Source organism: Gigantopelta aegis, chromosome 7, assembly GCF_016097555.1.
Source record: "Gigantopelta aegis isolate Gae_Host chromosome 7, Gae_host_genome, whole genome shotgun sequence".
Classification (NCBI taxonomy): domain Eukaryota; kingdom Metazoa; phylum Mollusca; class Gastropoda; order Neomphalida; family Peltospiridae; genus Gigantopelta; species Gigantopelta aegis.
Window position 1 is genome coordinate 22,839,172 of NC_054705.1, and position 72,089 is coordinate 22,911,260.

The following is a 72,089-nucleotide window of genomic DNA, read 5'->3' on the forward strand; positions in this document are numbered from 1 at the left end:
TCGTGGGGCACTGGCTGGAACGAGATATAGGCCAAATGGGTTCACCGACGGAGATCGATCCCAGACCGACCGCGCATCGAGCAAGCGCTTTACCACCGGGCTACGTCCCGCCCTCCAGTGGGTGGGAGCCGATATCGGGATTAGAACACAGTAACTACCAGTCTTAAGTCAGGTAGCTTAATCACTGCACCACAGACGTAGAGCTTTAAAGGGACCATTTGAAAGGTTTCCGTGAATCATTGGGGTGGGGTGTTTTTTTTTAGAAGGGGGGTTGGGGTAGGGGGGTGCGGAAAGTAGCTCAGTAGTAAAGCGTCCGCCTGATACCTGGTCGGTCTAGGATCAATCCCCATCGGTGGGCCCATTGGCCTGTTCTTTGTTTCAGCCAGTTTTTATTTAACGACGCACTCAACACATTTTCGTGGAAATTATATGGTGTTGGACGTGGGCTACTATTTGCTATTAGCTGCAAAGGATCTATTTTATGCATTGTAGTCATGATAGTACATACCGCGCCCTTTGTTACACCAGATAATGACCAAATGTGTCACACCCAATAGCCGATGATTAATAAATGAATGTACTCTAGTGGTGTCGTTAAACAAAACAAACTTTGTTACACCAGTTGGGGAGCTCTGGTTGGAACTAGAAATAGCTCAATGGGAATCGATCCTAGACCTACACTCATCAGGGGAGCGCTTTACCACTGGGCCTCAGCTGATATATGAATAGCTCAATGGGGATCGATCCTAGACCTACCACTCACCAGGGGAGCGCTTTACCACTGGGCCTCAGCCGGTATATGAATAGCTCAATGGGAATCGATCCTAGACCCACCACTCACCAGGGGAGCGCTTTACCACTGGGCCTCAGCCGATATATGAATAGCTCAATGGGAATCGATCCTAGACCTACCACTCACCAGGGGAGCGCTTTACCACTGGGCCTCAGCCGATATATGAATAGCTCAATGGGAATCGATCCTAGACCTACACTCACCAGGGGAGCGCTTTACGACTGGGCCTCAGCCGATATATGAATAGCTCAATGGGAATCGATCCTAGACCCACCACTCACCAGGGGAGCGCTTTACCACTGGGCCTCAGCCGATATATGAATAGCTCAATGGGAATCGATCCTAGACCCACCACTCACCAGGGGAGCGCTTTACCACTGGGCCTCAGCCGATATATGAATAGCTCAATGGGAATCGATCCTAGACCTACCACTCACCAGGGGAGCGCTTTACCACTGGGCCTCAGCCGATATATGAATAGCTCAATGGGAATCGATCCTAGACCTACACTCACCAGGGGAGCGCTTTACGACTGGGCCTCAGCCGATATATGAATAGCTCAATGGGAATCGATCCTAGACCCACCACTCACCAGGGGAGCGCTTTACCACTGGGCCTCAGCCGATATATGAATAGCTCAATGGGAATCGATCCTAGACCCACCACTCACCAGGGGAGCGCTTTACCACTGGGCCTCAGCCGATATATGAATAGCTCAATGGGAATCGATCCTAGACCCACCACTCATCAGGGGAGCGCTTTACCACTGGGCCTCAGCCGATATATGAATAGCTCAATGGGAATCGATCCCAGACCTACCACTCATCAGGGGAGCGCTTTACGACTGGGCCTCAGCCGATATATGAATAGCTCAATGGGAATCGATCCTAGACCCACCACTCACCAGGGGAGCGCTTTACCACTGGGCCTCAGCCGATATATGAATAGCTCAATGGGAATCGATCCTAGACCCACCACTCATTAGGGGAGCGCTTTACCACTGGGCCTCAGCCGATATATGAATAGCTCAATGGGAATCGATCCCAGACCTACACTCATCAGGGGAGCGCTTTACCACTGGGCCTCAGCCGGTATATGGAACGCAACCACCCCCCCCCCCCCCACCCCCCCCCCCCCACCCCCGATGTGCTTGTATCGAAGGACCGAACCTTGTCATTTGACTCGTTCTCTGATTGGGTTTTTCCTGTTCGGTGTACGGTATATCAAAATCCATGGTATATGCTGTCCTGCCCTGTGCATATAAAAACCCAACACTTTCTGCTGATGGAAAACAAACGTAGCGGATTACCTCGAAAGCTTTGATGAATCAATATGTTCTAGTGTAGTAGTTAAACAAAACAAACACCTCAGTTATCTGGGCTGTGTTGGACAGTGGGTTAGTGGTCAGTTTTTAGAGTAAAGTCGGTGCATAGGTCTTACTAAAACTCACTTCGCGTGGATCCGGTACTGGGAGGTGAAACAAGTACCTTCTACACATAGATCCGATAACATTTAAAACTACTGTCCCATGGCAATCGGGTTACTGTATACCACACATAGATCCGATAACATTTAAAACTACTGTGTCATGACAATCGGGTTACTGCATACCACACATAGATCCGATAACACTTAAAACAACTGTGTCATGACAATCGGGTTACTGCATACCACACATAGATCCGATAACATTTAAAACTACCGTGTCATGACAATCGGGTTACTGCATACCACACATAGATCCGATAACATTTAAAACAACTGTGTCATGACAATCGGGTTACTGCATACCACACATAGATCTGATAACATTTAAAACTACTGTGTCATGACAATCGGGTTACTGCATACCACACATAGATCCGATAACATTTAAAACTACTGTGCCATGGCAATCGGGTTACTGTGTCATGACAATCGGGTTACTGCATACCACACATAGATCCGATAACATTTAAAACTACTGTGCCATGGCAATCGGGTTACTGCATACCACACATAGATCCAATAACACTTAAAACTACTGTGTCATGGCAATCGGGTTACGGCATACAACACATAGATCGATAACATTTAAAACTACTGTGCCATGGAAGTCGGGGTTACTGCATACCAAACATTGAATATGTTTGTTTATACTAAATTTCTTGCGTATATCCAATTACGGTTCAAGCACGCTATTCTGGCCACAAACCACAGCTACTAGGGCAGTCTGCCCAGGACAGTGAGTTACTGCATTAGTGCTTAGAGAGTGATGCATTGGTGTATTGTGCTTACAACTACCCAGTGAGTCGTTAAACTCGGCCAAACTGTACCCCCCACCAAACTATACCCCCCGCCAAACTATACCCGGGGTTAAAGTGGGCTAGCCTGTTTTATACCCCTAACCCTAACCCTCATTTTTTATTACTAACCTGTATGCAAAATAAATAAATAAATACATCAATAAATAATAAACGCTTTAAAAGAAAAGCAACTATTTTAATATTCTCTAGCCCTAAATATATACATTATGATGGAAAATAAAACCTCTGGACATTGAAATACAGACTTGAGAGGTATATTCTGGGCTAGCATGTTTTATACCCCGGGGTATACTCTGGGCTAGTCCAGTTTATACCCCGGGTATAGTTTGGCGAGGGGTATATTTTGGGCTATTACAACGGTACTGGGTTGCGAACCCAGTACCCACCAGTCCTAAGTCTCTGTTGGCCAGACAACCAAATTTGCGGTTATTTGGCGTCAAAGGGCGTTTGTTGGGGCCCATTTTGAAATAAAGTACCCATTTTGTAATAAGTACCCATTTTGTAATAATAAAAGGCCCATTTTGTAATAAAACTAGGTGCCCATTTTGTAATAAAATTGGACCCATTTTGTAATACAAAATAGATACCCATTATGCGTGGACGTATAGACAGACATGGAATATCCCTTTTGATATATTGGGGTGATATTTAGCTCGCCTGATGACCTTAGTTCGCAGGATCGAACTGGCAACTTATCCAAATGCACAGGAAATTCCACCTTATACCAGAAAAAGAGACAATACATAATTAAGAATTCGGTTTTTGAACACAAAATGAAAGGAAAGGAAAGAAACCAATTCAAAAGCATTTCGGAAGAGCCATAGAAAAACATTGCCATTGTAAAAATGATCAATAAATGCAAAAATAACGTCGCATGGGCTTTCAAAACGTATTAAAGAATTTGAAATGAGATACCAAACTTTTCATTTCCAAAAAATGTCATTTATAACAAAGTTTCCAAAGCTTAACGCGGAAATAATGAGCCAAGCACTGTACCAACGTCGGTTAAGCGAGAATAACTGTCGAATTCTTAAGGCCAGTCCACTGCCTTTTCCAGCAATTCGAATACGTTTCTGGACACTTACAACATTTTCAAGTACGCTATGTAAGCCCAATCGTTGCACTAAGCAATCGTTAAGATGTAATTGTGGAAGGAAAGCTTTTGTTACAGTTTAGAACTCATTGGAGACCCTATTAAAAGAGCCAAGCATATGGCAGTCATCATGCATACACCATCGAATAATTTTGGATAAAATCTCGTTTGGTAATGTTTGCCTAGTATCGATATCACCTCGATTGATACTGCCGCTGATTATGCATTCTGTATCATCAGCAATGCCAAGTTCGTTAGTAGGTGGTGTGGAAGATGGTGTGGAAAATGGATACATGCTATCATCATTATTTAATACAGAACCATTGTTGCCTTAGTCAAATCCTAAACGGTCTAAAGTATTACGAACCATTTCGTTTGAAATACTTAAACTGACGTAATGCTCCCCGTGGCCTTCAGCAATATGGCTCAGAACCAGTGTTGGCAACTCTGGGTTAAAATCTGGAGATGGAGACAGTAGTGTAGTTGCGTGAGAGCCGAGACTAGAACATACCAAGATGTTTACACGAAACATTTGCGCCGCTCGCTGCAGCATTATGTGGTCACCATAGGTACCGGTGTTCATCATGCTGGTCAGATAAGACTCAAGATCATTCTCTGCAACGAATGCATGAATTGGGGATAAATTGAGGACGAAGGACATCAGGCGAGCTAAATATCACCCCAATATATCAAAAGGGGTATATCATGTCTGTCTATACGTCCACGCATAATGGGTATCTATTTTTATTACAAAATGGGTCCAATTGTATTACAAAATGGGAACCTAGTTTTATTACAAAATGGGCCCTTTTTTATTACAAAATGGGTACTTATTACAAAATGGGTCTTTTTTAATTACAAAATGGGTACTTATTACAAAATGGGTAGTTATTACAAAATGGACCCCAACACACGCGTCCGGTTAGACTACAGCTTATGGATACAGTTTAAACATTAACATCAGTAAAACCAGTCAAGCAGTACTGAATAAGAAAATACTTTATATGAAAATTCCAGTTTTTAAAATTCACTTTCATACTGCATAATTATTCACCCCATAAAATTATTTTCTTAAGGATTGTAAAATCTTCACAATCAACAACTCGACACCACTGTGTAATAATGATTTTCCACTGTCTGTTCAAAGATGGGATCCAACCCATATCATCCTGTACTGCTGCAGTGGGTGTGTATTTACCAACACCTTGGTAGAAACGACACGCCCTATTCTGAATAGTATTTATACACGAGTACTCCGTATCTATCTGTGATATTTGTATTTTTGCACAGATCTTTATACTGTTTTTATTTAGATCTTGAATGTTTATATTGATGTTGATCATCAGCCGATGTATTTTTCGTGCTGGGGTGTCGTTAAACATTCATTCATTCCATTCCTTTGTACACGAAATGACTGCTCCATAGTCTATGATAGAACGTACATGTACTTCACACAGTTTTGTGAATACTGCAAAAGAAACACCGCCCATATATACTACTCAAAAGAATTTAAGGGTCAGACGATATTTTCGACATTATTTTCTGAATGTCAATTATATTAGCTAGACCATAATGTCACGCATGGTATTGTTCCATTTTGACGAAAGTGGGTCTAAGCCACCCATAAATGAATTAAAATCCACTGTCATTGACACTGTCGACTAGTTCTAATGGCGAAAACATGCTTACATTTGCACGTAAATTAGGGCGAAAGCGAAAGGTCTGCTAAGTGCCCATAACTTGCTTTTTCACAAAGCGTTTCATTTGCACGCTTTGCATGTGTATTCCATGTTCCCAATGCTGAATTTCCGTATAATTGGAGCTTGCGTTCGTGTATGGTGCACACTCCAAATTCGACAATGGTACGACGTCAACTGACTATCGAAGATCGAGGAAGGGCTATTGCTTGGCTTCAGGATGGCAATACGCAAAGAAATGTTACTCTGAGACTTGGTGTCAGTCAGAGTGTCGTTGGCCGACTGTGGCAACGGTACCAAGCAACGAATTCTGTTCGAAATCGTTCACGTTCGGGAAGACCCCGAAGCACTACAAATAGAGAGGACCTCTACATCACCAATATGGCTCTACGTGAACGCACAACCACTGCACGCCGATTACGTGACAATCTGCGGACTGCGACTGGAACTCGAGTGTCTGATCAAACCATACGCAATCGTCTGAGAGCCAATAATCTACGCTGCCGTCGCCAGGCTGTTCGACCACCACTCCTACCACGTCACAGAACGGCCAGACGTCACTGGTGCACGCTTCATCTGCGGTGGCAACGTGTTCAGTGGGGTCGAGTGATGTTCACTGATGAGTCCAGGTTTAGTCTCCATTACAACGACGGTCGGGTTCGTGTCTACAGACGTCCTGGGGAGCGCTTCGCTGACGTTAACGTTAGACAACGTCACCGGTTCGGTGGTGGCAGCGTCATGGTGTGGGGCGGCATCTCTATCCACCACAGGACCCCCCTCTATGTGGTGGATGGCAATCTGAATGGAATCCGCTATCTGAATGAGATTATCCGGCCGTTGGTTCTCCCAGGCCTTCAGCAGATTGGCGGCGGGGCAGTTCTGCAGGATGACAATGCCAGACCCCACCGCGCCAGGGTGGTAACGGACTTTCTCAGACAACAAGGTATCGCCAGGATGGATTGGCCAGCATATTCGCCTGACTTGGCCCCAATAGAGCACGCCTGGGACGAATTAGGGAGGAGAGTTCGGGATAACCATGCCCCTCCGGCCAACCTTCATGATCTGGGTCAACTTCTTATGGCAGAGTGGCAGGCCATTCCCCAAGAGTTCTTCAGTATAGTTATTATTATATGGCAGTATTAAGCATAGGACTCTACCAGCTGTCTGGGATACAACTTTCGTCATAGTACTAAACTCTAGATGTTCTGTTAAAGAGACAGACCCTAGTTTCAACCTGTGAAAATTAACACTAAGTTTAGTTAATCTACAAACTTGTAACACATTTGGATAAAGTTACAATTGAGTAAAACATGAGTCTATGAGTTTGAAATGGTGAAATACCCTCTAAAATTAGATTAAAACTCGACTCCATAACTGTTACTTCTCAGACGCACGTGCGTTTTTTTAAAATATGAGAAATGCATTTTGTGATATTAAAAACACGAGGATGACCAAAAACACTTCGAATGTACGGAAACTAATAATCTAAACCATAAAATCTAAGTAAAGTATGATTTCAGTTTTCAAAAATGGCTATAATAGTAAAACATATGCCTTGATGTTTAAAAAAAAAAAAAAAAAAGGTATGTCCCTTTAATACTAGTATAGAATACACTTTCCAAAACACAGACTACGAGTATAAACATTTCAGTTGATATAAAGTAATCAAGCCAGATTACATTAAATAAACATTCTAAATAACATAGCTTAAACATTCTACATTACATAAAGTAAATATTTCAGATTTTATAGCAAACATCACAGATTACGTAGGATAAACATTTTAGATTTCTCTAAATCCATTATACAATGAACAGGATGAAATTATGTGCTCTTCCTTTTTAATACAACCATTTCAATAAAAACAAAATCTTTAATTTTCTAAAACATTTTCGTACCTCCCTGTTTAATTTTTTTTTTCTTTTCTATATATACATATATGTATATATATATATATATATAGAGAGAGAGAGAGAGAGAGAGAGAGAGAGAGAGAGAGAGAGAGAGAGGGGGGGGGGGGTATTACCAGAGTGTTTTTCGGTATCGTCAATATCATATATTAGGAATAAAAATTGTATTATGCGAGCCTTTGGCGAGCATAATACATTATTTTTATTCCTAATATATGATATTGACGATACCGAAATACACGAGGGTAATAATCTCTTTATCATATAATCTCAAGCTTAATACAACGTGTTTTTTGTGAACTGTACACGCAACTTTAATTCCAGTCCGCCACTATTAGCTATTCAAATGATGTAAGAATATGTGGTGCGGTGTATTTTTGAATGGAAATGACGTCAAACTCGAATGACGTCATTTTGGATGTCCTTACATCAAAACAAACTAGGACTTAACGTTTTTTTGTTTTCTGAACGCTGGACAGCTTTCAGTGTCAAATTTTCCATTGAAATGTTTTTATTCGCTGACTATGAATGCATACGTCAATTATGGAGTATCACACAAGTACGTTTGCTTAAATCTAATTTGCAAAGTTATCAAATTCTTAAAGTATGTGATCTTAAAAATATCACATACTGTGATTGCACTGAAAATGTCAGATATTATATGATATAGCAAAATTTAATATAAAAAAACTTTCTAGAGTATGCTTCTTTAATTAATGCAGTGAAATGTTTCATAGGGATATATGGAAAACATAATGATGAAATAAACGAGTCAATTACAAACGAAAAACCATTTTACCCCCACAAGCTAAAACAACTTCTTAAAGACAAAACGGGATGTAGAGAAATATATAATTTGTTATGCTACACAAACAAAATGTATCTTATTTAAAAATGGTAATTATGAAGATTTCAAGACAAAATGGGAGCAGAGGTATAATTTATTTCAAACATCATAAAAGCTTATTAAATCTATAAAATTTACATTTATTTCTAAAATACCTTCTTCACACTTTCTACTCCGCCACACACCTTTTCATAATACTTTTTTTATCAATATTAATTCCGTATATAACATCTTTTCCTTTATCTTTTTTTGTTGGCCCCAGATAATAATAATTAAAAAAAAAGTCCAAAAAAAGTCCAAAAAAAAAAAAAAAATCAACAACAACAACAATATACATAAAGTGTGTGGATTATATCTATTTGTATGTATATATTTTGCCATGTATATAAAACTATGTATACCATATGTAATATAAAAAAATATTGTGAGACAGTGAGCTCGGGGTACCCCAACCCTGACACTGCCATTTTATATTCTGAGGACAATAATATATAAATATATATATATATATCATAAATTTAGAAATCCTCCATCAGTATTAACTAAATCACTAATGAAAAAAGTCCCTTTTCTGCATATTTAAAAAAAAAAATAGGCTTCTTATTTTTTAAATATTTTACCGTTAAATCAAATGTTTATACCAGCTATATCGTTTTAATTTTCTATTGGATGTTTCACCATCTATCAAGAACATCTTTCCAAAAAGAGTTAGTCATATTTTTAATTTTAAATTAATAAAATGATCACCATATATAGTTAGTTCTTTGATAGATATACCTGTAACTGAAGAGAAGAGACATGTCAGTTTTGTGCTGTTTAAAAGTAACCTTCTTATCCACGTTGACTTTAATGATGTTATATACGTAGATAATTTAATAATTTTTAACCCCTCGTTTTTATGGTCCTGAATTATAACATCTCTTTTAACTTTGTCAAGTTTATTTTGCCAAATGAATTTGTAAAATCGCTTATTTAACTTTTCAACTAACTGTTCTGACGGGGATGGTAGCGAAATTAACAAATTTGTTATTTTTGGTAATATTAGTGATTTTAACACTGAGAGTCGCCTAATGGTGTAAGTTTACGGGCACTCCATGCTTTTAATACAATTTCCGTTTCTCCTATTTTTGGCTCGAAATTATCTTTAATAATATCTTGTAAATTTAAAGAGAAATTAATACCTATTAAAGTAAATTGAATTGAATCATATTCTAACTTCCATCTAGAATGATAAAACACTTCTTTTGAATATTTTTTCCTGCCTATCCATATTGCTTTTATTTTTAATAATTTAGCTTCACACCAGATATTTTTGCAAAGAAATCCAGTGTAGTAAGTGTATTGTACAGATAATTTGGGGATCCATCCAAGATAAAGGTAGTGTCGTCGGCAATACTTAATGAACCTGAACTTAGCAATCGCGCTTCTATGAGAAACAGGTAAAATAGATGTACAATAAAATTCTGTTACATACTTGTTTTTAAATAAATTGTGACCTCCCTTTCCATTAATGCTAGTATTACTTCGAACATGTGCCTGAATCTCTTTTGAATACAGACACGTAAATAATGTAACAGCAACAGTAAAGCTGTATCGTAATCGGACGCGAGCGATGCTAGCGACGCGAGCGACGCGACAATATTTCTATCCTAACCAGACGCGATCATAACGACAGTCTTCTTTTTAAAATTGTTATCATCAGTTGAAACCGCCAAGTAAAAGTTGTTTGATTAGTTAATATATGTTTGTCGTGAGCGATGAGAGCGATTATTTTAGAAATCATTGCTTTCAATATCCGCATCCCAACCGCAAACGTGCGACGCGACATAATTATCTGTCCCGTCGTATGCGTGCGGTTAGGATACGCCGATTGAAATCAATGGGTTCGTCGCACGCGTCCGGTTAGGATACAGCTTAAGGATACAGCTTAAACATTAACATTAGTAAAACCAGGCAAGCAGCACTGAATAAAAAAATACTTTATATAAAAATTCCAGTTTTTGAAATTCACTTTCATACTGCATAATTATTCACCGCATACATTATTTTCTTAAGGACTGTAAAATCTTCACAATCAACAATTCGACACCACTGTGTAATAATGATTTTCCACTGTCTGTTCAAAGATGGGATCCAAACCATATCACCCTAGCTGTACTGCTGCAGTGGGTGTGTATTAACCAACACCTTGGTAGAAACGACACGCCCTATTCTGAATAGCATTTAACCACGAGTACTCCTTTGTACCCGAAATGACTGCTCCATAGTCTATAATAGAACATACATGTACTTCATACAGTTTTGTGAATACTGCAAAAGAAACACCACCCATATATTTATTATTATATGCTAGTATTAAACCTAGGACTCTACCAGCTGTCTGGGATACAACTTTCGTCATAGTACTAAACTCTAGATGTTCTGTTAAAGAGACAGACCCTAGTTTCAACCTGTCAAAATTAGCACTAAGTTTAGTTAATCTACAAACTTGTAACACATTTGGAAAAAGTTACAATTGGAAAAAACCATTTACAAAAGAATGAGTGCCAGGAACATTTTCTAGTTGAATCAGATTAATAAGTTTGGTATAATAATTACAAAATTCACTGTGCATTTATTTGTGTACCTTGACGTCAATTCATGTTTCGGCTGATACATATTACATCACTAGAAGGAATGATACGGTGTTGCATATTACGTGACGTCACATAATACCTTTGCTTACATCATGACGTAATCAACAGGTAGCATCGGCCATCTACCTCCTTTCCTGCAATTTTTAAGATGTTATCGACTAATGGAGACTTTTTAACGACTGTAATTACATATCAAATATATTTGCCGGCTACATTTTTCTATTAGTAGCAAGGGATCTTATATATAAACCATCCCACGGACAGGATAGCACATACCACGGCCTTTGATATACCAGTGGCGGTGCACTGGGCGTAACGAGAAATAGCCCAATGGGCTCACTGATTAAGATCGATCCTAGACCGACCGAGCAACAGGCGAACGCTTTACCACTGGGCTACTTACATTGAGTGGGGTACAGAACAATGTTCTTGTATGGGCTATGACGTCCCTAAATTTAACATGGGGAGTATTCCTGAGTTTCCTGCAATTTTTAAGATGTTATCAACTAACAGAGACTTTCTAACGACTGTAATTACATATCAAATATATTTTTCTGCCTAAAATATTAGTGGCTGTATATTAAACGTGTTAAATTTCATTTTATTTCCTAATTATTATTTTTTTTTTTTTTTTTTTTTTTATTATTTTTATTTTTTTGTACGTACGAAATTATTTGAAGACAAACTCCAGTTTGAGCTTCTTACAAATATTAAGACGACCAGACACTGATATTCTAAATAAGAAATTATATTTAATGCGTATTCTTAGACGTTAAACTGGTTGAACTAGAATGAACATACCAGATTACGTAACATAAATATTTTAGTGTGTGTGTGTGTGTGTGTGTGTGTGTGTGTGTGTGTGTGTGTGTGTGTGTGTGTGTGTGTATGTGTGTATGTGTGTGTGTGTGTGTGTGTATGTGTGTGTGTGTGTGTGTGTGTGTGTGTGTGTGTGTGTGTGTGTGTGTGTGTGTGTGTATGTGTGTGTGTGTGTGTGTGTGTGTGTGTATGTGTGTGTGTGTGTATGTGTGTATGTGTGTGTGTGTGTGTGTGTGTGTGTGTGTGTGTGTGTGTGTGTGTGTGTGTGTGTGTGTGTGTGTGTGTGTGTGTGTGTGTGTGTGTGTGTGTGATAAAGGAATGTCAATGAAAATCATAAAGCTACACATTAATGGTTAAACGTTTATTTTTATTTTTGTTGTTGTTGTTGTTGCTGTTGTTGTTGTTGGTGGTGGTGGTGGTGTTGTTGTTGTTGCTTTTGCTAAACGAAAAAGTGGGGGGAACATTTATATAGATTGTCCCCCGGCGTTGAAAAGTGAGTGGGGGGGGGGGGGGGGGCGACGCCCATGTGTTATAAAATAGACACTCCAGATTATAAAAGAAAAATTCCAGATTACATAAAATACACATTTCAGATTACATAGAATAAACATTTCATGTTATAAAATAGACATTCCAGATTATAAAAGAAAAATTCCAGATTACATAAAATAGGCATTCAAGATTGCATAGAATAAACATTTCATGTTATAAAATAGACATTCCAGATTATAAAAGAAAAATTCCAGATTACATAAAATAGGCATTCAAGATTGATAGAATAAACATTTCATGTTATAAAATAGACATTCCAGATTATAAAAGAAACATTCCAGATTACATAAAATAAGCATTCCTGATTACGTAGAATAAACATTTCATGTTATAAAATAAACATTCCAGATTATAAAAGAAAAATTCCAGATTACATAAAATAAGCATTCAAGATTACATAGAATAAACATTTCATGTTATAAAATAGACATTCCAGATTATAAAAGAAACATTCCAGATTACATAAAATACACATTTCAGATTACATAGAATAAACATTTCATGTTATAAAATAGACATTCCAGATTATAAAAGAAAAATTCCAGATTACATAAAATAGGCATTCAAGATTGCATAGAATAAACATTTCATGTTATAAAATAGACATTCCAGATTATAAAAGAAAAATTCCAGATTACATAAAATACACATTTCAGATTACATAGAATAAACATTTCATGTTATAAAATAGACATTCCAGATTATAAAAGAAAAATTCCAGATTAAATAAAATAAGCATTCCTGATTACGTAGAATAAACATTTCATGTTATAAAATAAACATTCCAGATTATAAAAGAAAAATTCCAGATTACATAAAATAAGCATTCAAGATTACATAGAATAAACATTTCATGTTTTAAAATAGACATTCCAGATTATAAAAGAAAAATTCGAGATTACATAAAATAAGCATTCAAAATTACGTAGAATAATCTGTATAGGATAAACATCCTAGAGAATATTAGATATACGTCTGCAGGTACCTACAATAAACATATCGGAGTACATAGGGAGAAAACAGTCTAATGCTAGGCTCAGACTATCAACTGTCGTGATGATATTGGACAACTGGACAGTTCCATTGTACCAGTGCTCAGACTATCAACTGGATAGTCGTAGAAGTCGTGAGATTGACAATTGTGTTGTAATTACCCACCGGCCTCGGTGGCGTCGAGGTTAGGCCATCGGACTACAAGCTGGTAGGTACAGGGTTCGCAGCCCGGTAATGTCTCCAACCCAGACAGAGTTCTTAAGGGTTCAATGGGTATGTGTAAAGCCACTACACCCTCTTGTTTCTCACTAACCAGTAACCAACTAACAACTAATCCACTGTCCTGGACAGACAGCCCAGATAGCTGAGGTGTGTGCCCAGGACAGCGTGCTTTTATCTTAATTGGATATAAGCACGAAAATAAGTTGAAATGAATGAAATGTAATACCCCATCTCCCAACTTACGACGGGAGCGCACAGATTAATAACTAATTGGTCCATTATTTGTATTTTTGAGAGACTCAGTCTGTTGAGTTGTTTTATTAATTAGTGAAGGTATTGGTAGATGATTGAGCTCAGTGTTTTAAGGTGATCACCTGACTTGCTAAATACATTGTCTATGATTGCCCATAATATATTGTTAGTCATTTAACCTTGGAATACGTTAAGTGTTAGTATATAGATGTTAATGATTATTTAATTACTAAGGAAAATATATATACATAATTTGAAGTTTGTATTCAGCGAGTTGTTAACCTGTTAAAATCCATTGGTTATAAATAAACATTGATGAAGTTGAACATTTCTTGGTGATCTTTTGCCTTCATGTTGGTAAACTGACCATTTACCAGACAGTTTTATTTTTTCTGTGTTGCCGCAATGTCACCTTTTCCACTCACCTTACATATCAAGGGCTAAACATAAGCGGAAAACGTCAAGTAATAAGTTGTTAGTGTTAATTCAATCCAATACTTCACATACTAAGGGTTAATCATAAGTCGAAATATGTCCAACAGCCACGTGTGGTCTTTATCATCAGTCGGTGTTCGTTCTGTTCTAAAACCCTGCAGTGCAGTGACAGGATGGTTACTTCCAGTTGTTAAGCAGACGATCGCCATATTCTTTCTGTCATTGGCAATCGTTAGTGCTAAATCAATCCAGTACTTCCACTGCTTGTCTGGTGGGTCGGGGTTCAAGACGACAATAAGAACTCTGGTACCTCCCATGGGAAGTTCATAAGAACTTATTTCGGTTTTGGCCCCAAAGGCTGCCTCCAGGTTCCTAGTGATGCTCAGCCCTGTGCATGTTTCCAGAATCGTGTGTATACTCTGTGAGGCTTCAGACGTCTCTGTGTTACCTTCATCGTGGAGAATCATCACATCGAAGCCATCAGCATCTTGGTCTTTCGTTGCCCCGTACTTCAGCTCAAAGGCTCTCTTAAACGAGTCGTGCGCCCTCTGCAGTTCATGTCCTTGTAGAATGTGCCGTGCTGTTTCCAAGTAGACCCGGTTCACGAGATCACGAGGAACATCTGCAGCTTGATTCGTACACAGCAGGAGACTCACGCACAGCTTGGCATTGTCGTAGTCTTTAAGTTCAAGGTAGTTTTCAATAAGGCGTATCGATATCTCTGCATTCTTCGTTTCAGCTGGATCTTCTTGGCATAGTTTCTGATAGATATCCAGTGACTTCTTGTGCTTGCCAACGAGCTCGTAGAGGCGAGCCATTTCCTTGAGCTCCGTTGTTTTCTTTGAGGAATCGTACTCACTTTGTAACATATCTGCAATGGTTTTGAACGCATCACTGTATTCGTATCCTGTCATTCCAATACTTGGAATATAAGACACAAGTCTTGCAGCAGTATCTATTGCCGAGGTGAGGAAGAATTTTCCTTCCTTGATTAACGCAGCTTTTTCCTTCTGTGATATTCCCGCCGCTTCACTCTTTCGTAAACAGCAGAGTCCAGTCTGTTCGTAGGCATTGATAGTGAATACTGGTGAATCAGGCGTTTCGTAACTGTCAATTATTTTCCTGAAAATTTTGTCGGCTTCTATATAGTTTTCCAACTGAAGATAAATAAAGCCAAGGTAATTTATTGCTGACATGTTACACCATTGCGATAGTTCAGCCGATGCACGTAAGTGTTCAATAGCGGGTTGTATCAGTGGATCATTATTGGAAAATCTGAAACGCTGGCTTTGGTTTTGTAACCAGAATGGTGAACGTGACGATTGTGATCCAAATGACGTAGTGTTCCTGGAACTCGATACACAACTTCTGCCAGACTGACTAAAGTTGTTTTCGGACATCTTTATTAGGGTCATGGCAAGATGTTGGTGGGCAAAACTGGTTGGCCGACGTTCAATTGCCTTTTCTAGTAATTTTCTAGATTCTTCCAACATTCCAAAATATCGAAAACATTTTCCACTTCTCTCAAGCACAAAAGTGTCGTCTCCACCTAACTTAAGTGCTGACGTACAACAGTACTTTGGCGATAAAATACTGGTTTGGTATTGCACTTTTCTCGCGACATCGACGTTAAATGGTGGATGACGTTTAGTAACCATATGACTTAGTTCTGCAAGTTGAACCCACGCCTTTGCCTTTAATGGTTTGACCGCATTTTCGGCTATTTCTTGCAAAAGCTGGTTACAGCGAACTGTGTATGCTACAATGTCACATACAAATTCCTTTGAACAGCTATTGAGAGTGATTCCGCGTCTTATGGTTAGCGCCTCGCCAAACTTCCACAGATATTCAGACGGATACCTGTCATTGACTGATCTGTATATCTTCACAGCTCTGAAGTAACAGGGAGGAGAAGTACTAGCCAAACAGAACGCTAGTTCCGCCTCCGCCACTGCGTGCATCCATGCATAAGTAGATTCTTTCTTCATTTCCTCAAGCTTCTTGATGCCGTCTTCTGCTGCAGGTAGATCACTCTTGTACAGGAAACGAACACGATTTGCACGTGCTACAATATTTGTCGGGTCTCTCTTGATGACTTCATTATTTTTTTCAAACGCCTGTGCATAATCTTTCAAGAGGAACAGGAGAAATGAAGCAAAGTTATCGTTCCTGTTTTTCTCTATCAAACACATTGTTTCGGTCTTTCTCTGCAGCAGTAGTTTATCAAGAATACCCCTTCGTTTTTTGTTATTTACCAGTTGAATCGGATCAAGTTGAAAGGAATCCGGAAAGGCTTTTAGTCTTTCTTCTATATCCGTAAAACCTGAGCAATCCATGATCTGAAAAATTAAACCAGGAACATAAACAGCGGATAATACTTCTGGTATCAACTTACCATTATTATTCACATGGTAATTTTGAGAAGCGACGTCATAGTATGACGTTGCTTCCCCAGGCCTAGTTCAGACTGTGTAATTTGAAATATGACGTCATTTCATCGTCTCCTTCTAGTTGTAGCTGAAACATTTTGAGTTGGGTCTTGTTATTCGTAAAGAAAACAACAATAATATGGAAAAATAGAAATTATTACACTTGCGTGTGTGTCGTACTGATTTTACGAAACTCGTGTCAGGATTTATGTATTACCATCGCTCTCGCTCGCGCAATACAAAACTCCCGACACTCGTTTCGTAAAATCAGTAGGACACACAAGCTCCTTTAATAATATCTTTATTCTTTTAGAATTCAAAAATTGGTTGATGTTTGTACAAGTAAGAAGCACAGAATCACTGTATAAACGTTGTACGGCTTTAGCAGGAAGTCGTTCAAACATACGTTATTTTCTATGGATAGATGCTGCATAAGTTTAAAAACACTACGATGTCTATATTAGTGCACTTTTATAAACTTCTAGGATCGATCCCCGTCGGTGGACCCACTGAGCTATTTCTCGTTACAGCCAGTGCTCCACAACTGGTGTAACAAAGCCCGTGGTATGTATTATCCTGTATGTGGGATGATACATATAAAAGATCCCTTGCTGCTAGTCGAAAATAGTAGCCCATGAAGTGGCGACAGCGGGTTTCCTCTCTCAATATCTGTGTGGTCCTTAACCATATGTCTGACGCCATATAACCGTAAATAAAATGTGTTGAGTGCGTTGTTAAATAAACCATTTCTTTTTTCTTAGAAGATGTCGCACAATCACTAAAATAATGTACCTGTCCCCAGGCAAGACTAGCAAACACAATTACTCCAAAATGCAGTTGGCTTTAATCAGAATAGTGGGTAAGGAAGGGTTGACAAGCCTACTTAATGTAAAACGTGGTGCTGATTCCAAACATAGTAGTCTTATTGATCCCACTTAAGACAAAATTGCCATTTTTGACCACTTATTGACCAAATATGGCCAAAATCATCTAACTAAAAATACAGTCTAGTAGTGTATATAATAATCTCCTGAAAATTTTACAGTACTATTTTGTGGTCATAGCTCTGGCCAAAGAATAGCCATTATTTGGCCAAAACCATTTATTTTCCATAGATATAGTAATGCAATTGTATTCAGTATGAATAGCAGTATATTCATGAAGCCAAATACAAACAGAAAATACAAAATGGCATTTAATGGTTTTCAAAATTCATTTTTGACCCACAATAATATGCAAAGAGTAGAGAGAAAAACGATATCAAACGCATCGTTATCATGATGCACTACCATCACGGTTACCACCACTGTTCTGTTACATGATATAAGACAACACAATTGGCATCTGACTGCTGGTAAACCAGTGGTATAAGACAACACAATTGGCATCTGACTGCTGGTAAACCAGTGGTATAAGACAACACAATTGGCATCTGACTGCTGGTAAACCAGTGGTATACGACAACACAATTGGCATCTGACTGCTGGTAAACCAGTGGTATAAGACAACACAATTGGCATCTGACTGCTGGAAAACCAGTCGTATAAGACAACACAATTGGCATCTGACTGCTGGTAAACCAGTGGTATAAGACAACACAATTGGCATCTGACTGCTGGAAAACTAGTGGTATAAGACAACACAATTGGCATCTGACTGCTGGTAAACCAGTGGTAGAAAAAGTGCATTAGCTAAAACAAATCTAGCCATGATCTGTGTTCGTGGGTCGAATGGTCTCAGTTAGATGAAAAGAAACATTATTTCTGCAAAGTTTGATGAACATTGTATAACGATTGCCTATACACTGGTTATAGTTATGCCGGCCTCTCAGCTGCAGGACACTATACGAGTATATAGGGGATACTCCCCGAGTGTCTTGTGATATCATAATTTATCAGCACGAGTTGATAAAAGTATGAAATTCCGAGGCTTGCTGACACGAGGGGATATTCTTTTCATCATCCATTATCATTCTTTTCATTTGCGACAATTGTAAACAATGTCAGTATTGTGGGATGAATGTCATTATATTTGGCAGCGGCAGACTCGTTGACTAGCAGAACGACAGTGGCGTGACGTTGCTAATGATAGGTTTAGCGCTGAAACATACACAGCGGCGTAACAAAATAATGTATTGTAATTAAAATTTGATCGATCTAGATTATAAGAAGCGATATCTCCTAGATGAATATCGCAGGGGATATCGCACATTATATTGCCAGCGATATCTCCCACAAAAGCCTTTGATGGATGATAAACTATAATAATGCCTTGGCATTGAGGCTTTCCAGTTTATGTTCTATCATCAGTTAGCTGTTCGGTACCCCTTACACAGGTCAGGGAAAGCTCTTAAAGGGAAATTTCTGAATTTGCTGCAATTTTAAAGATATTATTGACTAACAGAGACTTTTTAACGATTGTAATTATATATCAAATATATTTTTCAGCATAAAATATTAGTGTCTGTATATTAAACGTGTTTCTGATCGTTCTAATATTTGTACTAGGTTAAATTTCATTTTATTTCATAAAATGTTATTTTTTCGTACGTACGAAATTATTTAGAGACAAAATCCACATCGGGCTTCTTACAAATATTAAGACGACCAGAAACATATTGAATATACAGACACTGATATTCTAAACAAGAAAATATATTTAATATGTAAGCTTAATCGTAGAACTATTTTATTAATGGGAAACATCTTACAATGCAGCGAACTCAGGAATGTCACTTTAATGCATTTCTGTCAGCTAAATGTTAAAACCAGGCAAACTTCTGCTGCATGGCTTTATAGTCCAGGCAGAATAATATTTAACCTCACACTAATTGCAACAGAAGGTTTCTCTGAGTTAAGTCTATCTATGATACCACTAGAACATCATATTAAAAGTCTTAATAAATCGGTGCGTGCATTATAATTATGTTTAATTTAATCTCACAGTTTGCAACATTTGCGAAATGGCACGATCAATCTAATGGCGCTCCATAGAAACAAAGGGAGATAAACCACGCTGTCGACAACAGTAGAACTTTCTAAATTAAGTGATTTATTCATCGATACAACGTCGTTATAATTTGAATTTGGAACACATGTTGGTAAGTATATACACATACAACAGTTACACAAAACAATTATAATATAAAAGTACAGAGAAAATTATATATTCTGACATAAACAACCGAATCAACGTTTTAACGTTGACCTTGACCTTGTTTACATATCTGGCGGTGATCTGATCAGCTGCTATACACGTTTGTAAACTAATCAAACGCTGATAATTGCGTTCGTTGTTTTTGTAACACACATACGCATTGATTATAACTATGAAAGGCGGTGAGATGTCATATTTTGTATTAGTAAGTTCACAAATGCATCACGAGAATTATGTCCAAAAAAATGTATGAAAGCCCAAAGGGGACACATTATTGAATTTATCACTTAACTAAATAACCTATCTTACATGCGGTAGTGTTTTCCTAAACCACATTCTATACTCAATAAAATTCATGAAAGGGCCAGTAGACATTTTGGACATATAAATTTAGCTGTATATTAGTTTAACAATGAAGAATTTCCAAACATATACAGGCATCAGGTTCTCTTCAATAACTTGCATAAGCATTGAAAAATAATGGTTCCAGATTCCTAAAGCCGAGTTCTGAAATTTGATAGAAAGCTTCCCCACACAATATCTGCTGGCCCTTAATTTGTTGTATTGAGTATATTTAACAACATTTTTAGATATAGGACATTAATTTAACTTTCTATGACAGCAACAAGCACGTCCGAATGGTAATTGTAAAAGAAGTCTGAGTCTTAACTAATGGATGTGTCTGAAGTTTGTGTAATTTGTAAAGAGACATTAGATGGAAATGCTTCAACAGCAGCAATTCTTGGGGAGAAGCGGAGTGAGAGCATAAATCAAGCAAGTGTTGCATGGAATGACAGTAATACCTCCTCTATACCTGGGCAAAAGGTACACCAAGAATGTAGGCGAAAATACTGCAATCCACAACAAATATCTAAAGATATTAGGCAGCAGTAGCAACAGCATGGTTATGATACAGATAGGAAAAGGCGTGTTCTTCGGTTGAGTGAAGATCAGTTTCACTACGATGCTGACTGTCTCTTTTGTGGCCAACCTGGGGGAAGCAATAGAAAGCATAATGTAATATCAGTGAGGACAATTGAATTCAAGAACAGTGTCCTTGAAGCATGTCGCAGAAGAGGCGATGCTTGGGCAGAGACTGTAGAAGCAAGAATTTGCATGTTCACGACCTCCCTGCTGCAGATGCTATCTACCATCAGGAGTGTAGTGTGAATTTCTGTACGAATAAACAGATACCAACAGTTCATCAAACAAGTGAAGCATGCCTCAAAAAGGCAAAGGTGGGACGCCCACAAGCCGATGAAAGGACAGATGCCTTCCTTGAAGTTGCTAGTTTCCTGGAAGAAAACGATGATGAACAGATCACTATTAATGATCTAATTAACCGTATGGAACATAATATAGCCAATTCAGAACATGAAGCATACGCCTACATGCACATGAAAAGCAAACTCCATGAACACTTTGGAAGCAGGATTATGCAAACTGAGATTAATGGCAAATCCAATGTGGTTACATTCAGGACTAAAGCTGCCACTGTGATCCAAGAGTTTTACAATCAAAGTAAATCAGTCGATTTGAACACAGAGAAGCTAAAAATGGTACAAACGACTGTCAAGCTCATCAAAGATGACATCAAAGCGGTTGAAACATCAGCAGAGTTCTACCCGGCATTTGAAACGTTTCAATCTGAAGATGACTGTATCGAGTCCTTCCCGAAACGCTCAGTTTTCCTGGAAGGACTTTTTGTTGGGAAATCTGTCAAGATGAAAGTTGCTGTCATTGGACAAGCAATAATGCAAGCTTCCCGACCACGTGTTCTGTTGGCACCATTGCAGATTGGATTAGGCGTGCAGCTACACCATCATTTCGCATCTCGTTTCTTAATTGACTCTCTTCACAAGCATGGATTCTGTTGTTCTTATCAAGAGATTTGCGAGTTTGAACGAAATGCAGCCTTATCCTATGGCACGGACATCCCTGACTTCACAGGTCAATTTGTTCAGTATGTTGCTGACAATGTGGACCACAATATCCGAACACTTGATGGCCATGGTACCTTCCACGGTATGGGGATAATAGCTGCCATAACACCTGGAACCAAAGCTAGCAAACCAGTTCGCAGAGTAAAAGTCACACCCAGTGACATATCAAAGGTTGGACAAATTCAGATAAGATATCACAGAGAAGAACGTCAAGGGCTCACTGCAGTTGCTTACCAAAAGCTTTACGAGATAAAGGCACATGATCCAACAGCTAATCTTGATATTCTGTGGAAGGCTTCCATAATGTTTGGATCACCAAGGCCATCTTGGTCTGGCATGATGCAGAAGTCGCATCAAGGAGTTCACCCTGGCAAGTCATCTGTGATGTTTCTCCCAATGATCGACATGAGTGCTAGTGATGTTACATGCATTTACTCAACACTGGAGTTTATCACTTCGCATGCACACCAATATAATGTGACACCAATTGTAACATTTGACCAACCACTGTGGTGGAAAGCTCTCAACATTATCGATGAGGAACCTGTAACAAGCAAGTTGCATGATATTGTCCTGCGCTTAGGTGGCTTTCATACACAAATGAGCTTTCTTGGATGTGTTGGGCACCTCATGGCTGCATCTGGACTACAGCAAGTACTAGAATTAATCTATGCACCTAATGTAGTTGTACACATCCTTTCCGGTAAAGCAATTGCTCGAGCAGTTCGAGCACACCTCATTGTTGATGCTGCCCTCAATGCACTGGTGATATCCAACACATTCAATGTATCTCTACCAAGTTGGCTTGACGATCTGGATGACAGAGGTTTTCGAGGTACTGAAACATTGGAGACTGAGGAAGGCAGACGTGAAGCGACTGGTGCACACATGTCTAGCAACCCTGACATGCAGAAAGTTTGTGACCTCTATGACAATCTTATGGAAGGTACAATGTCAGCAGCTGAAGTTTGCCACGCAGACGTGGTGTCCAGAATCAACAATCTTCTTGAAAAAAATACTGAAACCTTAAAGAACTCTTCTAGGACTGCTACACTCTGGTTGCAGTATATGGATATGGTGGATATCCTATGCATGTTTGTATGAGCTGAGTGTACTGGCAATTGGGCACTGCATCTTCATGCTGTTTCCGAAATGCTACCATATATGGCCGCATCTGGACATAACCAATATACAAAATCTGCACGTGTATATCTGCAACGGATGTCCAACCTTCGAGGTGAATTTCCAGATGTCCACCAACACTTCGAGAACGGCATGCATGTGGTTAGACAGAGTGATCGTCTATGGGCTGGCTTGTCATCAGATCTGATAATAGAGCAAGTGCTAATGAGAAGCATGAAGACCAGTGGGGGCCTTACGAGGGGACGAGGCATGACTGAGCAACAGCGACTGACGTGGCTGATGTCGATGCCGGCTTGTGGTGAAGTGAACAGTGTGATGCAAGAATTGACAAGGATAAGCTACGACACAGGAGAGCAGAACAAGGACATGACAAAAGCGAGACAATCCCGTGATTGGAAGGACACCCTGTCTGTTCTCGAGAATCTCAAGGAAAGGAGCCCTTTCAGTGATGATCAGACCCTCCGCAACATCTTCACAGGAGTACATGCCCACAGCACTGTCAACGTCGACAAGGCAAAGACTGTTGGAAAGTCAATTCTGGATGGTATGGATGGGGAAATTGTTGCAGAGTATACCTTCAAGCGGAAACACCAGGTTGTCACACTAGATACCAAGTCAACGGTTAAGATAGACGGCGAATCAGTGCAGATTGACCCACAGCTCCTTTTCCAGCGACTGACAATAGCTGCAAAGACCTCAAAGGATCTTGAGGATGTCTTCAAATATGAATTGTGTACTCACCCACCAGCCCTCTTTGATCCCAATCTACTTCTTCGACAACCACAGAAGCCAGTTCTTGCCGATGCCATTTGGGCTGTTCTTACCCCAGATGACACAAGTATTACTGGTGAAATTCCATATGTGTTGGATGGTGGAGCACTCATCCAGCGCATCCCATGGACACTAGGGGCCACATACCTGGACATATGCCATGTCTAAACTGAGTATGTTACAAGAAAATATGGAGAAGCGGTTATTGTGTTCGATGGCTATGATGGAACATCAACAAAAGACATGACTCACCAAAGGCGAACTAAAGGCAAAGTTGGAGAAACCGTCACATTTGCAAGGATATGCATATCACGATGACCAAGGAACAATTTCTTGCCAACAGCATGAATAAGCAACGATTTATCAACATGCTAAGCGAGGAACTAGTGAAAGCAAACTGCCATACACATCATGCTCCTGGAGATGCCGACCTCCTCATCACTAAAAAAACTGTGGAATCTGCTACACTTTCAGACACGGTATTGGTCGGTGATGACACAGACCTGCTGATCCTGCTTTGCTACCATGCCTGTCTCGACTCTCACAACATATTCTTCCGACCTGAACCAAAGACCACCAAACATCATCGTGTTTGGAACATAAAAGCTGTCAAAGTACAGCTAGGTGCAGATGTATGTAATCATATCCTCTTCCTTCACGCCATTCTGGGATGTGACACAACCTCGCGCCTATATGGAATTGGAAAGGGATTGTCCCTAAGAAAATTTAAGACAAGCCACCACTTTCGTGAGCAAGCAAAAGTGTTCGATGAAGAGTCAGCTTCCCAAGAAGCCATATGTGCTGCTGGAGAACAAATCCTGGTGAGTTTGTATGGTGGGAAAACTGAAGACACGCTGAACTCTCTGCGATACAAACGATTTTGCGAGAAGGTTGCATGCAGTAGTACTTCCCATGTCCAACCACAGAGTTTGCCACCTACATCAGATGCTGCGAAGTACCACAGTCTTCGTGTGTATTGCCAGATACAGCAGTGGAAGGGCTTTGATGATGGAATTTCATCAACAGAATGGGGATGGAGTGAGAGTAATGGTGGACTTATTCCTGTACAGAAAGACCTGCCCCCAGCCCCACAAGAACTCCTTCGTGTAATCAGATGTAACTGTAAGAGTGACTGTGGTAGTCCGAGATGTACCTGCAAAAAACATGACGTGGCGTGCTCTCCAGCATGTGGCAACTGTCGTGGATCTGGTTGCAGTAACTCAAGTGGGCTTCTATTAGACGAAGATGACGAAAACAACGCAATGTACATGTGACTTAATTGTGAGCAGCTGAAAAGGTCTCAGGATAGTGATGAGCTACTGGTGCTGTATGGAAATCTATTGGTTCATGGTTTTGATGGCTATGAAGTAAAACCACTTCAATCAATACAAAAGTATGTATCATTATTGTGTATGAACTATATACATAAAGCTATAACAGAAAGTTTGAATTCAAATAGCTAATAGTTGAAACACCAGAAATTCAAGTAAAGTAGCAAGAGCACTGAAAATGTACAAAACATTGGGTTAGGGCCGATTATATGTACTTTCCGCTTCCAAGATGCCTCAATACTCTGACTTGTTTGTACGTGTTAAAGAGGACATCTTATATACAAACAGTGGAGCTACTTTCTGTAGCAATTTATGTGAGTTGCACGTATGATTGGATTGTTTAAATCTGATTTTTTTTAAAATAAGAAATCTAGTAACCATTTCCAAAATGGCCGCCATGGAAGGAATTTACGTTGGCTCCATATCTTGAAATTCTTAATATTCAGTCATTATCTGTTTGGGGGCCAAGCTTCATGCTTCTAACACATTTAGTAAGTATTTTAGTGCATCATTTCCGCGATACTAGTATTTCTCGAAAATGAATTTTAAAAATAGCCGCCATCTTGGATTTTATCGCTTTCTGATTGGTCGATTTTCTAAAAAAAATTAGTGTAGTAATGTGCACACCTCAACAAGCATAAAACCACCCAAAAGAATGCTTGTAGCAATGTACAGACAAATCTACTAAAATGCACAGAAAGTTGTATGAGGGTGGGGTAACGCAGGACCGATTTAAAATACTTTCCCCTTGCAGGATTCATTAAGACTTTTTATATGTTAAAGAGGACATATTAATGTATATAAAACAGTTGAAATACTTTTTGTTGCAATTTGTGTGAGGTTTGACCTATATATCGCTCAAAATGCCTGGACTATTATATCTCAATAATGTTTGCTTTTTATCTGTTCTGAGCACGATGATGTCTTTTCAGCACAGTAATGTTAATAACAGCTGGTAAAAATTGTACATACATTCAGAAATGCATTTCAAGTTGTCTTAATCTAATTACAGCTTGTGACGGTACATGCTCTTATTTGTTTGTGCGATTTTAATTGTGTTAGAGGGCCATGTGCAGTTTATTGCCCGTAGCCCAGGTGGGCAACTTGTTACGTAATACTTCGCGCGATCGGACATTCCAATATGCACTTAGTCCAGCTGTGGAGGCCATGTGGCGAGTAGTTACGTAATACCTCTGCGAGTGCGGGTTTTACAACCGTGATTTGGCGACGATGGCGTCAGTAAGTCTGACGATCAGAGAGAAATATACCGACTCTAGTAGAGTTGGAATATGAGATGATACGTGAGGTACCGCCTTGTACCCCGAGGCAAAATCCTGATTTATAATAAATAGCTAGTGTTTTAGAGATACCGAGAGAACCAGAATAGGAAGGCTCCGAGGGAACGTAGTCCGTTGGACTTTGGTAAATATTTTTATTTCTGCTCTGTGTATAACCTTGATGTGATTGATGTGACTTTAAATATTTTAATACTGTATTATACCAATATTCTTTAGACAGTGTCTTCGGTCATCTGACGAAGTAAATCGTAGACTTCTTGTTCTAACATTATATGAGTATTTGGTAATATAAAGCTTAGCCAGTCATCCTAGTGGACCTAGGTAAACTGTAGGTTATTGTCTTTATTGTAATCGGTACCAGTATTAATTTTGTGTTACAAGGTTACTGAATGAGTAGTTAAGGGTTAATTAAAAATTAACCAGTTAGGAATAGAGCTGTAATTCCTTTATTAATTAAGTTCCCCTGGAAGCGTTTCTAAATTATCACACGTTACTGAACGAGTAGTAAGGGTTAATTAAAAATTAACCAGTTAGAAATGGTGTTGTAATTCCTTTATTAATTAACTTCTCCTGGAAGCGTTTCTCAATTATCACACGTGTGGGTGTGGTGTAACGGTGAAGTGATTCGCATATTGTGTAACTAGACACCTAGAGATTAACTAATTAAGTGATCAGTTCTGGGTTGTTATTATTGCTGTTATTAATTAACTACTACGGCTGTACATTTGTCAGCGTAGATTAATACAGATTCCAAAGTGTATTGTGTTTTGTTGTGTTTCTAGTGAGCTAAACGTGCTATAAATATATATACTTTATATAAGATCGTATCTCTGATCAAACCTAGAGACGAGCCATACTAGGGTTTAACAGCCTGTTACAGAGAGATCTAATAGATATACAGTTAGGAGAGATATTTTGATAATCGTGTTTTATTCAGTTACGGGAATTATAGAATCCCCGTGACAGAGCTTAACATTCCATTGATTTTGAAGTGAAATGTTTAGAGGTTGGCATGTTTATATTTAATTTGTGCCTGCGTATTTTGGGAATACGTATTTTGAACACACACTTTTCATCATCTCAACTTAGGTGCAGTCTAAAGCCCTGTATGTGTGTCGAACATATGAAATTGCTCTTGCTACTGGAAGAGACAAGTGATAGCTATGCATATGTGGTTTAACCCCAGGATTCTGCCCAATCATGACTGTCACCAGAGTGGTTGAAATAGAATATTAAGCATCCATGACGACCTATGAAAGTTTCTGTAATAACAGCCGTGTACAGCTGTGGGGAAACTATATTGATATGGCTAGTGTCTACGTCCTTTCGTTAATAGGGTTGTATGAACACAACGTGTGGATATCTTTCAGCTTCTATACTTGGTGAAATTAATTCCATTTTGTTTTACTTCAAATGAGTACAGTCATGTACGCACTGTATGCTTGTACTATCTGAGATATTTTAATCTGGATATCACCCATGTTGCTATTGGTTAGCTCTTATGGCTAAAACCAGTTTACAGGAATGTTAAATATACCTTTATCTGTTACAATTATGAGATGGACAAACAATTTAAGTTTGGATTATATGTGAAAGGCATAAAAGCAAATCTTACATCCACAGTGGTAAACGCGTTATGTCCTACACGATTCAGATATTCCCTAAAACTGTTTATTTTATTTATTAATACATGTAATTCGATACCTATTGTAACACAACAATAAGTTATTGTTTCTTCAATATCAGTGACGTCTCTATAAAACAGCTTTGTTGGGATATGCAGAACGCAATAAGGCAATGGGGTACCCGGATTTAAAAATTAAGATCCCTCGCTAATGCTGCTGCTACTACTACTATTACTGTTACATAGGTGTAGAATTCGGGTGAGGGGCAGCTTACGACCCCCACCCCCAGTTCAAAGGGGATCTCGATATGGATTTAAAAGAATATATATATATATATATATATATATATATATATATATATTGCTTTAAAATTGGATAAACTCTGCATGCATGCATACAAACACACACACACACACACACACACACACACACACACACACACACACACACACACACACACACACACACACACACACAAAATTAAATGTGTAACTTTCACGTCGATAAATGGTAATTGGGGGTCCATGCACGAAAATGTGAAAATTGCCAGCATTGATAGTGGTACAACGTCGCCTCATGCACTGAACGTGACCGATGTGGTGGTAGTGTCATGGTGTGGGCTGGAATTCATGACATCGGACAAAACAACCTCGTTTTCATCATTCATCGGAATCTGAATGCTCAGCATTACAGTTACGAAATCATCACACCAGTTCTCATTCCGTTCATGCATAAGTATCCAGTCTTTTTGTTTCAACAGGACAATACACGCCAGCATTCAGCCAGACTAACGACTGCACGTCTTCAAAAATACAATATTGAGATACTAAACTAGCTTGCAGGACTACCCGACTCGTTCTCTGGTGTGCAGGTATGGGATTTGTTAGGTCGTACGGTGTGAGAGAACCACGCGCATATTCACAACGTCCACAACATGCTTTAACTCGTGAACGGATCTCTATCACTATTCCAAAAATCCACCGTCTCGTCGGAAGCATGAGCCGACGTGGTACCGCTGTCGACACGCTCAAACATGCCACGGTGCTCAGACATGTTACTTACAATGTTCACATTTTCGTGTATGGATCCCCAAGCACCATTTAATGAAGTGACAGTTACACATTTCATGTTGTGTTGCAAATCTCCTGTTGCGTATACCTACAAAAGATTGCTCAATTAAATTCAGTGTCTGCTTTCATTTTGTAAGTTACGAGTTTTATTGTCTTATATTAAGCACATTTACCAAATTGCTAAACTTTTTGGGGTAAGTATATTATTATATATCTACTACACCACTGCTAGTAGATACTGCTGCTGTTACTTCTGCTACTATTACTGCTGCCGCTACTGCTGTCACTACTACTACTACCACTACTACCACTACTAGAGATAACTGGTAGTTATAGTACTGATAGTAGTAGTAACAGCAGTAGTAGAAGCAGTAGTAACAGCAGTAGTAGCAGCAGTAGTAACAGCAGTAGTAACAGCAGTAGTAGAAGCAGTAGTAGAAGCAGTAGTAGAAGCAGTAGTAACAGCAGTAGTAACAGCAGTAGTAGAAGCAGTAGTAACAGCAGTAGTAACAGCAGTAGTAACAGCAGTAGTAGAAGCAGTAGTAACAGCAGTAGTAGAAGCAGTAGTAAAAGCAGTAGTAGAAGCAGTAGTAGAAGCAGTAGTAACAGCAGTAGTAACAGCAGTAGTAACAGCAGTAGTAGAAGCAGTAGTAGAAGCAGCAGTAGTAGAAGCAGTAGTAACGGCAGTAGTAGAAGCAGTAGTAACGGCAGTAGTAGAAGCAGTAGAAGAAGCAGTAGAAGTAGTAGAAGCAGTAGTAGAAGCAGTAGTAGAAGCAGTAGTAGAAGTAGTAGTAGAAGCAGTAGTAACAGCGGTAATAGAAGCAGTAGTAGAACAGCAGTAGTAGAAGCAGTAGTAACAGTAGAAGAAGCAGTAGTAACAGCAGTAGTAGAAGCAGTAGTAACAGTAGAAGAAGCAGTAGTAACAGCAGTAGTGAAAGCAGTAGTAGAAGCAGTAGTTATAGTTGTAATTAGTAATAGTAGCAGCTGTAGTAGTAGTAGTAGTAGTAGTAGTAGTAGTAGTAGTAATAGCAGTAGCAGTAGTAGCAGCAGTAATAATAGTAGTTGTAGTAGTAGTAGTAGTAGTAGTAGTAGTAGCAGCAGCAGCAGCAGTAGTAATAGTACTAGTTGTTGTTGTCGTTGTTGTAGAAGCAGTAGAATTTGTTTTAATAATAGTACTCTTTCCGATTAGCAACAAGGGATCTTTTGTATGCACCATCCCACAAACAGGATAGTACATACCACGGTCTTTGATATACCAGTCATTTCAGAACAAAAATGTGTATGTATATGCATATGTATATGTATATGTATGTGTGTGTATATGTATATATATATATATATATATATACAGATATATATAGTGACGTAGGGCCACCCCCGCCCCCACATACACCCCATCCCACCCACCCCACACACGCTGTAGATATCATTCCTACGAATGTGTATTCAAAGTACAACAAAACGTATATTATAGGAAAACAGCTTTCGGTTGCTAAGATACATAGCTTTACGCCAAACGGCTATATAGTGTTTCAAACGATTTACTACGCATCTGTGCATGGGTTACAACTAATATTGTGGTTAGAATTATAAACAAAATACATGGTGAAAAGGTTTCAGGCTAGCTCATTTTACACCCCCACCCCGCCCCCATCTCGTACGCTTGTACTAAGATAGTAGAATTGTACAACACATTCTACAACACATTTACTAGTATTCATTCGATCGACACAGTCAAATAGGCGCTCAGGATATCAGTCTTTGATATACAGACTTACTTACATTTATGTTGTATTGATCAGTGACGAATATAGCCTAGAAAAAATCCGCAAATAGCCCAATAAATAAACGAAACCAACTTGATATAACGCATTCATTAATACCAAAACGAAAAGTTGGGAATTTTCAGAAACGCTCACGTGATTACATAAATAGGTTAAGTTCAGTGAACTTCGACCTATATTTCACATTCTCCGATCGAAATGCAGCCGACGGTGACGGGAATGTTTACATCGGCGTACGGGCTCTCATTTTTGTAGGGAGGCAGGCTGATTTTTACCCGAATTAAACGAAAATGCCCGAATCATGATAACAACATTTATTCATATGAGTATTACTGCCAAACAGCTATATAGGGTTGCAAACGAACCACTAAGCATTTTTAAGTGGATTATAACTAACATTGTCGGTAGAATGATGGAAATACATGGTAAAAAGTTTTCAAGGAAGCTCATTTTGCCTGAATATCTCAAATTGTTTTTGCCCGAATTTGAGGGTGCCGCACCCCCCACTCCACTTCCCAACCACCCACCCCACCCCCACCCACTCCACCCCACCCCACCCACTCCACCCCACCCCACCCCACCCCCACCCCTATCGCCCCCCTGTCTCGTACGTTTGTGAGCAATCTAATTAAAATTAGCTCCACTATTACATGTGGATCTAACACCAGCCAGATGGAGCTCATGTCCACCAATCAAAACCTTACTTGCAGAATCTTGCCAGTGATTTAAAACTAACAACACTGCGTAGTCCCCAATGCCCAGGTAACATTTCGTCTGTAAATAATAATTTAAATATTGACCAATCACACTTCGCCTTTTATAACGTTATTTGGGAGCATACAAATTCTAAAAATATCGGGCGAGTCTATTTTAGTGGCCGCAGTACAGCGAACTATACTAATACGTACGGGGTGGGTTATCAGTCTTCAATTTTACATTAAAAATTATTTATTTATTTATAAAAAAAACCCAAACTAAATCAGTCTTCAGTTTTACATTACAAATTATTTATTTTATAAAATAAAACATGTTTTAAGGCATTCATAATTCACATGAAACATGTCGTATACCCTCAGGATAATTCGGAATGTTTTCAAATTATTTTTAAATCACTGGCATGATTCTGCAAGTAAGGTTTTGACTGGTGAACATAGAGCTCCAACTGGCTGGTGTTAGATCCACATGTAATAGTGGAGCTAATTTTAATTAGATTGGTTTGTGAGTGTTTACGATTTCTCTACGTCAAAATGTCTAGATCGTGTCGTGTACACGTAGTTAACAAAAACAAAAACGGGGCGGGGAGTAACAAAAACAAAAACGGGGCGGGGAGTAACAAAAACAAAAACGGGGAGGGGAGTAACAAAAACAAAAACGGATCGGGGAGTAACAAAAACGGGGCGGGGAGTAACAAAAACAAAAACGGGGCGGGGAGTAACAAAAACAAAAACGGGGCGGGGTTTACCTCAGTTGGTCGAGTGCTCCCCTGAGGTGTTTGCGTCGCAAGATCAAACCACCTCGGTGGATCCATTTAACTGATTGGTTTTCTTCTCGATTCAACCAGTGCACCACAAATGTTCAAAGGCCATGGTATGTGCTTTCCTGTCTGTTGGAAAGTATATATAAGTATATAAAAGATCCCTTGCTGCTAATGGAAAAATGTAGCGGGTTTCCTCTGATGACTATGAGTAGGAATTACCAAATGTTTGACATGTAATGGCCGATGATTAATTAATCAATGTGCTCTAGTGGTGTCGTTAAACAAAATAAACTCTTAACTAAACAATAAAAGTTTACGATTGTCTTTTTTCTCACGGTGACGTGTGGTATTAGAAATTCACACAAAACATTTGTAAGTAATGTATTTGTGACGGAACATTCTCTTAAATTTGTTTCGCCTGTGGCGATTTTAATTGTGTTAGAGGGCCGTGTGCAGTTTATTGCCCGTAGCACGATCGGACATTCCAATTTGCACTTAGTCCAGCTGTGGAGGCCATGTGGCGAGTAGTTGCGTAATACCTCTGCGAGTGCGGTTTTACAACCGTGATTTTGGCGACGATGGCGTCAGTAAGTCTGACGATCAGAGAGAAATAATACCGACTCTAGTAGAGTCAGACTATGAGATGATACGTGAGGTACCGCCTTGTACTCCCAGGCAAAATCCTGATTTATAATAAATAGCTAGTGTTTTAGAGATATCGAGGAGAACGAATTAGGACGGCTCGAGGGGATCACGAACGTAGTCCGTTAGGACTGGTAAATATCATTTCTGCTCTGTGTATAACCTTGATGTGATTGATGTGACTTTAAATATTTTAGTACTGTATTATACCAATATTCTTTAGACAGTGTCTTCGGTCATCTGACGAAGTAAATCGTACTTCTTGTTCTAACATTATATGAGTATTTGGTAATATAAAGCTTAGCCAGTCATCCTAGGAGACCCTAGGTAAACTGTAGGTTATTGTCTTTATTGTGATAGGTACCAGTATTAATATTGTGTTACAGATTACTGAAAGAGTAGTTAAGGGTTAATTAAAAATTAACCCGTTAGGAATAGAGCTGTAATTCCTTTATTAATTAAGTTCCCCAAGAAGCATTCCTAAATTATCACACGTTACTGAACGAGTAGTGAGGGTTAATTAAAAATTAACCAGTTAGGAATGGTGTTGTAATTCCTTTATTAATAAACTTTTCCTGGAAGCGTTTCTCAATTATCACACGTGTGGGTGTGGTGTAACGGTGAAGTGATTCGCATATTGTGTAACTAGACACCTAGAGATAAACTAATTAAGTGATCAGTTCTGGGTTGTTATTATTGTTGTTATTAATTAACTACTACGGCTGTACATTTGTCAGCGTAGATTAATACAGATTCCAAAGTGTATTGTGTTTTTGTTGTGTTTTCTAGAGAACTAACGTGCTATAATAATATATACTTTATATAAGATCGTATCTCTGATCATACCTAGACGAGCCATACTAGGGTTTAACAGCCTGTTACAGAGAGATCTAATAGATATACAGTTAGGAGAGAGATTTTGATAATCGTGTTTTATTCAGTTACGGGAATTATAGAATCCCCGTGACAGTATTCTTAAATATAAGTGTATTTATTTGTATGTGTTAGTGTTAACATGAAGGAAGGAAATGTTTTATTTAATGACGCACTCAACACATTTTATTTACATATGGTGAATGTTCACACAGATATTGAGAGAGGAAACCTACTCTTTTCGATTAGCAGCAAGGGATTTTTGTATGCACCATCCCATAGACAGGATAGCACATTGATGTACCAGTCGTGGTGTACTTGCTGGAGCGAGAAATTAGCCCACTGACGGGGATCGATCCCAAACCGGCCGCGCATCAAGCAAGCGCTTTACCACTGGGTTACGTCTTGTCCCTGTGTTAACTTGAAAACACTGACTATTTTAAATGACTCAAGGAAAATTGTATAAGTGTTGTATGAAAACATGGTTAAAACATGACATTGTGTGCTATGAATTAATGATTTCATAGAAATCTATCAAGAACGAAATTATGTTTCGGTTTCATTGTCCTTTAACACGTTAATGCATTGGTTATTTAAGGAAGCCCATTGGTGTTAGGCGTGAGTATATATTTTTGCACAGCCGGCACTTAATTATCTGGCGGCTGTACCACCCCTGGCACCAACGGGCTTTCGTGGTTATTGCTTCGCTGTTAATTAAATGTACATCTACTACCTGTAATGTGACGAGGGAACAAATATATTAACTTATTCTACGCGAAAAAAACGCGAACCATAAGCGTGTCAGAGACGTGGGGGGGGGGGGGGGGGGGGGGGGGGAGAGGATAGGGTTGGGGATTGCCCCCTAGTGTTCAAGCAAAATATCTAATTCTGTATCAAATGATACAGATATTTGGGCAAATTGTAATAACCTGATATATTCTTACAATGTTTTGTCATCATTCTACCCTCAAAATTAATTAGTTGTAGTCCATGTAAAAACGCGTAGTGATTCGTTTGCAACCCCATATAGCTGTTTGTCAGTAATGCTAACATTAACAAACGTTGTTATCCAGATTTCGGGCTTTCTAGTTTAACTGGCAAAAGCCAACCTGCCCACTAACCCCCCACCCTACCCCCGCCACACACACACACACACACCTACCAACAAAAATGGGAGCCCGTACGCCGATGACGCTATTAAACCACATTCCAGTTCAAAGGGATTTCCCTGACTTACATGTAGATACACGTCACACGTATGAGACGCGTTACGCTAAAACTCACGTAGAGAAAAACATTTGTTTTGTTTAGAGCGCTTTGATTTATTAACCATCGGTTGTTTGGCATATAGTCTTAGAGGAAGGAAATGCACTCAAGATATTTTATTTACGGTTATATGGCGTCAGACTTAAGGTTAAGGACCACACATATATTGAGAGAGGAAACCCGCTGTCGCCACTTTTCGATTAGCAGCAAGGGATATTTTATATGCACCATCCCACAGACAGGGTAGTACATATCACGGCCTTTGATAGACAAGTCGTGGTGCCCTGGCTGAAACGAGAAATAGCACAATGTTCCCAGTGACGGAGATCGATCCCAGACAGACTGTGCATCGAGAGGGCGCTTTACCACTGGGCTATGCCCCGCCCCTTATAGTCTTAGAGAGGAAACCCGCTACATTTTTTCCATTAGTAGCAATGTATCTTTTATATGCTCCATCCCACGGGCAGAATAACACATACCACGGCCTTTTATGTACCACTTGTGGTGCATTAGCTGAAGCGAGAAATAGCCCAATGGACGCACCGATGGGGATCGATCCCGGATCGACCGGGCATCAAGCGTCCACTTTTACTACTCGGCTACGTCTCGCCCTCACGTAGAAAAATCTTAAATTTTCTATTAGTGCTGTAAGAACGGAGGGAGGGGGAGGGGCAGGGGGAGTCGCTAAACACTTCGCTCAGCATTGCCTATACTTCCTCCAGCACCCCCTACTGCGCATGCACCTACAAGCCGTAGGAATTGACGTGCGGGTGATCTTTTCTCTTTTTTGTGATAGTCCGTATAACGATAAACAACTGGTTTGTGCCGCCTCCCCCATATTGCAGACTGTGTCCTTCTCCAAGTCTCCCCCCCCCCCCCCCCCCCCACCCTCCCAGCCCAAACGTTATGAAGGGTCTGATTAGTATGCAGAAACAAGCAGTATAAACAATTACTGTCTGGTTGAAGTTATTTTAATAAGACTGCCTTGGCTCACACATTTATCACCAATGGCAGGACTTGTATTAACTGTCCAAACAAACGTTAGGTGCACCTCGAACTTTGACCCAGCCGGATGTCATTCCCTTTAGTATTACCTTTAACACCCACGTATCATACAACTTTCTTCATTTCAAGTAATGAAGTGGTGTTTTGGGGTGTATTCACACACACACACACACACACACATATATACATACATACATACATACACACATACATAACACACGCATACACACACACACACATACATACACACACACATACATACATATACATACATATACACACACACATACATACATACATACACACACACACACATACACCACACATACACACATATACACACACACACACACACACACACACACACACATACATTAGCACCATTTAAAAAAAAAAAAGCTAATAAAATCAGATAACAATAATATCTCTATTCTAAAAACATTCATAACGATCTATTAAAGGGACAGACCCTAGTTTCAACCCGTGAAAATTAACACTAAGTTTAGTTAATCTACAAACCTGTAACACATTTGGATAAAGTTACAACATTAGTGAAACATGAGTGTGTGACTTTGAAATGGTGAAATAACATCTAAAAGTAGACTAAAACTCGACTCCATAACTGTTACATCTCAGACGCGCATAGGATCTTTTATGTGCACATTCCCACACACAGAAAAGAACATACCACGGCCTTGACCAGTTGTGGTGCAGTGGTTGAAACGAGAGGGAAAAAAACAGCTGAATGGATCCACTGAGGTGGTTAGAGCCTGCGACGCAAGCACATCAACCGACTGAACTAAATCCCGCCCCACGTAAACTTAGTATGAAAACAATAATATGAACTAATATCCCAGTCTAAAACAGTAAAGGTTGTTTTATTTAACGACGCCTCTAGAGCACATTGATTTTCATCTTATCATCGGCTGTTGGACGTCAAACATATGGTCATTCTGACATATTTCTTTAGATGAAACCCGCTGCCGTCACATAGGCTACTCTTTTCGATAAGCAGCAAGGGGTCTTTTATATGCACTTTCCCACAGACAGGACAGCACATACCACGGCCTTTGATGAACCAGTTGTGGATCGCTGGTTGGAACGGAAAATTGCCCAAACTGCAAATGAGTCTACTGAGAAGGATCGATCCGATGACCGACTGCTTCACGGGCGGACACGTTACCGCTTGAGCTACCTCCAGCTCCATCCCAGTCTAAGTCAAAAGAAGTTAAGGGTCACATTAACACTGCGTCTTGGAGCGGGATAGCTCATTCTCGCTGCCGGTTGTACAGAAACGCTCTACCAGCGGTTAGCTGATGGAATTGTTCACTTCCAGATGTCTGGCTACTTGTCTAATGGTTAAAAAAAGAGAAGTTTATTTTGTTTAACGACACCACTAGAGCACATTGATTTATAAATCATCGGCTATTGGATGTCTAACATATGGTCATTTTGACACAGTCATAGAGAGGAAACCCGCTATATTTTTCCATTAGTAGTAAGGGATATTTTATATGCACCATCCCACAGACAGGATAACACATACCACGGCCTTTGATATACCAGTCGTGGTGCACTGGCTGTGACGAGACATAGCCCAGGGCTACGTCCCGCCCCAAAAATAACTTATTTAATGGATGCGTCATGGTGGCATGGATCAGCAACCACCTCACTGCGATTATACGCTAGTCACACGATGTTAAGGGCCATATAACCACTGGTCATTCACCCTGTCAGAGGGACAGAAACGCTCTTGCAGCCGTTGGCTGACGGAATGGCTCACTCTCTACGTGTCTCATGGGCATAGTACTACTTCAGAATACTCGGTTTACGTCGTGGTGGCTGATCAGAACGCTATAGCAACCACCTCACCGCGATTAAATACTAGTCACAAGATGCTAAGGGCCATAATATTATGAACACTGCATCTTGGAGCGAGATAGATCATACGCTCTGCCGGTAGGACAGAAACGCTCTTACAGCCGTTGGTTGACAGAAAAAGTAAAGTGTGTTTGTTTTATTTAACGACACCTCTAGAGTACATTGATGTTCATCTTATCATCGGCTATTGGACGTCAAACATATGGTCATTCTGACATATTATGTCTTTAGAGGAAATCCGCTGCCGCCACATAGGCTACTCTTTCCGATAAGCAGTAAGGGGTCTTTTATATGCACTTTTCCATAGACAGGACAGTACATACCACGGCCTTTGATGAACCAGTTGTGGATTATTAAAAGGAGTTTTACGTGCTTGGCAAAACGGAACATTTTTTCAAAAAGCCAAACAATTTAGGATATGTTAATGCATTTGACACACGCTTTCTTACGGCAACCAAACAAGTTATGAGTAAAATGCCAATGTGCATGCAGTCTGCAATGCATTAAGATTTTCACTGTCCCTGAATTTTATTTACTTTATTTTATTTTTCGAAAAAAAGTAAGATAAAATCTGATATTGTGACTAGACATTTATGTTATTAATATTGACAAAAACTCCAATAAGACTGAGTAGCTATAATCTCATGCCGCCGCACTGTGTGTGTGTGTGTGTGTGTGTGTGTGTACATACATACTTGTAAACCCTTCGATGTGACACCGTTTGGTGTTCTGGGTGAATAAAGTTCTGTTCTGTTCTGTTCTGTTCTGTCATACGCACTGATCATCCTAATTGTCCTCGTGTATGGTCCAGTGGTTACCTTGCCGTCTGACACGTTGGTCTTCACGAGGATGGAAAGTTTGGGAAGTTTGTTTTGTTTAACGACATGACTAGAGCACATTGATTTATTAAACATCGGCTATTGGATGTCAAACATTTGGTAAATCTGACATAGTCTTAGAGAGGAAACCCGCAACATTTTTCCATTAGTAGCAAGGGATCGTTTATACGTACTATTCCACAGGCATGATAGCACATACCACGGCCTTTTATGTACCAGTTGTGGTGCACTGGCTGGAACGAGAAATAGCACACTGGTCCCACTGGCGCGGATTGATCCCATACCGGCGGCGCATCAAGCGAGCGCTTTAACACTGATCATCCTAATTGTCGTCGTGTATGGTCCAGTGGTTAGCTTGTCGTCGAACACGTTGGTTTTCACGAGGACGGTGTCGTAGACGGAGTATCTCAAGTCTCGAATGGACGTAACCGTGGCCACTGTTGAAGCTGTAAACAAAAGAGAAAAGGGATGTCTGTTTTAACAACATCTCTGTAGGCGCGAATCCAGGAAATATTTATATTTTACGGGGAAGGGGGATTAACGGAGAAAGGGCACACAAACCAAGCGCGGATCCAGAATGTTTTAATAGAAAGGGTCCCAACACCCGTTGCTTTATTCAAAAATAGAATTTAAAGGTCTTTGACAGGTGGACGGGATAAGTGGCATTTTTGTGTATTCTGCAATATATATTGTTTGACCAAAAATAAGAGGGGGGAGCCAGTAGGGATTTCAGTTTAAAACAAGAAGAAAAGAGGCACTTGAATATTTTAGGGGCGGCGGGTCCCCTGCACCCCTCCCCGGGTCCGTTTTTGTTCAGCACATTTTAAACTATGACTAACTGCTGTCTAACAAATGGTTAGCTAATTCGAAACTTGGTCGAGAAATATAGTTGAAAGAATTATGTTCTTAACGACATGTCAGCACATTTCTGTTCTGCTTAACAACACCACTAGAGCATACTGATTTATTAATCATCGGAAATTTAGTGTTAAATATTTGGTAATTCTGACATGTAGTCTTCAGAGGAAGCCCGCTATATTTAACGATGTTTCCATTTGCAGCAAGCGATCTTTAAGAGCTCATGTATATTTGTATTTGTGCGCGAGTTCTTGGCTTGTATGTATGTATGTTTTATAACTACTCAGTATGTGTAGTTTATATGTAATGGCTGAAATGATATTTATGTAATGTTATGTTTTATGTTGATCATTTATTTGAATGTTTACAGTATGTGACATCATTTCATGGAGAGGCATTTATATAGGCCTGTTTGCCGATCCACTAAAACACATGTTTTATGTTCACGACAGAAGGCACGTGACAAGCTACTAGATCGCTGGGCCGATCTTAGAATTCAAAGAAGCTTCATTATTCGTCTTATTTTCCAGTACAATCTAAAATCAAAACAGATATTCGAATGCTTACAACTACTATTCGAATATTTTGAATAGCAAATTAGAATGCGAATATTCGAATATTCGAACAAACCCAAATCTTTTAAATATGTATCTAGCTAGCATATATTTTAACTGGCACTGCTAACACGTCATTTGTTCAGGTCTAGATCGGGGGGGGGGGGGGGGGGGGGCCGTGTCGTTAATCCTGCTTTATATTTCACTAAACAATCCTTCAAACTGTCCCATAATGCAGTAAAAAGCATATTTCTTTCTTCTTCTTTTTTAAATGGCAACATAGTCCCTACCAAGAAGTTTGGTCTTCCTATAGGCCAACTGATTATTAAGTAAAATCTAATTGTTATCAATATCGAAGCAAGTATACTGTCACAGTGCTACAGTTTCATATATTTATATATTTGTTTTAACATGTACAGTGTGTTTACCAATTAGGCATTAACTTGGTCTCCAATTGGTCTCGGTGGCGCATTGGTTAAGCCATCGGACTACGGGCTGGTAGATACAGGGTTCGCAGCCCGGTACCGGCTCCAACCCAGAGGGAGTTCTTAAGGGCTCAATGGGTAGGTGTAAGGCCACTGCACCCTCTTCTCTTTCACTAACCACTAAACAATTTACATCTAACCTACTGTCCTGGACAGACAACCCAGATACCTGAGGTGTGTTCCCAGGACAGCGTGCTTGAACCTTAATTGGATATAAGCACGAAAATAAGTTGAAATGACCAGTTAGTGTCGTTCAATACTAATAACTTACCAGCAATAAAAAAACATAATGCATTTTAGTTGTTGCCTCGGGTATTGCAGGAAGTCTTAACGGGTATACACACCATCACTTCATGGGTATGTGTTTAGTATGCGTCTTATAAATAAGGATCCTTTACCCACTGATGTGAGACTTGAGGAGAACAGGTTCTTTTCGCACGCCTTGACGTTCTCTGGCAAAACACAAACTCTACTGAATCTTATCTTAACATTGATGATTCATTCTTTCCTTCCTTCCTTCCTTCCTTCCTTTCTTCTTTCCTACCTTGTTTCTTTTTCCACTCTAAACCTTTTTCTTTCTTTACTTCTAACTTCACTGTTAACCCCATATATTACATAATTATTTTACGTATTCATGTTTGAATACTGTTGTAATGTAACATATGTATTCATATTTTGTTTATATTAGCACGACTGTAAGGTAGTGATATCAGGGTCACCAACCCTGACACTACCTTATATGTTAATGGGTTAATAAACCATTTAAAAATAATAACAATAAATAAATAAACAAATAAATAAAACTCTACTAGAAAGGTCCGAGTGACATTACTATAACCAAGAGTTTTGTTTTATAATCATAACTTATTTTTACATAATGGAGTTACAAATATCAACCTTTGTCACAAGAAACGTTAAATGATATTAATACTATGCATGTCTAAATGCGTCTTTGATCCATTTGGGGAAGGGTGAGGGGGGAGGGGGCGGGACGTAGCCCAGCGGTAAAGCGATCGCTCGATGCGCAGTCGGTCTGGGATCGATACCCGTCGTTGGGCCCATTGGGCTATTTATCGTTCCAGCCAGTGCACCACGACTGGCATATCAAAGGCCGTGGAATGTACTACCCTGTCTGTGGGATGGTGCATATAAAAGATCCCTTGCTGCTGATCGAAAAAAAAGTAGCCCATGAAGTGGGGACAGCGGGTTTCCGCTCTCAATATCTGTGTGGTCCTTAACCATATGTCTGACGCTATATAACCGTAAATACAGTGTGTTGAGTGCGTCATTAAACAAAACATTTCCTTCCTTCCATTTGCTTTAACGCGAAAGTAATAGCAGTCCGTATCGTAAGCAAGAGTAATCTCCCATTAAATAGGTTTGAACTAATTGCGAAATAGGTACTATTACCGGCCTCGGTGGTGTCGTGGTCAAGCCATCGAACATAAGGCTGGTAGGTACTGGGTTCGCACCCGGTACTGGGTTCGCAGCTCGGTACTGGGTTCGCAGCCCGGTACTGGGTTCGCAGCTCGGTACTGGGTTCGCAGCCCGGTACTGGGTTCGCAGCTCGGTACCGGATCCTATCCAGAGCAAGTGTTAACGACTCAATGGGTAGGTGTAAGATCACTACACCCTCTTTTCTTTCACTTACCACTAACAACTAATATCAAACCCACTGTCCTGGACAGACAGCCCAGCTAGCTGAGGTGTGTGCCCAGAACAGCGTGCTTGAACCTTAATTGGATATAAGCACAACAATAAGTTGAAATGAAATTAATTGAAAAGGTACTGTTATGTTAGCTATTCATTGAAATACAAATGTCTAGGCAGTATGCTTACATCTAACTGTAGGCAATTAAAACTCGCTTTGCATGAGAAAATACCATCCTACTAAGCAACAGCAATCGAACACTCGAACACGTATAATCGTTGTACGATAGATCATTTTGTACATCGTGATTCATAGCATTACATAAACGTACGACAGACAAACAAATTGATTTTACAGTCTCACTTCGGTTAATTCATTTAAAACATCACTAAACACCATACAATCTAAAACAGTACTGAGGCACTCTATAATTATGGAGTTATGAGAGACTATAAAATATTAATAATCGACACATAAAATATAAGCATTATTTAATGTTTTATTCTCAAACAGCACACGCAATTAGGGGTACGTTCAGTCAGCAGTTTGTCGCTAACGCTTCCTAAGCTGGTTTTTACACTAAACCGTATTACCACTACCACATAAAATGGTTTGCAAACGTTAAGACATATGTGTGTGGTTGTGAAGTCGAATCCCACCCCCACCTCACCTCCAACCCCCACCCACCGTTAAACAAAACAAACACCTCAGCTGCCTGGGCTGTGTTGGATAGTGAGTTAAAGGCATACTGTCACGGATTTAAGGACCTTATTTCTGTAAAAATAGATAATATATAAAAATTACATTAATTGTTGGAAACCAAATCTAGCTATCGCATCACCTTAACTGATCCATGATGGAGTGAAATCCATATCATCCCTCTCGGCAACTTTAGTTTTTGAATTATGGACCATTGCCATAATTCAATTATTTTAACAAAATGTCATTAATAAATGGAGCATGGTGGTTATGAAGATGGTTGAATAATGTACATTTAGGGACAAATCAAATTATTGTTGTTCAGGTAATACTTTGCTGGACCATTAAATAGGTCAGTGGTCTGTGATAATATGGCTTTAAAGGGACATTCCTGAGTTTGCTGCATTGTAAGATGTTTCCGACCAATAAACTATTTCTACGATTAAACTTACATATTAAATATATTTTCTTGTTTAGAATATTAATGTCTGTATATTCAATGTGTTTCTGGTCGTCTTAATATTTATAAGAAGCCAAAACTGGATTTTGTCTTCAAATAATTTCGTACGTACGAAAAAACAATATTTTAGGAAATAAAATAAAATTTAACCTAGTACAAATATTAGAACGATCAGAAACACGTTTAATGTACAGCCACTAATATTTTATGCAGAAAAATATATTTGATAAATAATTACAGTCGTCAAAAAGTCTCTATTAGTCGATAACATCTTAAAAATTGCAGCAAACTCAGGAATGTCCCTTTAACCAAATAATAATTTATTTTCGCTGGATGGAACTAGGGCGTGCGGCTTTAATGGTAAGTTCTTAGAGCAACGTTGGTGTATAGGTACCGGTTTTACTAAAGAAACTGAAGGTGAACCCAATACTTACCACACTTAGATCCGATAACTTTTAAAACTACTGTGGCATGGAAGTTGGGTTATGCAAACCAAGCATGGAGTATGTCTCTTTATACTTAATTTCGTGCTTATATCCAATTAAGGTCTAAGCACGCTGTTCAGGGCACACACCACAGCTATCTGGGCAGTCTGTCCAGGACAGTGAGTTAGTGTATTAGTGCTTAGTGAGTGATGTGAGTTGGTGTAGTGGCATTACACCTACCCACTGAGTCGTTAAACTCACTCTGGATGGGAACCGGTACCGGGTTGCGAACCCAGTACCCACCAGTCCTAAGTCCGGTGGCTTGAAAATTATCTAATGATCTATGACGCAGCAGAAATATAATGACTTGTCCACCCGTCAATCTCTGATGGCCAGACAGCCAAATTGCGGTTATTTGGTGTCAAAGGGTATGATTATCTGAACACACAAACCAGTCACGCGTGACACCATGATATCTGTCTACTGTGAATACGCTATTGTCAAGTTGTCAGTGCCGGCCGAATACATTGACTCGTTTTGTGAAAGCGATTTGAATACAGATCGTTCTTATAACTGAATTCTTGTTTACCGCGCCAGCGATTAAATGTGTATTATATATGTCAGTCGCAGACACTGACAGGCCTACAGCAGGACGTAGCCCAGTCGTAGAGCGCTCGGTTGACGCTCTGCAGGTCTAGGATCGATCCCCATCGGTGGGCCCATTGGGCTATTTCTTGTTCCAGCCAGTGCACCTCGACTGTATATCAAAGGCCGTGGTATGTGATATCTTGTTTATGGGATGGTGCATATAAAAGATCCCTTGTTACTAATAGGACAAATGTAGCGGGTTTCCTCTCTAAGACTATATGTCACAATTACCAAATGTTTGACATCCAATAGCTGATGATCAATAAATCAACGTGTTCAAATGGTGTGGTGAAACAAAGCAAACTTCTGACAGGCCTTTGTAAACCAGTCTCGTTGGTGTCGTGGTTAAGCCATCGGACATAAGTTTGGTAGGTACTGGGTTCGCATCCCAGTAGCGGCTCTCGCCCAGAGCGAGTTTTAACGACTCTCTCTCTCTCTCTCTCTCTCTCTCTCTCTCTCTCTCTCTCTCTCTCCACTAACAACTAATCCACTGTCCTGGACAGACAGCCCAGATAGTTTAGGTGTGTGTCCAGGACAGCGTGCTTGAACCTTAATTGGAGAGAAACACCAAAATGAGTTGAAATGAAAATAGAAAAATGTTGGTGTAGTGATTAAATTAAACCATCTGATTTTTTGGGTAGGTACTACGCCGACATATGTCTCACTAACCACTAACCTTTAACCAGAACAAATAAACCCGATAGTTGAAGTATTAAAGTTTGTTTTGTTTAACGACACCACTAGAGAACACTGGTTTATTAATCATCAGCTATTGGATGTCAAACATTTGGTAATTTTGACATATAGTTGCAGAGAGAAAACCCGCTACATTTTTCAGTAATTAGTTGCAATATGCATCATCCCACAGACAAGATAGCAAATGCCACGAACGAGAAATAGTAGTTGAAGTGTTTGTTCAGGGCAGTGTGCTTGAACCTTAACTGAACATTAGCATATAAATAGCCTTATATTTGAACGAGGTGCGAGCGAAATTTCAAAATTGCATCTCTGCACAAGAAAGAGTAAAAATGATGTTTTGACAGAGTCGCGACTTATTTCAACTTATTTTCGTGCTTTTATCCAATTACGGTTCAATCACGCTGTCCTGGGCACACACTTCGGCTGTCTGGGCTGTTTGTCCAGGGCATAGGGTTAGTTGTTAGTTGGTTAGTGGTTAGTGGAGAGAAGAGGGTGTAGTGGCCATACACCTACCCACTGAGCCCTTAAGAACTCGCTATGGGTTGGAGCCGGTACCGGGCTGCGAACCCTGTACCTACTAGCCTGTAGTCAGATGGCTTAACCACTGAGCCACCGAGGCCGGTGGTTGGTGAATACTGGGTTTGTGGTCAGACCAGGTCAAAGAGAGTAACGTGCACATTCAGAACAAGCTGTTGTTGCGCATGCCTGTCACGCAAATAAGTTGAAGTCAAATGGAAAGGTACCACTGGCCTCAGATGACAGTTATCTACCCATTTGGTTGTCCGGCAATTTGTCCGCGCAAGTAGTCTGCTGTTTAACTGTGATTATTCCATGGCAGACAGCTTTGAAGTGGCAACTATTTGACTTAAGTTGACAGGGGAGAGCATGTAGTTTGTAAACATGTGTAACTTGTTGATATTGAAGACATGTTTGTGGTAATTCTGGCCCATGCAAAAGTAGTGCTTTTTGTGTAAAATGGGTGTACTCCGGCCAGGTTTAGTGGGTGTGTTTGTTTAAATCAATATGCTGGGAGAAAGAGCTGGAAAACAGGGTTTGTCCTTTTCAGGGTATGTTTCCCCCAGGCAGGGAAAGGTGTATACAAAAATCCATGGGCCTACTGATATTAATACAAATGTTATAGCCACAAAAGCTATATAGAAACATATAACGAAATTAATTGTGGTCTGTGGCCTACTATGGTAGCTTTTCATTGAAATATAAATGTCTAGGCAGTATGCATACATCTAACTGTCGCCAATTAAAACTCGCTTTGAATGATGGAAATGTTTATGTTTTATTTAACGACGCACTCAACACATTTTATTTACGGTTATATGGCGTCGGACTCTTTTTCGATTAGCAGCAAGGGATCTTGTATATGCACCATCCCACAGGCAGGATGGTACACAGGCAGGATGGTACATACCACGGCCTTTGTTACACCAGTTGTGGAGCACTGGCTGGAACGAGAGAGAGAGAGAGAGAGAGAGAGAGAGAGAGAGAGAGAGAGAGAGAGAGAGAGAGAGAGAGAGAGAGAGAGAGAGAGAGAGAGAGAGAGAGAGAGAGAGAGAGATGCACCGAGAACGGCCCCTCAAACAAAACACCCACAAAAATAAACAAACAAATACACACGCACGAACGCACAAAATGAAGTCCACAAAAAGTTATTAGAAATAAAAATAATGTATTATGCTCGAAAGAGGCTCGCATAATACAATTTTTATTCGTAATATATGATATTGACGATACCGAAAAACACTCTGGTAATAACCTATATATATCCATATATATATACAGTAGAATCTCAAACAAACCAAAGGCACAACATTCTGACCCGACACCCGCACCAAAATATATATTTAAATAAATAAATACAAACATAAAAACACAAGTTTTATTTATTCATAGAACTCACACGCACCCATGAACAAGTGCCTGACATAAGATCCATAATCTTCCTTTTTATCGCACTACATTCAGAAGGAAAATTATAGCTACAAACATATGTGCCATTTACAGTGGCTTCAACCTTAACTTCAATGCATTTGTATATTAATAAAGCACGGAGAGAGTATGCGCCCTTGTGATACCTCCAGAATAAATCACCCATTGATCTCCTTTCAACGTTTAGCTAATTCAGAATTGTGAAGAGTCCTTTTCTGATTAGCCTGAGTTTAACAAAACGTCGATTCTCTATCTGTTATGCATCTATCATTTCGCTGTTGACGCCAGGAAAATGACAAGACGTTAAGACCAATTCAAGCACAATGAAAGGATTATTCCAACATTTTTATTCCCCTAGCACGCATATATGTGTACGTAGGTTCAGTACGTAGTTGTTGGTGAATTACAAAACATTGTGTAAAGAAGGTTCAGGAGTTAACACGCTTTTTGATCATGTGTTGAACGAAAACAGAGTCTGTTGTATTAATTCGTTAAACATGGCGTCCATTGTGTGGATTTCTGGTAGTTTGTTTTACGTGATCTTCTTCATTAATATCACTCAAGTAGAAGCAGTAAGTATATTTGATTTGCTAGTAAGATGTTTTAATACTGAAGAATGCATTAGTTTGTTGTTTTTGGGAGGTTTTTTGTTGTTGTTTTTGTTGGGTTTTTTGTTTTGTTTTTTGTATATGATGGCTATTTAGTTACAAATCGATATTGATTGCATATATATATACTCTTCAAAAAAAGAAACGCAAAAGGGTACAAATGGGTTATAACTCCGATTTTATGTTTCCTACCGGTTCATGCTTTGTGAATATAAGGTCATTGCATGTCCCAAACACATTCCCACGGTTACATTCGATAAAACGCAGCTACTGTACAATAAAGTTCCAAAATGTGAATATTCGCAAAAACGCAGCCACGTGCAAACCATGTCACCACTGCACGTGCGTTGTCTGCACGTGCAACATGAACACCGACAGTATAAAAGCTGCAGGGTGTTCGCTTGCCTGGCCTCTGTATCTGGCCGACAGTTGACAATCCAGGACATGCCACGTCTCAGTGAACCGCAGAGAAACAATGCCATCGGAGGCCGACTAGACGCAGGCGAATCCGTTTCTTTTTTTGCCAGAGGGCATTCCATGTGTCCCCAACAAACCAAAGGCACAACTCTGAGACTGTGGGACCGTTACCAGCAACATGGATAAACACGTGACCTCCCAAGATCCGGTCGACTCACGGGTCACTACCCCCGGGCAGGACCGCTACATCCGGGTACGCTACACCTTCGGGAACGATATGACTACTGCCGCCTCCACAGCCGCAGCAATACCAGGTTTGCGCAGGATATCCGACCAGACCGTACGGAACCGCCTACGTGAGGTAGGAATTCGTGCCAGACGTCCAGTTCGAGGTGTCATCTTAACACCACAACACCGTCGATTCTCCGACTGCAGTGGTGCCAGATTCATCGACAATGGCCTCAACTTCGATGGAGCACAGGTGTGGTTCAGTGACGAGTCCCGATTTCTGCTCCGACGTCAGTTGTTGGTGCTTACACAAAAACAGGGCCAGCGGTCACTATTTTTCACCCAAAATTACAGGTTGAACCTGCTATAACGGTCACAAGATGATCGTCGTGAAGACGTTTTTTGGTTTATGTTTTGTCTTTACTTTTTCAATCATCTTAAAAATTATGTATGTATGTATGCCCACAAATGACTGTCAGGTCAGATGTCGGGAATTAACGTGCTTATATCAATTTAATGTTCAAGCACGCTCGTTGCGAGCACGATTTCTGACTAGAAACTGTGCTCACAACGAGAGGGGTGGGGAGAGTGTTAGTCAAAAAAAAAAAAAAAAAAGATTTTGTTTTAAATTAAATACATTTTATACATTTGATTAGATAAAAATACTAATTAATGGTTCAATAAACTTTATTTACAAGGAAGTTAAAAAGTGTTTATACAAAGGGTTAAAAAGGGTTTCTACAAATGATTACGTAAAAAGTAGAATATTGACAATAAAATATGTCTGGTTAATCTGGTATTTATATCGGAGGAGAGTAGACGGGAAGGTCTGCCCCATTTTAATTCATTTCCCTAGGCCGTCCCGTCCACCACCTCCACCATAATGGAAATGTTAAGAATTGGAAAGTGTAAAAATTATAAATTAAATGTGTTTATATGGCCATGTCTGTAGCATTGGGTTTATTTTCCGTCAAAATAAAGTTCCACTGTAATTCTCTGATCGTAATTGAAAAACAAACGGGCACTCAATAACTTCCGTGACACACAGTTACTGGCTGTGTAATTCGATTGGTTCTCAGCATCCTCACTGAACAGTAAACGACTTCCCATTGGCTGTACATAATGTCATCTGTATGGATGGTCACTCTATTGAGTCTCGATAAACAAAACAAATGAGGTGTTATGTTAAGTGTCTGATTGTTTCTATCCAGACATGATTGGTAAATAAACATGAACTGCTGAAGGTGGCGGTAATTAAAGATGCCCCGTGTTAGGATTATTTAATGACTCATGATCTGATTCAGCTGTAATCAACGGTCATAATCCACTGAAGGATTAACGGTGACATGAAACAAACAAACAAATGAGTTAAACATGCCACATGGGTAATAACCTTCAATTAAACAAAATATCTTCTGCAAGTCAATGTCCATGTTTGCAAAATGTATTAATGAATACATTTGCATGCAAAATGCCACCGAAAATACGTACTGCTTTAACGTTAGAACAGAGAATCGACGTTATTAACAAATCTGAGAAAGCCAATTTAAGTGCGCGAAAGATCGCTGATAATTTTGGTGTAGGACGTTCTCAGATTAATTCTATTTTAAAAAGGAAAGCTGGTGTTCTGGCCGATTTTAATGTTTCAATAATGTTTCAGCCGAAAGAAAAAGGCAGAAGAAAGCAACAGGCAATGATGACATAAACAAGCTAGTTTGGGAATAGTTTAAAAATGCGACAGTTGTGATATGTTTTAATATATGGGTTCTAATTTTGAACCTGTATATAAGGGTCACCTGTCTATAACGGCCACTTTTGTCATGTCCCTTGGGTGGCCGTTATATACAGGTTTGACTGTATTCTATTTTTATTGAATAAACTAAAATATGAAGGTTTTTAGTTTTTCATATTTTTGAGACGCATTTTCTTTGTTATTAATATTGTTAATTTTTTTAATATTCACAACTTATTATTATTTTATGAGCTTTTGTCCATGACAGACGATGTTTACGACACGAGTGTCTAAATTATCATATTTCCCGAGCGAGAGCGAGGGAAATGCGATAATTTAGGCACGAGTGTCGTAAACATCGTCTGTCATGGACACGAGTGTAATATTCTGTTTATTACTGTAGAACTGTCTTGCTAAATGAACATTCCAGTCATTGTTTACAAACTAAGGTTTCCTTAACGGCGGAGTAATGTTTGTTCATTGATGTCTTGAAAACCAAATCGCAACCCGTTCTAAAGTGACGTCATATTTATACGCCCGTAACTAAAGAGTACACATGTATCAACAGCTGTAAATTGTAAAACATGTATACTAAAAAGCAAACAAATACACAGTAGTTGAATTAATTAGTAACGAGTTAAATGTATTAAGTAATAACCAGGAAACAGTAAATGTTGTGGTTCACCTCATTTGCAACGAACCAGTCAAGCTTACTGAGGGTCAAGTGACGGAGTCACAACACTGCTAGCTGCCGCGGATTTTGATTGCGGATAAACGTTAATATTGAAAGTACCTTGCACATTTAAGACATTAAATGTTCCCAGGGATTGGATAATGCTAAGCACCCTACCAACAAGTCTTCCGTCAATTTTGACGAGATCATTTACTCGATAATTTTTGCGTTCTACACAATTTTGTGTGCTAAGGTCGACGACAGTCACTTTTTGGACCCTTGTTTTGGCTTCGTACACAATAAATAAAATATATCCAACGGTAATTTTTTGATATGATCAAATTGACAAAAGGTACTTTTTATTTCTTTCATCTTTTAAAACTTAAACTTAATATTTTCTCCAGATATATCATTATGAAGAAAAAAAAAAAACCGACCTGTAAACAGTGTTGTCTGCTTGTTATAGAAATTTGACAGGGGTCAAGGTTAGTAGACCAGTTTTTATTTTAATGTGGCGAAGCCTTGTAATAATATAGCTAATTTTGAATTTGAATGACGTCAGTATTTCAATGACGTCACTTTGCATCTCCTTACAATAACTATAAATTGGGTACATGACGTTTCCGTTTTAAGAATGCTGGAAAAATTCCAATGCAAAATTGCTATTGAATGTTTTTTTTTTTTGAATATTACTAATGCACCTGAATGTGTTTGAAGAAAATCTTGTGATTAAAACATTGTACCTTTTACTAAATATGGCTTTCAAGTGAAATTACGGTAAGATATGCTACATTTATTATGTACGAAGCCAAAACAAGGGGGCGAAAGGTGACTGTCGTCGACCTTAGTATAATATTGATTTCAAACAGTCATGAACGTTATATTCATAATTAGGTGTTTGATGTGTCACAACTACAAATGTACATCGTAATATAATTCAAGTTATCATAAATAATCAATTAATGTTTTATTAAATTAATTAAAAACACGTATTTGTCATTACGGCATGTGATCAGCTTACACTCGTAGTAAAAATGTATGAATGAAGAAAGTAGTATCCATGGAATGTCGTGTCAGCCAATCAGAAAGAAATGTACTCTTACAACAGCCAGTCGTTAAACGACAATGCCAGGAGGACATACGATTTAGTTATGACATACGAGGGAAATCGTACGATAAATATAACCCTCGTTATGCTGTACCTTGTAGGTAATAAGTTACGTTACGTTACGTTACGTTACGTTACGTTACGTTTATACATTACATTATATTATATTTCATTACATTACCTACATTATATTCAATAATTATAGACATTTATTTTCAGAACATGTTTTGATGTGTGAGACGCGTGTTCATGTTATACTTTGTTTTATTCCATCCATCTGTTTGTCTTTCAATTACTATATATATTAATCTATCTGTGTATATCTATGTCTGTATATCTTTGTCTCTCGGTCCGTCTTTCTGTCCGTCCGTCTGTTTGCCTTTCTGTCCGTCCGGATGTCTGTCTGCCTGTCTGTTTGTATGACTAACGACCGTCCTCAGTGACCCCATCAATAATACACTCCTCCTGTTCAGTACCCCACGGAGGGTACTTCAGAGGTTGTGGTATATGCTCTGCTGTTTAAATGGGGGAAAGGGCATATTAATAACCTATGTGCTCTTAACTGGTTTTCTAGACGAAGTGGTCGAAATAACATTATGTTATACATCAAATAACCATAGCTTGTAACGTTCTTGGGATCTATGGGTCCAATTCATAAAACATCACATCACGTTTTGTTAACAGCAATAAACTATTTAGTTCAGTCCCAACCAGTGCACTATGATTGGTATATCAACGGCCGTGGTATGTGCTGTCCTGCCTGTGGGAAAGTGCATATAAAACATCCCTTGCTGCTAATGGAAACATGCTGCGGCTTTCCTCTAAGACTACGAGTAAACATTTTTACCCAATATTGACATCCAATAGCCAATGATGAATACATCAATGTGCTCTAGTTGTGTCATTAAACAAAGCAATCTTTCTTGATTGCGTTTGCGACATTTTACATGCTCCTATACCACTAAGGTTTCGAGCATGTCCCCCCCCCCCCCCCCCCCCCCCCCCCCCCCCCGGGTTCGACCTCCGGATGCCGGTGGCCCAACCCGGGGCAGAAATTACTTGGGACAATTTTGATTTTATAAAAAAAGGGGAAGAGGACTACTATAATTATATTTTATTAGCGTCTTTCCAAAAAAGAAGAAATAAACTTAAATATAATTTAATAGAAGGTTTGGACGCTATTTTTGATCGGGCAGTCTAAATAATAAAAAAATACAGAAACTCTAGTTAGCCCTAAATTTTGTAAGGAGGTTGATCACTGGGAGGTTGGGCACCCGCCACAGGAAGTTTGTTTAGTTAGGGGAAGGAGTGTTAATAAGGGGCACCCATCGTATTGGGAACTTCGGTGTGGTCAGAACCGGGGGAGTCCCCGGAGGGGAGGGGGGGGCAGTCCCCCGGACAAACCTAAACTCCCCCTACGGTCGAAACCGCCTACGCCCTAAGCGCCTATCCTATTTCCGGTGGCATACACCCCACCCACCCAAGCCCCCCCCCCCCCCCCCAAGCCCCCCCCCCCCCCCCGGCCAACCCAACCGTCGTGCCCTCCAGTCTTGGTGCCCCTCGAAGGGTTATCCAACGTTGGCAAGGTTAGAGGAAAGAGGAGTGCGTCTGGTGAGTCTGGCAGAGTGAAACGTATGTAAATGATTCCAGAGGCGCCTCTCTGTTAACCAAAAGAAACAAAACGTTACATCATCCAACAGACGCTGGCACCACTTTAATTTAGAAAACTAAAGGATGAAATCAAGGTATATCTTTCTTGAGATGTATTTTTATGCTTTGCTATTAGTGTTTTGTAATACTTGATACAATAAATTGTTTAGCTCAGTCACTAGAGCGATCGTTTTTCCGTTCCAGCAAAAGCAAAACTAGTATATCAAAGGCCGTGGGATGTATTGTTCTGTTGGTGAGAAAGTGCGTGTAAAAGATCCTTAACAGCTAATGGTTTCCTCTAAGATAAGAGAAAAAAAAATAGAACAAATGTTTGACATTCAATAGCCGACGATGAATAAATCAATGAGCATTAGTGGTGTCGTGTTAAACACTTTTAAAGTTTGTTTTGTTTAACGACACCACTAGAGCACATTGGTTAATTAATCATCGGCTATTGGATGTCAAGCATTTTGGTAATTTTGTAGTCAGATGAAACTCGTTAAATTTTTCCATTAGTAGCAATGGATCTTTTATATGCACTTTTCCACAGACAGGAAAGCACATACTACGGTATTTTACCAGTTGTGTGCACTGGTTGGAACGAAAAAAAACCCGACTGAGCTAAATCTCGCCCCTCGTAAAACAAAACAAAACATTTCATTTCAACTTATTTTCGTGCTTATATCCAATTAAAGTTCAAGCACGCTGTCCTGTCACCTATCTGGGCTATCTGTTCAGGACAGTAGGTTAGTTGTTAGTGGTTAGTGAGAGAGAAGAGGGTGCAGTGGTCTTAAACGTACCCAATGAGTCGTTAAAATTTGCTCTGGGTGGGAACCGGTACCCTGTATCTACCAGCCTGTAGACCGATGGCCTACCACGACGCCACCGAGGCCGGTAGGGTGGGAACCTGTACCGGGCTGCGAACCCTGTATCTACCAGCCTGTAGACCGATGGCCTACCACGACGCCACCGAGGCCGGTAGGGTGGGAACCTGTACCGGGCTACGAACCCTGTATCTACCAGCCTGTAGACCGATGGCCTACCACGACGCCACCGAGGCCGGTAGGGTGGGAACCTGTACCGGGCTGCGAACCCTGTATCTACCAGCCTGTAGACTGATGGCCTACCACGACGCCACCGAGGCCGGTAGGGTGGGAACCTGTACCGGGCTGCGAACCCTGTATCTACCAGCCTGTAGACCGATGGCCTACCACGACGCCACCGAGGCCGGTAGGGTGGGAACCTGTACCGGGCTGCGAACCCTGTATCTACCAGCCTGTAGTCCGATGGCTTATCCACTGCGCCACCGAGGCCGGTAAAATCAACAAGGTCTGTCAGAAGAACGACACCACTAGAGCACATTGATTTATTAATCATCGGCTATTGGATGTCAAACGTTTGGTAATTTCGACATATAGTCTTAGAGAGGAAACCCTCTTCAAAACAAACCTTATAACTCTTCTAATTCTTTTTTATTATTATTATTATTCAGGTATTCACCGTAACGATGATACCGTTCCCGGTGTTGACGCTGCACGAGAACTCGGCTGGTCTCATCGACATAGCCACCGTCTCGTGTACGGAATCCGACACAGCTGCAACTCCAGCAATACCAAATAGACCGTGCAAATCATGCAACCTGGATTCCGTGAAGCCCAACACCCCCCTGGCAACCAACGTCCTCGGACCGTTCCTTGTCGTCAGACAGTTTCTCAACGTCGGTAGGTACTGAGATCGTCCGCCTCATCACTCATTTGGACAATCCAATTAAAATTAGCTCCACTATTAGATGTGGATCTAACAGCAGCCAGTTGGAGCTCATGTCCACCAATCAGGATAATTCGGAATGTTTTCAAATTATTTTCAAATCACTGGCATGATTCTGCAAGTAAGGTTTGGATTGGTGGACATGAGCTCCTAATGGCTGCTGTTACATCCACATGTAATAGTGGAGCTAGTTTTAATTAGATTGGTGGACATGAGCTCCAACTGGCTGCTGTTAGATCCACATGTAATAGTGGAGCTAATTTTAATTAGATTGGTGGACATGAGCTCCAACTGGCTGCTGTTAGATCCACATGTAATAGTGGAGCTAAGTTTAATTAGATTGGTGAACATGAGCTCCAACTGGCTGCTGTTAGATCCACATGTAATAGTGGAGCTAGTTTTAATTAGATTGGTGGACATGAGCTCCAACTGGCTGCTGTTAGATCCACATGTAATAGTGGAGCTAATTTTAATTAGATTGGTGGACATGAGCTCCAACTGGCTGCTGTTAGATCCACATGTAATAGATGAGCTAGTTTTAATTTGATTGGTGGACATGAGCTCCAACTGGCTGCTGTTAGATCCACATGTAATAGTGGAGCTAGTTTTAATTAGATTGGTGGACATGAGCTCCAACTGGCTGCTGTTAGATCCACATGTAATAGCTGAGCTAGTTTTAATTTGATTGGTGGACATGAGCTCCAACTGGCTGCTGTTAGATCCACATGTAATAGTGGAGCTAGTTTTAATTTGATTGTCATTTGGACGGATAGGTTTTATTTAACGACGCACTCAGCACATTTTATTTACGGTTATATGGCGTGAGCCATATGGTTAAGGACCATTAAAATAACGAGAGATGAAACCCTCGGCCGCCACTTCATGGGCTACTCTTTTTCGATTGAATAAATCAATGAGCATTAGTGGTGTCGTTAAACACTTTTAAAGTTTGTTTTGTTTAACGATACCACTAGAGCACATTGATTGATTAATCATCGGCTATTGGATGTCAAGCATTTGATAATTTTGATTCGTAGTCAGATGAAACCCGCTACATTTTTCCATTAGTAGCAAGGGATCTTTTATATGCACCATCTCACAGACAGGATAACACATACCATAGCCTTTGATATACCAGTCGTGATGCACTGGCTGGAAAGAGAAATATCCCAATGGGTCCACCGACGGGGTTCGATCCTAGACCGATCGCGCATCAGGCGAACACTTTACCACTGGGCCACGCCCCGCCCCCTGACTAATGGAAGGACGAACAAAACAAATACGGGCCGAATTTACACAGTCTGTTTTTGTCTTTGTAAACTGCAAGGCAGGATGTAGCTCAGTGGTACAGCGCACGCTCGATGCGCGGTCGGTCTGGGATCGATCCCCGTCGGTGGGACCATTGGGCTATTTTTCGTTCCAGCCAGTGCACCACGACTGGTATATCAAAGGCCGTGGTATGTACTACCCTGTCTATGGGATGGTGCATATAAAAGATCCCTTGCTGCTAATTGAAAAGAGTAGCCCATGAAGTGGCGACAGTGGGTTTCCTCTCTCATTATCTGGGTGGTCCTTAACAATATTTCTGACGCCATATAACCGTAAATAAAATGTGTTGAGTGCATCGTTAAATAAAACATTTCCTTCTTTGTAAACTGCAGGGCGGGACGTAGCCCAGTGGTAAAACGCTCGCCTGATGCGCCGTCGGTCTGAGATCGATCCCCGTCGGTGGACCCATTGAGATATTTTGGCATCACGACTGGTGTAACAAGTCCATGGTATCTGCTATCCTGTCTGTGGAGTGGTATCTATTATATGCACTTAATCACAGAGAGCACAGCACATACCATGGCCTTTGGTATATCAGTCGTGGATGCAGTGAGCCAGTGCACCACGACTGGTATATCAAAGGCCGTGGTATGTGCTATCCTGTCTGTGGGATGGTGCATATAAAAGATCTCTTGCTACTGATGGAAAAATGTAGCGGGTTCCCTCTCTAAGACTTAATGTCGAAATTACCAAATGTTTGACATCCAACAGCCGTTAATTAATACATCATTGTGCTCTAGTGGTGTCGTTATACAAAACAAACTTTTTTTCTAAACTATATATATACATTTACTTGTAATGCTTAAATACCGGCGTTTAACAAAAACAGGTTTCGTAAATTCAAACCGTATGTGCATTATATAAGTCTAATATGCAGTATGTTTACTTCATATTTCCACATGTACTTCAGCGCAGGGGTTAACACTGCAGTTCTAAATTAGATCCGGAGTACAGTGCCTATTCGTTTGAAACACACTATATAATTTAATAAAGAAATATGAACAAAACAATGACAAAATTCTGCCATTTTATTTTTACTTCAGATTTCCACGTGTACTTCAGCGAAGGGGTTAACAATGCGGTGCTGAATTTTAATACAATATCTTCCTACCTCCTGACTATCAAGTGTACATCGACCGACCCCGCTGTAACCGCCAGCGAAATCCTGGAACTCGACATCTTGCCAAACCTGGCACCGACGATCACCAAGTACCCGGGAGGTAAACGTAGAGCTAGCACAGATATGTCGTGTATGTGTATCCAGGATAGCGTGCTTGAACCTAAATTGCATATGAGCACAAAAATCAAGCTAAAATGGAAATGTCAAAACCTGTGTCCAGGGTAGCATGATTGAACCTCAACTGTGTGTGTGTGTGTGTGTGTGTGTGTGTGTGTGTGTGTGTATACTCTGTCAAAAAAGAAACGCATAAGCGAAATATTCATGGAAATATCTCCTTAATACAAAGTGGCATAATTTAGTTATTTATGACCGTATCACAATCAAATTTGACATGATTATGTAACAATGTTCTTGCTATGGACTGACGGGGGCGTTTTCGTCACCAAACAGCGTCGCACGAGGGCGCTGAAATCAGTACCTTGTGTGGCCACCAGCAGCAGCAGCAATCACTGCGTGACATCTCCTTGACATAGACTGAATGAGTCTCTGAATCCGGGCACGTGGAATCCTAGCCCATTCTTCCTGCAGTGCATGTGACAGTTGCGGAAGCGTTTGAGGCTCCGGGTCACGCTGGCGTACACGTCTGTCCAGTTCGTCCCATAGATGTTCAATGGGGTTGAGATCTGGCGATCTTAATGGCCATGGCAGCACATTAATGTTCTCATTCTGTAGGAAATCCATTGTTACACGTGTCGTATGCGGCCTGGCATTGTCCTGCTGAAAGAGTTCTCTCTGTCGATTCACAATGGGAAGCATGTGACTGCGAAGAATATCATCCCGGTAGCGTACAGCTGTTAGGTTGCCTTGTACGAACACAAGTTCACTTCTGCCAGTGTATGAGATGGCTTCCCACATCATGACACTCCCTCCGAATCTGTCAACTTGGGTGACGCAGTTGTTGGCAAAACGTTCATTGCGGCGTCTGTAAACACGTTGTCATCCATCACGTCGCTGTAGAAGGAAACGTGACTCGTCGCTGAACCATACTCACCGCTGGTTTCCCTAGTTCCACCCCTGTACATTCGTGCACCAGCGAACATGAACATTGAATATCACTAGCCATGGATACCATAATCTAGAAGACCTGGATATGTCATTTGTTTTGTAATATAATTAGAGCTTGTTTACATATTTGTAGATAGTTCACTTGTGTTCGAGTTCACAACGCCTTGCTGAACTTTGTGGTTTGATAGACGAGGTGGCTGTTCCAGGCCAGAAGGTGGTCATCTGTACATCAGACAAAAGTGACGTCTTCAACATACAGCAGGTAAATCTCTCCCTCCTTAACATATTAGTGATGTCTTCAACATACAGCAGGTAAACCTCTCACTCCTTAACATATTAGTGACGTCTTCAACATACAGCAGGTAAACCTCTCACTCCTTAACAGATGAGTGAAGTTGTGAACATACAGCAGGTAAACCTCTCACTTCGTAACAGATGAGTGAAGTCTGAAGCATACAGCAGGAAAACCTCTCACTCCTTAACATATTAGTGACGTCTTTAACATACAGCAGGAAAACCTCTCACTCCTTAACATATTAGTGACATCTTCAACATACAGTAGGTAAACCTCTCACGCCGTAAAAGCTTAGTGACGTCTTTAACATACAGCGGGTAAACCTCTCACTCCTTAACATATTAGTGACGTCTTCAACATACAGCAGGTAAACCTCTCACTCCTTAACAGATTAGTGATGTCTTCAACATATAGCAGGTAAACCTCTCACTTCTCAACAGATGAGTGAAGTCTTCAACATACATCAGGTAAACCTCTCACCTCTCAACAAATTACCGGCCTCAGTGGCATCGTGGCAGGCCATCGGTCTACAGGCTGGTAGGTACTGGGTTCGGATCCCAGTCGAGGCATGGGATTTTTAATCCAGATACCGACTCCAAACCCTGAGTGAGTGCTCCGCAAGGCTCAATGGGTAGGTGTAAACCACTTGCACCGACCAGTGATCCATAACTGGTTCAACAAAGGCCATGGTTTGTGCTATCCTGCCTGTGGGAAGCGCAACGACTCTATTACCGATGGCGGCGAAGCTGTGCAAATAAAAGATCCCTTGCTGCCAATCGGAAGAGTAGCCCATGTAGTGGCGACAGCAGGTTTCCTCTCAAAATCTGTGTGGTCCTGAACCATATGTCTGACGCCATATAACCGTAAATAAAATGTGTTGAGTGCGTCGTTAAATAAAACACTTCTTTCTTTCTTTCTCAACAAATTAGTGTTCTTTATTAGCTAGTGACATTGATGTGGTTGTTTCAAAAAAGAGAGAACAATATGTTATCCCACATTTGGGTATCACTTTAAAGAAATTTTAGTTTAGTTTATTCTTTTAGTGTATTTGTTGAAATCTTTAGTAAAATCTTTATTTTTATTGGTTCAGCAAACTAAATGCCTGGAATTTACTCTGTTCAACAACAGACTGTATGAACATAAGTTACAGTAACCATACAACCTACAACGGGCGAGACGTAGCCCAGTGGTAAAGCATCTGCTTGATGCGTGGTCGGTCTAGGCTCGATCCCCGTCGGTGGATCCATTGGGCTATTTCTTGTTCCAACCAGTGCTCCACAACTGGTGTAACAAAGGCCATGGTATGTACTATCCTGTCTGTGGGATGGTGCATATAAAAGATCCCTTGCTGCTAACCGAAAAGAGTAGCCCATGAAGTGGCGACAGCGGGTTTCCTCTCTCAATATCTGTGTGGTCCTTAACCAAATGTCTGACACCATATAACTGTAAATAAAATGTGTGTTGAATGCGTCGTTAAATAAAACCATTTCCTTCCATACAACCTACAGGTTATTTATTGTCTTCTGATTTTAAGTTATCTGTTGATAAATTATCGTCAGTATTCTTAAGTCCACGCCTGCTGTATAACAGCTACATGTACATGTAGCTCTAATTAGCATGTAAAATGTTCACCCTGATCTTTGTCGTGCTGCAGTTGCTGTCAACGAGGAGTGTTCTGTCCCTGGCTGTTCACGTTGGGTCTGAGGAACACATCAAAGATCAGAGTGTGCACCAGTGGAACACGATGGACCACAGAGAATCTTGCGTTGTCCTAGGTAACATACGTCATTTATTTACAGGGCAGAGGCCCATTTCACTAAACATTGTAAGTTTACGTCTGCTGCTAGCAGTTATACCTGTCGTACGTTTGCATGTGTTTGGCATCAATTTGATGCAGAAAATTACATCATTACGGAAGCTGGATTATTTTAAAGACAAAAGAAAATGAAATATGTGTATTTCTAACTATATTTGTTGTACTATAATAGTAATAAGAAATGTGCTTTAGTCGTAGATTTACGTTTATGTGCAAAACTAGGCTTACAATGTTTAGTGAAATTGCGGCCCAGTAGTTTAATTGATAGTGTGTTTATAAACTGCAGATAAATATCCCTTGGAAAAATGTAGTGGGTTTTCTGTGATTCTACATGTCAAAATTATCAAATGTTAGACATCCATAAACCAATGGTTAATAAAACTGTATGTTCTAGTAATGTCGTTAAACAAAAACAAACTTTAATTGTGTTTATATTTTCCTGTCCCAGTTTGTTATTTTTATATTGTTAACAGTCAAAGCTGTATTTAATGATGTATGAAGTGATAACTAAAAGTATCTTTAAAGGGTTAACCAGGGTCTGATAGTGAATTTAAGTCAAATATTTTTCATTATAATATTATCGAGCAGTTCATAGCTGATAATCTCATGTAAATTGCAGATGTCTTTTTCCAGTTGCAAACTGTTATTTTCCTTATTGGAAACTGTAATATTGATATATTCAAGAATAAATGTTTACTTCTGTTTACAGTAACTAATGATGAATGTTTAATTGATCTGGCAATTGTGGATGCGACTGCAGTGATTCACTTTGGACTTCCCAACTCGAAGACCAAGTTCGGAGCGCGGCTGGCCTGCATGAAGGACTATTTCTATGACATGACATCTGTTGATGAGGTAATTAAAGGCGCTGACCCTAGTTTCAACTCGTAAAAATAAACACTAAGTTTAGTTAATCTACAAACCTGTAACACTTGAATAAAGTTACAACAGAGTGAAACAAGAGTCTGTGATGTTAAAACTGAAAAATATCCTTAAAAGACGACTAGAACTCGAATCAACAACCACTACTTCTCTGACGCACATTCGTTTTTAAAAATATGAAAAATGCAATTTGTGATATTATTACATGTATTAAACATCTGCACTGGTCATAATGGTGTACTCGACCTTGGTCAGTGTGGCATTAGGATCCTTAATACAACCATATAACGTGACCACAGCATTCCATAACCAGTGTACTGATCACATGTCTTAAACATATGGTTTTCGCATGGTAATGGGTAAGTGTGATACTGCTACAGATTGGCAGCAAGGGATCGTTTCACTGCACTTGATGACCAATTCTGCTGCCAATAGAAGGCAGCACTAGATCTTCCCAGAGAGACGCTCGTCCCAGTACTAACAAGTCTCAGAAATTATGCAAACAATCATTTTGTTCATGAATGCTTTCCTCATACAAGTCTCATTTTGTATAACCTATTTTTCATTCACTCATTAAATTTAGAACATGATTTACATAAGAATTGTGTGTAATTTGTTTTTTAATTTATCGAAGTATAACCATCACAAATTTGTGTAGCATAGCGAAGTAATTTTATACAAAATTTGAGACTGTTAAAGTGTTATACATGTACATCAGTAAATTCACCAAAAGAGTATGGGCCGAATTTATGAAGCCTGTTTTTCTTAAATACAGGTGTTTAAGCATTCTAAATGTATATATACCGGCCTCAGTGGCATCGTGGTTAGGCCATCGGTCTACAGGCTGGTAGGTACTGGGTTCGGATCCCAGTCGAGGCATGGGATTTTTAATCTAGATACTGACTCCAAACCCTGAGTGAGTGCTCCGCAAGTCTCAATGGGTAGGTGTAAACCACTTGCACCGACCAGTGATCCATAACTGGTTCAACAAAGGTGATCCATGGTTTGTGCTATCCTGCCTGTGGGAAGTGCAAATAAAAGATCCCTTGCTGCTAATCGGAAAGAGTAGCCCATGTAGTGGCGACAGCGGGTTTCGTCTCAAAATCTGTGTGGTCCTTAACCATATGTCTGACGCCATATAACCGTAAATAAAATGTGTTGAGTGCGTCGTTAAATAAAACATTTCTTTCTTTCTTTCTATCCCCTTGGGTGGGCCAATTGGGTTATTTCTTGTACCAACTAGTGCAGCACGACTGGTATATCAAAGGCTGCGGTATGTGCTGTGCTGTTTCTGGGATGGTGCATATAAACAATCCCTTGCTAATCCCCTTCCTAATGGAAAAATGTAGCGGATTTCCTCTCTATGTCTAATTACCAAATGTTTGAAAATTAATAAATCAAAATAGTGGTTCGTTAAACAAATAAACTTTTTAATCTATAGTCTTAAGAAAACCGGCGACATTTTATTTCCATTAACCGCAAGGTATCTTTTATATGTATTTAATCACAAAGAGGACAGCACATACCATGGCCTTTGGTATATCAGCTGTGGAGGCAGTGGGCCAGTGCACCACGCCTGGTATATCAAAGGCCGTGGTATGTGCTGTTCTGTCTGTGGGATGGAGTATATATAAAAAAATCCCATTCTACTAATGGGAAAATGTAGCGGGTTTCCTTTCTAAAATTACATTTCACAATTACCAAATGTTTGACATCCAATAGCCGATTATTACTAAATCAATGTTCTCTAGTAGTGTCGTTAAACAAAAAATATGTTTTATTATATAATATACAGCAAGGTATCTTTTATATGCACTTAATTACATAGAGGACAGCACATATCTTTGATATATCAGTCGTGGAGGTAGTGGTTGGGAAGAAATTATTTTTCAAAGAAGGCGTCCACCGAGGAGGGTTCGATCCTAGGACCCGATCGTTCGACTGACTGAGATAGATCCCATAACACCGGCCTCGATGGCGTCGTGGTTAAGCCATCGGACATTTAAGGCTGGTAGGTACAGGGTTCTCAGCCCGGTACCGGCTCCAACCCAGAGCGAGTTTTAACGACTCAATGGGTAGGTGTAAGACCGTTACACCCTCTTCTCTCTCACTAACCACTAACAATTAACTAAACCACTGTCATGGACAGACAGCCCATATAGCTGAGGTGTGTGCCCAGGACAGCGTGCTTGAACCTTAATTGGATTATAAGTATGAAAATAAGTTGAAATGAATGAAATTATCCCACCATCTCTGCCCTGTGCCATATGGTAGAAGTAGCCGATGTTGCCACGTAATTAATGTTCATCTCTAAAGGCGACGCCACACAATACGAGTGCTTCGTACGACAATAGCCACGAGGATAGCCGATTGCGACAAGATATTTCATTTCATTTCAACTATCGGGCCTCGGTGGCGCAGTGGTTCAAGCCATCTGGGACACCTACAGGCTGGTAGTCTGTACAGGGTTCGCAGTTAGTGGTTAGTGCTCCAACCCAGAGCGAGTTCTTACGCTCCCAGTGGGTAGGTGTACCGGGGCCACCCTACACCTATCTTCTCTCTCACTAACCACTAACAAACAACGCAACTAACCCACTGGTTTCCTGGACAGACAGCCCAGATAGCTGGAAGGTGTGGGCCCAGGATCCCAGCGTGCTTGAACCTTATTTTTAATATACCGACACGAAAATGAGTTGAAATCAATCAATCATTTCAACTATTTTCGTGCTTATATCCAATTAAGGTTCATGGCCGATGTCCTGGGCAGACACCTCACAGCTATCTGGGCAATCTGTCCAGGACAGTGGGTTAGTTAGTAGTGGTCAGTGAGAGAGAAGAGGGTGTAGTGGTCTTACGCTCTGGGTGGGAGCCAGTACCGGGCTGCGAACCCTGTACCTATCAGTCTTATGGCTTTACCGCGACACCAACGAGGCCGGTGACAAGATAACATTTCGATATCATTGGTTGCTATGCAATCGGCTGTTCTTGTACGAGAAACTCGTATCGTGTGGCGTGAGCTTAACACGAGATAAAGTATCGCAACAGCCTATAATAATTAGGCAATGAACTACATAAGACCCTCGTGTACCTGGCATTAAAGGGACATTCCTGAGTTTGCTGCATTGTAAGATGTTTCCGACTAATAAAATATTTCTACGATTAAACTTACATATTAAATATGTTTTCTTCTTTAGAATATTAGTGTCTGTATATTCAATGTGCTTCTGGTCGTCTCAATATGTGTAAGAAGCCCAAATTGGATTTTGTCTTTAAATAATTTCGTACGTACGAAAAACAATATATTTTAGGAAATAAAATGAAATTTAACCTAGTACAAATATCAGAAACACGTTTAATATACAGCCACTAATATTTTATGCATAAAAATATATTTGATATGTAATGTAATATGTAATCTCTAGTCGATACTATTAAAAATTGCAGCAAACTCAGGAATGTCCCTTTAAAATCAAATAATTTCAGAATCAGAGATGGCCGCCATATTGTTCAAAAATGGTGGAATTGTCTGATGGGTCCACCAAATTTATTTCAAATTACTTTAATATCTTTATCTTATATATTTATTGCAGAAGCGGCACATATTGTTGTTCTAGGCGACCATTTTTTTTTTGTGGTGATCCTTTTAAGTAATTTTTCAGTTCATTTGTGCATTTCACATTACCTGTTACAATACTGTAGCAGTATACATGTATGATAAATATATTAAGAGGCTTTGAAATGGGTTTAGTGAATCCATCAGAACTTTTCACTATTTTGGCGGCCATTTAAATGTTCAACCTATGGCGACTATTTAAATGTTGAAAATATGGCGGCCATCTGTAATTGTGTAAAATATTTAATTGAATTAGCCATTCTTGAATTAATTTAAATGGACATAATACCAGAATTTACAAATATAAGTAAGTTTCAAGCTAACCCCTCAAAATATAATTGGGAGACCGGGTATCATGTTCGGATCAAATTATTCAAAATCGGTTTGCACCATGCGATTCTTTGGAAAAAGTTCAATGAGAATCAACTTCGAACAAAAAGTGAACACTACAAATTTGGGACCTATATTTCGGAATACGAGAGTAAAATTCAGTAAAGCCCTATCATGTTCAAAACATGACCCCTCGTTTAACTGTAATGATGACATTGGAGTCAAATGAAAGTTACGATAGTGTAGAATATGAGGAACTAGGACGCAGGTGAGAGACATTCGAAGTGGTCTTCTGAAAAATAAAATATTATAAAAATTGGCATATTTGGGGGGGGGGGGGGGAGGGGGGTTGGGGGGTGTCGTAAGGGAAATTTGGGTATGGTCACTTAAAGATGACTAAGTTATGGGTGCTTAGTGGATTTCTACATTACGACATGTCATGTGGTCGAGTAGACCATAAGCTTTGATTGATTTATAATGCATGCTCCCAACGTATGTGTGGGTATGTTGGTACACAAAACGTTCAGGGTACCAATTATGGCTTGGCGTCATTGAAAAAAACAAAAAAATTGTTTAGGGTACCCCAAACACTGGTGACAAATGAGTTGTTGATCTCATTGTTGTCACTGTTACCAGTTAGTTTCATGTTCAGGATATATTAGATCTTTTAAAAACATAATGTAGTAGAGTTGTGAGGAACGGGGTGCACTAGGACCCTATATAGCACATGGCTTATAATGGCTATTTAACACATAATATTTAGCTGTGGACCGTGGTGTTGCTCAGTGTCGGGCTTTAGCGCTTAGGGTAATATGACTGAACCCTCCCCCCCCCCCCTTAAAGGAGCCCCAAGTTACAACCAATGTTCCACGACTGGTACATGGAAGGCTGTGATATGTACTGTCCTGTCTGTTGGGGGGGGGGAGTAAAGTTTGTTTTATTTAACGACGCCACTAGAGCACATTGATTTTTATCTTATCATTGGCTATTGGACGTCAAATATATGGTCATTCTGATACTGTTTTAGAGGAAACCCGCTGTCGCCACATAGGCTACTCTTTTACGACAGCCAGAAAGGGATCTTTTATTTGCGCTTCCCACAGGCAGGATAGCACAAACCATGGCCTTTGTTGAATCAGTTATGGATCACTGGTCGGTGTTAGTGGTTTACATCTACCCACTGAGCCTTGCGGAGCACTCACGCAGGGTTTGGAGTCGGTATCTGGATTAAAAATCCCATACCTCGACTGGGATCAGAACCCAGTACCTAGCAGCCTGTAGACCGATGGCCTAACCACGACGCCACCGAGGCTGGTGTCTGTGGGAAAAATGCATGTAAAAGATCCCTTGCTGCTTATTCGGTGAGAATGAAAGAAATGTTTTATTTAACGACGCTCTTAACACATTGTATTTACGGTTATATGGCATCAGACACTCAGATATTGAGAGAGTAAACCCGCTGTCACCACTCCATGGGCTACTCTCTTCGATTAGCAGCAAGGGATCTTTTATATGCACCATCCGACAGACAGGATAGTACATACCACGGCCTTTGTTACGCCAGTTGTGGAGCACTGTTTGGAACGAGAAGTAGCCCAATGCGTCCACCGACGGGGATCGATACCAGGCCGACCGCGCATCAAGCGAACGCTTTACCACTGGGCTACGTCCCGCCCCCTATTCGATGGGAGTAAGCTGTCTATATTTAACACTTCTCCACCAAGTGTCGCAATAACCATATTTTAGACACTATATAGTCATAGATTTTTAAAAAATGTATATCAAAGGCCGTGGTATGTGCTATCTTGTCTAATAAGGGAAATTGGTTTTAAAGATCACTTGCTGCAAATGGAAACATCATTAAATATAGCGGGTTTCCTCTGAAGACTACATGTCATAATTACCTAATATTTAATATCTAATAGCCGATGGTTAATGAACCAATAAGTTCTAGTGTTGTCATTAAGCAGAACAGAAATCTGCTCTTTCCTCAATATTTCTTGGCAATGGCGTAGCCAGCATGAGGCAGCCGAGGCGCTTACCTCGTTTGGAATTTCCCCAGATTTATTTTATTTTTCCCATGACACTGATATTTATTTTACAGGTCTGGGTTTGCCTCGGCGGGTTTTTCTCCTCTCTGGCTACGCCCCAGCTTGGCCAAGTGTTGAATTAACCATTTGTTAGACTGCAATTAGTCATTGTGTAAAATGTGTGTTTGTTGTTCTTTTATTTATTTGGTTATTGGAATGCCCTATTGACAAGTTGTTTCACACCCTTTCCCCGTTAGTACCTCCCTCCGTAAAATCTGTCCTGGATCCGCCCCTGCTGAAATAGGTCTACGGGCAACTATTTTTGTAGAAGGGGGGGGGGGGGGGGGGGGGGGGGGCACGCTGAATTTTTGTCCGAATTAAACGAATGCCCGGATATGGATAACAACATTTATTCATATTAGCATTACATCCAGACAGCTATATAGGGGTGCAAACGAATCATAATGCATTTTTAAATGGATTGCTGGGGCTAGATTACATGGAAAATACATGGTAAAAATGTCTCAGGTTAGCTCATTTAGCTCATATATCTTTATCGTTTTTGCCCGAATTTGAGGATTTCCCTCCAGCACTAGAGAGCCAGTTAAAACACCCACATCACCCCCACCCCCACCCCACCCCCACTCACACCCCCACCTCACCCCAGACACACTACCACCACCACCACCACTCCAACCCACCCCGCCATTCCGTCTCGTACTCTTATGCGTTTCCTCTTTTGTCGACAGCTTCAACAGAGGCCACTGTTAAGACCATTCGAGACTTGAGGTACTCCGTCTACGACACCGTCCTCGTGAAGACCAACGTGTCCGACGGCAAGCTAACCACTGGACCATACACGACGACAATTAGGATGATCAGTGAGTAGGCAGCCGTCGTCAAGAGCAACGCAATGACAAACATTGCTACTCGGTCTGTTCAGATGCAGCCAATATTAAAGTGACAGATCCTATAGTTTGTAAACGCTAAGGCATATTTTTTCATTATTAGAGCCGTTTTTCACAACTGAAATCAGACATTGCTTAGATTTTATTGTTTAGATTATCCATTTCCGCACATCCGAAGTGTTTCTAGTCATCCTGGCGTTTCTAATACCACTAAATGCATGTTTTGTGTTTTTGAAAACGCACGTGTGTCTGAGAACTAACGGTTATGGAGTCGAGATTTAGTCTATTTTTTAAGGGTTTTTAAACACTACGACGTATTTTGTTCACTATTGGGGTCGTTTTAAATAATTTAAGTTAGAAATACTTACATTTTATTATTCAGAATATTCATTTTCGTAAACCTGAAGTGGTTCTAGTCTTGCAGGTTTTCTGTAATACCCAAAAAATGCATTTTTCATCATTTTAAAAACGGTAATGGTTATCGAAACACCGGCCTCGGTGGCGTAGTGGTTAAGCCATCGGACTACAGGTACTAGGTTCGGATCCCAGTCGAAGCATGGGATTTTTTAACCCAGATACCGACTCCAAACCCTGAGTGAGTGCTCCTAAGACTCAGTGGGTAGGTGTAAACCACTTGCACCGACCAGTGATCCATAACTGGTTCAACAAAGGCCATGGTTTGTGTTATCCTGCCTGTGGGAAGCGCAAATAAAACATCCCTTGCTATCTATCGTAAAAGAGTAGCATATGTGGCGACAGCGGGTTTCCTCTAAAAACTAAACAGTGTCAGAATGACCATATGTTTGACGTCCGATAGCCGATGATAAGATAAAAAAAAAATCAAAGTGCTCTAATAGCGTCGTTAAATAAAACAAACTTTCTTCTTTTTTTTCTTCTTTTTTTTGGTTATTGAAACAAGCTCTAATTATTTTTAGGCGGTATTTCCCCATGTAAACATCACAGACTAGCTTCTCTCTGTTATAATCATATCCAAATATGTTTGCAGATTTGCAGATTAACTAATAAACTTAGGTGTTCATTTTCACGGACTCAAACTAGGGTCCGCGCCTTTAACTAAATTCAGTGTCCATTTTTACGGGCTGAAACTATTGTCTGCATCTTTAAGGACATATTTCATTATTGATTTTACATATTTCATGCTAATTTTACGTAGTATTTTATACTGATTTAAATATTTTATACTGATTTAAATATTTTATACTGAGTTTACATATTTTGTACTAAGTTGACATGATATTTTATACAGATTTAAATAATATTTTACATCAGTTTATTTAATATTTTATAATTGTTTTAGATCATTTATACGGTGTTTACGTGATATTTTATACATATTTAAATATTTATACTAATTTCAACTCATATTATACTGATTTTAAATTATTTATAAGGAGTGTGCGTGAACATTTAGACAGATTAAATATTTTATACTGAGTATATATTATATTGTATACATTGTACATTATACTGCGTTTACATATTTTATACAGAATTCAGTAATATTTTATATTAAGTTTATATCATAGTTTATACTGATCCGTCCGTCCGTGCATCCATCCATCCGTCAATCCATCCATTCTTCCTTGTTTTTCCATCCACACATCCATCCATTTTCCCGCGCATCCATCTATTCATACGCCCGTCTGCCCATTAATCCATCATCCATCAGTTCAACCAACCATTCAATCATCAATCAATCCAACCATCAAACCATTCATCCGTCGATCCATACATCTGTATATCCATACATCCGTCCATCCAACCAACCAACCTTCCCTCCATTGTTATAGGATTGTTCTCTTACAGACCTCAACTCGAGACCACAATTCACCAATCTCCCAGTAAATCTGACAATACCATCCCTCCACTGAATCTGACAATATCATCCCTCCAGTGCATCTGACAATACCATCCCTCCACTGAATCTGACAATACCATCCCTCCATTGAATCTGACAATACCATCCCTCCACTAAACCTGACAATACCATCCCTCCATTGAATCTGACAATACCATTCCTCCATTGTTATAGATCTGACAATACCTCAAATGGACCCGTTCCAATTGAATCTGACAATACCATTCCTCACTGAATTGTTATACCATCCCTGTTTTTTCTCTGACAGACCTCAACTTAAAGACCACAATACCATCCAATCACTGAATCTGACAATACCATCCCTCCATTGTTATAGAACTGTTTTTCTCTTAAAGACCTCAACTCGAGATCTCTTTTCACCAATCAGAGAATCTAACAATGCCATCCCTCCATTGTTATAGAACTGTTTTTCTCTTATAGACCTCAAGTGGAGACCACAGTTCACCAATCAGTGAATCTGACAATACCATCCCTCCATTGTTATAGAACTGTCTTTCGCTTACAGACCTCAACTCGAGACCACAGTTCACCAATCAGTGAATCTGACAATACCATCCCTCCATTGAATCTGACAATACCATCCCTCCATTGTTATAGAACTGTCTTTCGCTTACAGACCTCAACTGGAGACCCCAGTTCACCAATCAGTAAATCTGACAATACCATCCCTCCAATGTTATAGAACTGTCTTTCGCTTACAGACCTCAACTCGAGACCACACCATCCCAATCATTGAATCTGACAATACCATCCCTCCATTGAATCTGACAATACCATCCCTCCATTGTTATAGAACTGTCTTTCGCTTACAGACCTCAACTGGAGACCCCAGTTCACCAATCAGTAAATCTGACAATACCATCCCTCCACTGAATCTGACAATACCGTCTCTCCATTGAATCTGACAATACCATCCATCCATTGAATCTGACAATAACATCCCTCCACTGAATCTGACAATACCATCCCTCCACTGAATCTGACAATACCATCCCTCCATTGAATCTGACAATACCATCCTTCCATTAAATCTGACAATACCATCCCTCCATTGAATCTGACAATACCATTCCTCCATTGTTATAGAACTGTTTTTCTCTTACAGAC

General features: G+C 39.9%; 3 protein-coding genes across 3 annotated transcripts in view; 2 read left to right on the forward strand and 1 right to left on the reverse strand.

The window, feature by feature from the left end:
- Positions 1–13,970: 13,970 nt before the first annotated feature.
- LOC121377450 lies at positions 13,971–31,227 on the reverse strand. Its single transcript, XM_041505436.1, has 2 exons — positions 31,104–31,227; positions 13,971–16,894 (listed from the first exon to the last, which is right to left on the reverse strand). The coding sequence occupies exon 2, from the start codon at positions 16,889–16,891 to the stop codon at positions 14,627–14,629; it is 2,265 nt and encodes a 754-aa protein (XP_041361370.1). The 5' UTR covers positions 16,892–16,894; positions 31,104–31,227; the 3' UTR covers positions 13,971–14,626.
- On the forward strand, positions 23,305–24,165 carry LOC121377973. The gene has a single exon (XM_041506069.1). The coding sequence runs from the start codon at positions 23,305–23,307 to the stop codon at positions 24,163–24,165; it is 861 nt and encodes a 286-aa protein (XP_041362003.1).
- Positions 31,228–55,434: 24,207 nt separating the features above from the next.
- Positions 55,435–72,089, forward strand: part of LOC121377974 — a 19,326-nt gene continuing 2,671 nt past the window's right edge. The window contains exons 1-6 of the mRNA XM_041506070.1: positions 55,435–55,648; positions 58,067–58,293; positions 59,342–59,470; positions 61,158–61,278; positions 62,029–62,196; positions 68,924–69,055. Of these exons, the coding sequence (XP_041362004.1) occupies positions 55,435–55,648; positions 58,067–58,293; positions 59,342–59,470; positions 61,158–61,278; positions 62,029–62,196; positions 68,924–69,055 (991 nt within the window). The remainder of the gene's footprint in view (positions 55,649–58,066; positions 58,294–59,341; positions 59,471–61,157; positions 61,279–62,028; positions 62,197–68,923; positions 69,056–72,089) is intronic.

Excerpts from the sequence above, each read along its gene's own strand:
- LOC121377973 (XM_041506069.1), top strand. The coding sequence starts at position 23,305 with ATGTCCAACCTTCGAGGTGAATTTCCAGATGTCCACCAACACTTCGAG.
- LOC121377450 (XM_041505436.1), bottom strand. The coding sequence starts at position 16,891 with ATGGATTGCTCAGGTTTTACGGATATAGAAGAAAGACTAAAAGCCTTT.